The sequence below is a fragment of the Glycine max genome, chromosome 9 (assembly GCF_000004515.6).
Source record: "Glycine max cultivar Williams 82 chromosome 9, Glycine_max_v4.0, whole genome shotgun sequence".
Lineage (NCBI taxonomy): Eukaryota > Viridiplantae > Streptophyta > Magnoliopsida > Fabales > Fabaceae > Glycine > Glycine max.
In genome coordinates, this window is record NC_038245.2 from 36,268,896 (window position 1) to 36,340,984 (window position 72,089).

Genomic DNA, 72,089 nt, shown 5'->3' on the forward strand with positions numbered 1-72,089 from the left:
CAATACTTTTCAAACCATGATTAGTTTCATCATTTTCATGTTTCAATTGTTATTATTGATGCATTTCATTATTTCTATTTTATTATGTTCAATTTATTATGTTTGTCTGTCTAATTGTTAGTATATTCTGTTATTTGAGTGTTTTAATTTCTTCATATAATATACCTAAGATGTGATAATTATATATTCATTGTGTTTTTAATCAATCTATTCTTTTAATCATTTTATCTTTTTTCATTTATTCTTTTAAGACTATTAATTATTATTTTAATATTGCTAATAAATTATTAAACAAAAAATATTCTCATTATTTAAAAAATAAAATAATAATATTAGCAAAAAATAAATTATTTTTATAAAAATTATTAAAAAAAAACAAATCAAAATTTAATAAAAAAATATATTAAAAAAATCAAATAGAAGTCGAGTTCCCCAATCTCGACTTCTTAACTTTAAAATTTTAATAAAAAAAATTAATATTTTTTAAAAGAAAATATGAAACAAAGAAAAGTCAGGTTTCTCAACACTTTGACTTCTCTCCACACTTAGAAATCAGATTTAATTTAAGATTTATTTTTGTTGTATGTGTATTTTGAAAAAATTGTGAAAAGAGAAGGTGTATTTTGGGGGAAAAAACCCCACAAGGTACATGTTCGATTTAGATATTTGTTTTGGTGAAGAAATATTTTTTGAGAAAATTAAGGGTGTGTTTGGTTTGAAAAAATGTTTTCTATTTTTATTTTTCATTTTTATTTTATAAATTATTTTCATTTTCAATTTTTCATCATTTAAAAAAATATGTTTGTGGGTTTTCTTTTTATTTTCTGATTTTCTTTAATAATTTTTTTTCCATTCATTATTTTAAAAATTCATCCAATGACATTCACCGATTGGGGGAGATTGTAAGTTTGAGTATACCATTCTTTAATATGTTTGTAAGCTTTCTTTTGGTTTTTGGTCTAAAAGAATTTTATGACACATTGTCTTAACCTGTTTTTATTATATGAGCAACAGAAGTTAAACTATTTTAATCATGAATGTTTTTTAAAAGGATTTTAATCACGAGTAAAATTATTATTATTATTATTATTATTATTATTATTATTATTATTATTATTATTATTATTATTATTATTATTATTATTATTATTATTACAGTTACAAACTTACAATCTCTTGCACTTTTTTATATTAAAGGATGAGAGAATTAAACGAAAAGGAGAGAAACAGAATAATTTTTTTATATTAAGAAGTTTTTATAATTTTCTTTCTGATTTCAATGATTTTTTTTCACACTTCTTATTTTTATGGTACATCAATGAGTATTGGGTGAGATGAGAAAATTTTATCCTAACTTCTTATAATTATAATTTTTTTTTTCTTATGCCTATAGAAAAACAAACATAACAGTATTAGGACGAGAATACAAAAATATGTTATTAAAATAAAAACACTGGCCTTGCCAAATAAGGTTTCTTGACCAAAAGGCACCTCCTTAATTTATAAAAAATTACAGAATCTCAATTTAAACAAATAATAACAATTAAATTAAAATTAATACTTATGATCAATTTTAACAAAATTCATAATTTTAAAATTACTTCACATATTTTTTTAACTCAGCATTCACCAAAAAATAACAGCTACTCTCTCTCCTCCTTCACCTACGACCCTACCACCACCTCCTGCATCCTAAACGACACGCTCAACCAGAAAGACCAATTTATCCTTCTAAAAAGAGTTCTCCCCCAGTCCCCAGTGATAAATTTGGAAATAAGCCAAAAGCCCAAAGAACCTCAATCTCCTATAAAATTGCTAAGAATTCTTTCTCCTACTAAAAACACAAGGCCACAAATTCTATCAGTTTACCTATTATAACAACATCCACTTTCAAACTGCAACCTTCCATTGGCTTTCTTTGCCCTCAAAAAAAGAATCATATCACTCATATTTTCATACATTATTTTCTTCCATGGCCTCAACAAAATGCATTTCGGTGGATGCTTAAAAAATATGTGAAATAAAATTATAAAAGTAAAATAATAAATTTTATTAAAATTTATTATAATCATTAATTTTAATTTAATAAATATTATTTATTTAAATTGAGATTCCAACTTTATATAAATTATTGAGGAGATGGATTTCGGTTTCTTTACAAAATTTATTTTATGCTAGAGCTTTCTTATTTTTAACGCCAGCTTTCTTAATCCTCACGCCACCCATAAATCCGGATGCATTTATACAAGGTTGACCTATATTTTAAATTTTATTTTATTTTATATGTTAAACATTTAATTTTAATATTTTAATACTACTACAAATCTGAAGTCGTGCAATTTTAATATATTAAAATAAAAAAAATAATTATAAATAAATTACCTAAGATAAAAGTATTTGTCATTCTGGTTAATCCTCCATATAAATATAAATTATGCATTATTTATTGAAATAATTAGTATTTAACTTTTACTTCAATCTAAAGACAAATAACGATGCCTTACCAAAAAAGAAAAAAAAAGACAAATAACAATGAGAAAGGTTTTTTAAACGGTGCGTGAATTAATGGGGGGATGGGGTTGGGAAAAATAGCAATTGGCCTTCTGTTTACAAATTATTTATTTAAATGGGTCTATTCTGAAATTGTTTACTTCATGGGTCTATTTTTTTTTTTACTATAATGCGCTTTTCTGTTGGGTACATTTCCTGAAATAGCGACACGTGGCATGACGTGACTAGGTGCCAGGCACGATCAGACATGCTGATCTGTCAGACACTTCCTTCCACGCTTCCCTATAAAATTCCTCCTCCTCCTTCGTTTCATTTGCACTACGAAATTGTTGAAGTGGTCTATGCTTAGCTGAGTCTGACTCCTTGTTGTTGTATGTATCATTGTTGAAGTGCTTTATACCGGTTATAAATTTTGCTCAAAACTAATAAATGTTTTTATCTTCAGTATATTATAGCATTATTTAATATTTATTCTATTGATGATAATAATGATTATATTTTGTAGGTGCATAGACTAATTGACACGGACGATAAAATGAAATAGTAATTTTGTTTATATTTTTTGTGTGATAAATAGTAATTTTTTGTAACTTAATAATTTAATATTTGGTTATAATTATGTTGTGTTTATATATGTTATATTTGTTTGTTGATGAAAATAATTATTTATTGTAGTAGTTTTTATGTCCACCACATATTTAATTATTTTGTGTTGTATTTTAATATTACTATTATTATTAGTTAAACTCATAATTATTTATGTTGTTGGTATATTTTTTTAATAGATAAAATTTACATAGACATTAAAAATAAATGCTGATTGTTTTGCATCATGAGTGTGCGAAGTAGTAATTTGTTCTCACATTAATTTAATTTATTTTGAGTAATTTGTTGATGTTAATTTATTTTAGGTTAATAATTTATGTTATGTTAATATATTTTTTATATTATTGTTTGTTGACGACATTAATTATTTATTGTAGGTATATTTTTTAAAAATGAGTTCAATTATTACACTCTGTCTATTTAAATGGTAAGATTTACTAAACTGATGATGGTATCACATTTGAAGGCCCTAAAAAAAGTTATTCAAATAAAGCGTGGTATTAGTTTTGAGAGTTAAAAAAAAAAGGATACACGACAAGGTAAAATTATAAAAACATGAAAGTATATCTACGATCACTTGTAGATTTTTAGTTGCAGGTAAATATATTACACTTCAAATTTGTGACGATGAAAATGTTGAAACAATGATTGAACGTTTTGAACAACAACAAGAAAGGTTTGTCATAGAATTATATGTTGAAGTTGATGTTGCGGGTGCTTCTACAATTAAAATCCCTATATAGAAAGAAAAAAAAAATAATCATACATATCATAAATAATAAATAAAAAATAACGATATATTTAAATATATTTTACTAATGATTTTATTATAACAAAAATGATATCCATAAATACTAAAATAATTAATAACATTAACATCATTAAATGTATATAAAAAAACACATAAATTCAAGTCATCTATATAAATAAATATTAATGGTTTGGCAATTGTGGTTGTTGGTTAGGTAAGTACTAATTACGTTCCAGCACAATTGGAAATGCGATAATAAAGATATATCCAATATATTTTTTAAAATACTAATATAATAAAACAAAAACTATAAAAATAAAAAATAAAAAATCATAATAATATTATCATTAAAAATATTAAAAAAATACAAACACAAATCATACATATTAAAAAAATTATTTTAACATTAACCACAATATTAACTATTTAAATGACAAATCATAATTGATATCATTAAATATTAATAAAAACAATAATATAATATTTAAATGAAAAATGATAAATAACAATATTATTATCTATAATTATCTTCAACATCAATTAACAATATTATATTTTTATAAAATACAAAACAAATCTAACACACTATAAAAGTAACAATAATTACCTCTACAAACAAATCCACTAAAAAAATAAAAGTAAAATTCTTTAGTTGATAAATGAACAACTGTAAACAAAAAAACAATTTGTTACATAATTAATAAAAAATAATTAAAATGATAAAGAAATTAAACTAACAGGAAAAATAGATAAGTGGTTTGGGGGGGGGGGGGGAGGGGGACCGCGGGCTGCGTTTTTAAGGCAGTTGGACGCGCTTGGGACCCAGCGCGTTTGCGACAGCAGTGCTAACGAACGCGTTTGCACGCAGAGCGTGTCCTAAGGCGCCAGCACGCAGAGCGCCAACTAAAGCTCCAGCATCGCCGACGCATCCAATCCTGAAGCGCCCTCGTCAGTAGCGCGTCCAGACCTATTCCACCGCTAGTCACGTCATGCCACGTGTCACTATTATGGAGAATGCGCCTATCGGAGAAGCGCTTTGTAATAAAAAAACAAATGCACGAAATAAATAATTTCAGAACAGACCCATTTAGATAAATAAAAAAAGATCCCAATTGATATTTTTGTCGATGAGGTTGTTCTTCTTAATAACCAAAATCTAGATGTATTATTGTATTATTAAGTTTTTTATATAAAAAAAATTGTGAGTTGAGTTTAAGGAATTTATCAGATCATGTTTTAAGACTTCGTTTATAGATATTGTTTAAGATTCTTACATCAGCTGGAGAGAAATTCTCGTGAGACAGTCTAATTCTTATTAATTAGGAGGATTGTGTTTATATTGTATTATTTAGTTTCAATTAATTTTGAATATTCTAAATATCTGAATATGCTTCTGTAATTCGAAAAAATAAAAAGGGGCAATATCGGAAGTACGAAATTTTCAACGTGGAAAAAGTGAAAAGCATTCGATGCTACTGCTAGAAACCCCGTTTTTTTGTGGAAAAAAAGCATTTTGCAACTGCTCGCAGCTTAACGCTGCAATTTCTTTCCAAGGTATCACTATTTTTCTCACTTCCTTTTCTCTTATTTCACTCACTGATTGTTTCCCGAGAAAATGGGTTTTCTTTTTTCGTTTTCGTTTTCGTTTTCGTGGAATAGACGATGAAGTCTTATCGCTTTTAATTTGTGAATTTTTTAATTTGGTTATGAAATTCACCAGACTCATGGTTTCGGACTTGTGGTTATAAATGGAATTGGCGTTGTTGGATGTACTCAAACGGTTGTTATCTGTTTTGTTCATCGCCTAATATGGATTTCAAGTTTTCGTGTTTTGCATTTCTTACTGTGTTATGAAATTGCTTTGTGTTTATTTATGGTTGTATTTTTGTGTTTCTGAGTTAAATTTAGTTTTATGTTATGTAGATTTGCTTTGAAGGGACTTGCTACTTATGTATTATCCCCAAGGTTTAGGGTTTGACTGTCAAATAGTAACTTTCAACTGCTGATGTTATGGTAGTGAAATCTGTTAAACTGAAAGGTTTTCAACTTTGTTTCCCATACTTAGAAACATATGCTAGATATAATGTTTTGGATTTGCAATTTAATTGCAGTAAATGATGATAATCTTGAGTTTCTGGTATTGAAGATAATATTGAGTTTCTGGTTTGTATGGAGTTAATAGAATTTTATACTTGTAATATGAAATATGAATGCTACAGTAAGACCATAAAAGTCATTGGAAGTTGGGAACAAGGATACAGTATTACTTGTCTGTAGCAGGACTTTTTTCAGTGGATTTCTCAACTCTCATTTTTTAATGTTGTAATCAATCAATCTTATTACCTTTGCTTCTTCATCAAATTCTTAGTTTACAATTATTTCTCTCAATTTATTATATTGCTTTGGCATTCTTTAACTAGTCTAGGATGGTGTTTCTGCTTAGATTTTTCATTTTTCTATATTTCTCTATTTGTGTTCTTGAAGCTCAATAACTTACTGCATAAACCTCTAATGTTTTTCCAGTTGATCGAGCGACTTCAGGATTGCCTTGCATACTTTTGGTGTTTGAAGAGCTAATCTGTCTACCAAAATGAAGTAATACAAGCAAAATATCTTATTTTTATTTGTGACAAGAAAATTCTTAATCTGACTGAAATTGAATGGTCCTTCTTATTTCATATTGTATATTATAGTGAGATAAAGTGAGGAATCTCTTCACCTGGGATAATGTAACCATGAGACTTCTAAAAGGGTAGTTGTACTTTCTAACAAGTTGAAAAATTTCATTATTTATTGGTGAATATGGGCTCTTGGAAACAGATAACTTGTGTTTCAAAAACTGCATATTATTAAAACAAAGTTAAAGACTCAAGGTTCCTTTACTTTTGTGCTTTCTAGTTTATTTTTGTTTGATACAAGAAGCCTGGATATATATTTTTGTTTGCTTTGTGAAGCCTGGATATATTTGAGGCAAGAAATCATAAATGAAATTTAAGAAGGTTAGACTATATAATATTTGAGAGATGGTTGGAGTAGCGCCTATTGTAGAGAAGATGGTGGAAAATAGACTTAGGTGGTTTGGGCATGTAGAGAGAAGACCGGTAGACTCTGTAGTGAGGAGAGTAGACCAGATGGAGAGAAGACAAACAATTCGAGGCAGAGGAAGACCCAAAAAGACTATAAGAGAGGTTATCAAAAAGGATCTCGAAATTAATGGTTTGGATAGAAGTATGGTACTTGATAGAACATTATGGCGGAAGTTGATCCATGTAGCCGACCCCACCTAGTGGGATAAGGCGTTGTTGTTGTTGTTGTTGTTGTTGTTGTAGACTATATAATATTTGGTTGTAGCATGTTTTTTGTGGGTACTTGTCCTTTTCCTAGGGTTGGTCAATATTAGGGAGATGATCTTTATGCTACCTTAATTGGCATGGGGAATTTATTTCTGAAGTTGGAGACTGCAACTCTTGTGGTTCAATATTATATAGACTTTGTGTGTGTGTGTTTGTTTTTTGTTAGAACACAGCCTAACAGATGTTTAGCCCAATGCAATTTTTTTTCCTTTCATGTTTTCTTCTTTGTAATGCATGCAATGACTTCCCTATACGTAACCAAAGCCTATATATGTTAAGTTAGCTAGAGGTTGTGTAATAGCTCAAATTCTTTCTTGGTCTTGAATTTGAGCACAAATAGAATGTGAAAGGTGAGGATAAAAATAATGTTTTGTTGATTGTAAAACTTGACTGATATGCTGTTTGGAAGATGCATAATTAATCAGGGTTGCTCCAATGCTCCCCAGGTTTTAGAGTTGTTAAGGAGTCACTTTGGGTATTAGAGGTTTGCAATAGGGTTGTTATCAGTGGTTCCTATGATGTCCTAAGTCTATTTTTGGTGCAAACTATTTTCAAAGATAGAAGATAAAAGATGCTTTTTCGGAATAGTGTCTCAAGAGTTTGAAGTTTGGATGATAAATGATCATGCATTTTGATGTTTGGTATGATTGTGACAGTACCACCAATAAATAAGTAATATAGGAGGAGGAATAATAGGTTGGACAACAGGGAAACTATGGGCATTATTCGATGTAACAGAATATTAACTAAGGTTTGGTAACTAACTGAAGGAGAAGTTGTATTGAAAAGAGGGCAAAACCAAGAGAGGGGGGTAGTTTGTATTTTAGGAATTCATTAGTGGGGAGAGCTTTAGGTACTTGGAAGGTTACTATCTTGAGAATTTTATCCTGTTGGGTCTCTGTTCAGTATCACTTTGATGCTATATCAAATGAAATTTCTGCAATAAAGGTGTGCTATTGCGTTGCAAAATTAAGGAAGAAAAAGGGGCTGGCATTTGTATGTTCAATTTGTTTTTTAATGTCTTAGAAATCTTCTGGATCAGACTTGAAAGTTTAATTAAACATTGCATTGCTTGTTGAGAAATGTGTGCTTATTGATTGAAAAATGAAAATGTTTAATGGAATATTGGTACTTCCAATCTCTCTAATGGTGCAATATATATCTGAGAAGTATTCCAATGATCTTTTTATTTTTATACTGTTCTACTTTCAAGCTCATCATATTACCCATTCTTAATGTAATGAATCTTGCTTTTGGTATTGCATTGTAGGGGACGTGTAAGGTGGGATGAGGCTAATATTGGAGAAATTGAGGCAAACAAACCTGTGAGGCAGAAAATTACTGAGCCTAAGACTCCATATCATCCTATGATTGATGATGACAGTATGTAAAGCTCACTTAAACTTTTTGTTTCTATTTAATTAAGTCTGCATGTATGGGTATATGACTATAAATACAAATAATCTTCTGATTTTATTTTAAGAGCTATTTACTATTAACTATAATATATTGCTTTTATTCTTCTTGTACTGGGTATTTAAAGGTATTCTGTATTTTTAAAATGTTTCATTTCATAGGCAAGTTCAAACATTTAAGCTGAACCTGGGCCTCTGCATGGTTTGGGTTGTAAACTTGTAAATCTAAAACATATATACTAAGCTAACTCTGTTGACAAAGTATGTGGAGATGCTCATTTTGAGGTTCTATTCTCAGGCTTGCTCTTTTGCTGTAGTTTAAAAAGACATTGTATGTGTGTGCAGCAATCTTCTGAAAATCAGCATGTATTACCTAATTTTTCTAGGTTCTCTATCTCCTGTACGAGGAAGTTTTGATGCATGTATTGATAATGAAAATCGTGCTGAAGCAATATGGAGTGCTCTGAATGATGTAGCCTCCAGTAGCAGAAGAGGCACTGGACAATCTGGTGGTTGGACATCATCTGAGGATGAGCCAGAAGCAATGGAGCAAGATGATGATGGTACTGTACTATTATTTGACATTCATTTGCTGTTTTTCACATAGATCATGTCATTTATTGTTTTCTTTTATGATTGTTACCCTTAATGAATGCTTGTGCTTCTCCTTTATGAGAATTGGTTTTAATTATTGATTTCTTATCGAAATAATTGAAATCTTTGAATAATTATATAAATATTGCCTTAATTTGCATATTTTAACATGTAAGGATTATAAGATGAAGTCAGGTTGTTTACTTTTGCTTTGATATTTATTATGTCATTCTTGTGTAGATAATAACGGAATCAGGGATTCTGACAGACCTAGTAATATAGAGCTATAAATGAATTTGGTTGACGTTGCTCATGTTTTCTGTTTATGTTGTTTTAGCTTCATAATCAAGAATAGAAAGTCGCTTGTTACTGCTTGAAATTTTCTAATTTTTCTAAACTAGGAATAATATGGAATGAACATAATATTTGTAGAAAATGGGTGAGCTAATATATCCTTTGGTCCTGGAAAGTGACAACTGGTGTTGCTTTGGTCTCTGAAAGTGTTTGTCTATATAAATTGTTCTCTAAAAGTGAACCTTCTAACATGTTCACACTATCCAGTTATTAACCTGCTAACAATTTTACCTCCTAAAGTACTAATTTTATGTATCACAACTTTCAGGAACCAAAGCTATACAAGTTGTCACTTTCAAGGATCATATTGTATATTAACTGTAAATGGATTAACTGTATATTGTTAGGGAAGACAACTTTAGAAATGCTTGCATATGATGAGTTAGTTCTGTCTTTTTGATAATTAATGAGACAGCAGTAATTATCTCTTCTTGGATTTGAAAGGGCTTTTTTCCATTGGTGGTGACCAATAGCTAATTGATTTATATAGCTTAGAATGTTCTGCCAAATCTTGATTAGTACTTGTGTTGTGTCGGCCTGGGCTAAATATCAGACTTGGAGGAGATATAAGGTTGGTTGCGTTGGTTAAAAAAGAAGGAAAGGAGGAAAAGGTCGTGGGTTCGATCTCTCCTGATAGCAAAAAACTAACCAACTAATAATTAACATTATTCAATAAAAAAAAAATCAGACTTAGAGACTGCTTACTGTTTCAAATTTCAGTAAATTGTGTGATAATGAGTTGGGATCTATTTGATAGGGAAAAGGAAAAGGTATTGGAATCTTGTCATATCTTTCTCTCATGGAGGGAAGTTATTCCATTTAGATGAGCATGTAACATTTTTTGCCATTTTTCTCACGAGTAATTTAGCAAGTATATTTGCTGTTGTATTAATGGATTGCCTATTCTTTAACTAACCTAACCCAAAATAATGTTAGATTCTGAAACAGATAGGAACTTGAGTTTTAAAGAGCACAGAAAGGCCCACTATGATGAATTTCTTAAAGTCAAAGAGCTGCAAGAGACGGGTTCTCTTGAGGATGAAAGTGACGAGGATCATAATTCTCAACCCAGTAAGGCGGAGAAATGTGAGTCGTCTTCACTGAGTCATAGTGTAAAAGAGATGGTCATTGAGGGTAAGAAGTCTTCAACGCCTCCAGCTAATGGTTCTTAGACAGTGATCAACAAATAAAATCCACTGTCTTTTCATTAGTTTCATTTTGTGTATTGAAGAAAACTAAATGATTCACTGTATTGTATCATTTGTATGTAAATAGTTTCTTTCTTCATCATGCTTATTATGATCCGTTCACACTTTGGTTGTATTCTGGCAAATTGGTTTATGTTCGGCATCTTCGAGGAGTTTGCTTGTGGCTTTTATAAGTAATTAAGGTTGGATGCTTAAAGGGAGCAAATATATCCCAAACTGGAACTATATTTCATTTCTTATTTCCTTGTGATTTGTGTGGGAGTACTATGCCCCAGTTTCTAATCCTGTCCGATTCAGATGAATCTCTTGCCGCCACTGAGAACCCAATTACTATGCATACAGAAAAATATTGTTTTAACTTTATTTAAAATACATCATTATTTTTTAACTGAGTTATTATAATTAAATTATATATAAAGATGTGAGTTTCCTAATCCTTGACGCAATCACTAAATTAATCCTGGAACCGAAGAGTGCATGCGCGCTTTGAAAAACAAGAAACCCTTCACTCTACCACTACGTTGCTCTTTTTTTTTTTTTTTTTTTTTTTGTGCATGTTTCTTGAGTGCGTGTTGGATTTCTTCCCATTGATCTTGGTTCTAATTGCATCTTTTCTTCCTGCACCCAAAATATTTCAGGAAAATCAAAAATACCATTATGTATAGTTTATACAGATTGTTAAAAAATATTTTATGAAATAATTTAAAATTAATGATCCATGTAGGTCTCAAATTTATTAAAAAATTTATTATGTAAACTTATATGTGTATTATATATATAATATAAATTTTAATGTTATATAGAACGATATTAATTATTTTTTAACATAATTGATTTATTAATTCAATTGATTAGAATGTCATACAAATAATGTGAAAGTTAGACCTGCATGGGACATTAATTTTAAATTATTTCATAAAATATAATTTTAACAATCCGTAAGACTCATACGGATTGATAGGATATTTTCGGTTTTCTCAAAATATGCTTGTTGCAGGAAGAAATAGGGTAGGTGCAGGAAGAAAATCCCTTGCATGCATGTTCAAACTCTTCTTTAAGGTTGGACTTCGTGCGTGTTGGACTTCTTCCAATTGATCTTGGTTCTAATTGCATCCCGTGTTCAAACTCTTCTTTAAGGTTGGAATTCTTCCAATTGGTTCTAATTGCATCCCGTGTTCAAACTCTTCTTTAAGGTTGGATTTCTTCCAATTGATCTTGGTTCTAATTGCATCCCGTGTTCAAACTCTTCTTTAAGGTTGGACTTTGTGCATGCTGGACTTCTTCCAATTGGTCTTGGTTCTAATTGCATCCCATGTTCAAACTCTTCTTTAAGGTTGGACTTTTTCCATATTGATCTGTTTGCATGCCACCTTAGGTGTATGATATGAAATAACCATATGAATATGATTTTTTTTCCAACTTATTTGGGTCTATTTGTTTCAGTTTATTTTTTAAAAAATATTTTTTAATAAAATAAATAGTTTTTTCTTCTTTTTTTTTTATGTGTTTGACTAATTTGTTTTTCTTCAAAAAAAATATTTTTTACTCTTTTGGTGAAATAAATTCTATCATCTTCTTAAACAAGCACTTTTTATTTTTATTTTTTTATTTTAAATAAATTGACTCAAAATTCCATTTTGTGATTTTTAGTCTTTTCTAAATAAATCTTGTACTTGTATCCTTTAAATTCATTATCAATCGTTGGCCATTAGTTATCAATTTTTAGTTTTTTTAGAGAAGTTATCATTTTTTGGTTGTTAAATATTAGTTGTAGGATATTGGTTATCAATAACCAACTTTATAAGTAGTTGTTAGCTTAATGCTTAAATATATTTTTAGAAATATCTCACTTTTTGCCCTTAGTTTTTACTAATATATCATTTTTTATGCTTTACTTCTTGCAAATATATTACTTTTATTTTAGTCCATGTAATTATAAATATGTCACATTTTTTATTTATAGTCCCTACAAAATAAATATGTCATTTATTTATTTTAGTTTCTACAAATAAGAATGTATCACTCTTTTCTATTGTAGTCCCTATAAACATGGTTATCAAACTCTCAAGTTAACTCGCTAACTCTTACGAGTCTACGAGTCCACTTGTCCTCTGCGAGTTGACTCTTGAGTAAACTCTTTTCTTAGTAGACTTTGGACAAACCTTATAAACTCTAAGTAAATTCGATAGACTCTCGAGTTTATCACCAAGTTAACGAGTTAGCAAGTTAAAAAAATTAGACCAAAATGTAAGTCATTTTTATTGTTTTTTGTCTGTTTAACATTCAACATACCTTCATTTAGTGTGTTATTCTCAAATACAAAATTCTCACATTTAATGATATCAAACCCTTGTTCTCTAATAACATCAAACCCTCGATGAGAATGATCTATCATTACTATAACGTCTCCATGTTATTATCTAGTAGTGATGTATTATTACTAGACTTGGTTATTTAAATATTATGAACTTTATGATTTACTGTTTTGTTTTATTATATTGTTGAAATGTTTAATTAATATGTTATTTAGAAATATTTTGTTATTATTTTTGTATGAAGTAGACTCTTATGAGTCTACGAGTTGAGTCTATAGAACTCTCACGGGTCTGCGTAAACTCTCGAGTTTGATAACCTTGCCTATAAATATGTTTTTTTAGTCCCTATAGCATCAACAATTCAATACAGGTATATTTAATGGAAAAAGTAACAATAATAGGAGCCAATTTTTATTTTAAATAAGGATCAAAACTAAAACACATTTATTTTATAGTGACTAAAAATATTTTATATATTAAGGAAGTATTGGATTGAGATTTTAAAAGACTATTAAAAAAGTTGTGATTTTTAAAAGACTATGTAGAAATGTTATAATTTATCAAACCTTTTAAAAACACTTTTATGATTTATTAAGATTTTGTAATTTATATTTTAATGAATTTATATCATAAGAATTTTAAAGATTTAAAATGATTTTATAAATTTATAAGATCTGTATGATCTTTTAAAAACATTCAAAATTATAGTAAGAATATAATAAGATTAGATAAAGAAAAGTAAAACTAACACAATTTTTTCAATCTTCTAATAGCTAATTGACTCTACCTTCGTGTTTTTCTATATTATACTAGTAATCATGCATTAGTATCTTTTCGTTGTTGCTCTTGGATTTGAATAATAGGTTCAAAATTATAGTCATTATTATCTTATGAAAGATGAAGATGAGTCTATTAAAGGTTTGCTTGGAAATTTATCACAACATTTGTTGTAAAGTTATGAAGTGTTCCATACGAAGATGTTATATCGCCTTCAAATGAAGATAAAAGATAGAAGGAATGATATGTGATGAAATAAAGAAAAGTCTAACAAAATCTCAAGGTTATGAGTAAGATAGTTCAATAAGTGTGATATTTATTATTGTTTTGAAACTTGGATCAGATCAGTTCGACTGAGAATCAATCACATGTTCAGTCCAACACTTTCTAAAAATCGGTGCATCCTTAAATCGATTTAAAATTGCTGGATTGATTGAAAATCGATAAAAACCCCAAAACCAGATGGGTTAACCAATTTCCTTTAAAACTATTTTTTTTTATAATTTTTTTAAAATGACATCGTTTTGATTATAAAAAAAAACTCATAACACTTTGAAGTAAATTTTTTTTATTATTATCAATTTATGTATATTATATTATTTTTTTTCAATATTATTGAAATATCATATTAAAATATTAAAAAATATATTTTATTAAAACTAGTTTGACCTCGATTGAATCATTGATCCTCAATTCAGAGGACATTAATGCTTATACATTTTACTAAAAAGTCATATAAAGTCCATTAAAATCATAATAAAAAATCTATCAAAATTTATATTTTTTAAATAACAAAAGATATTTTATTATAAGTTGAAAAAAATATTCCTTTAAATATCATTGAATTTCATTGTTTTCCTTGAAAAATTTTAATAATGTTAATTAAGTATCATAAGATTTTTTTTTTTATAAAAAAAGGGAAATGCTTTTTATTAGAAACAATTTTTCGTCTAAAATGCACGAATGTTGTGGCAACGTGCCCCCTCTTAACGTTGTGTTTCAATTGTAAACGAAGCCCGCATTTTCGTTTCTGTTTCAACTTTCGATTGCAGAGGACCCGTTAAATAAACTTCTTCAAGACCTTCAATTCCCTTCCTTGCTCGATTCCTTTCAAGCCACTCATGTGTGCTTGCTCCACCAACCTAATCGTCATACAAAATGAAATTCATAGACTGGAAAGGGGTATAATACGCTCAATCAATTGTGATGGTTGTCAGGTCTTGATTGGTAATAGAGTCATTATTGTGGCATTTCACCGAATGTCTCATGGACGGGTAACAAGGGTCTGTGTTCGTGTAAATTGGGGGAGTGTGGTTAGCCAATGCCCAATTATTTCAGTTCGAATAAACAACCATAGTCTCAATTACATGTGTTGTTGAACAAGTTTAACCTACACGCAGTAATGGGTTATCAATTTGGGAGAAAGGATATAGAGGTTACTGCGATTAGCAAAACAATAGCAGCAGAGATGATAAAATTGATGAGCTGTGGATGTGGTGAAGGTGTCGGCGTGTCGCAACGTAGTGATGAGAACCAGAGAATACAAGCCCGTGGGAGTTCTAATTTTGTTGTCACTTTTATTTTTATTTTTTAATTAAATTAAAATAAACAAAAAATACAAACCCATGCGTGAAAAATAATGGTTAACGTCTCCTTCGTGCATTTCATGCCAAAAAAATTTCGTAAGAAATAACGATGCTGGATTTTTTTTTAAATCATAATCCAATAGGCTCCTTATTTACTCTACTTATGTGACATTGATAGATAACATTGCTTGATTTTGTATCATTTGCCAATGTTATTAAAATTTTATTGATCACTAATTTGGTTGAGATTCCAAAAATAAACTAATGGATGATTAATTGAACATTATAAATAAGTATACAGATTGATAGATTTTATAATAAGAATATAAATATCAATAAATTATTAATTCGAGTGAAATTAAATTAAATTTAATACTTATTAAATAAGGTCTCAAATTTAAATTTTATAAATAAAAAAATTAATTAGAAAAAAGATTTTATTAAAATAATTGATTAAATTTTTCGATAAATATTAATCCTTGTCAAAGATAATATATACGTATGAATGTCATAATTTTAATTTACTAGCTCCTTTTGTTTTATATTAAGATCCAAAATACAAGTCTTTTATAAAAGACTTCATTTTAAATCTTAATATAAAATATTTTTTAATGTGTTTAGATTAAATTTAATTTTCCCATAAGAATTAGTTCCAGTTTTACATTGAAAGTAAAAAAAACAAATAAATGCTTCTACTTTTAATCTTTTTTACCATAATTTTAGATGAAAAATCAATTCTAGTAGCTACCGGAACACACTAAAAAATGTTTCAAATTCAACAATAAAAATTCAATTCAGGTTCCGCTGCCTCAACGTTTCAATTCACCAATAAAAATTGCCATTGGAATATTGTGTGATTTGGAAGCTAAGTTCAGTGCTGTCACTATATAGGTGAGTCCAGGCTTTGTGCAGACATTAGATGCATTGCAGTAGTGTACAAATCGACCGTGTGATCAACTGGATTCTCACCTCAGTCACCTGTTTTTATCATTTGAAACTGAGATGCCACTTTTTACTGAATTAAATACATAATAAACTATCCAATTGTGTAACTGAACTGGTTATGATGCTAACCGCAATTCAACATTTTTTTTATTTTTGCAAAATTATTTTTTTTTCTTAATCTTTATAAATCATGTTTATTTTATTTTACCTTTGTAATACTTTAGATGACAATTTTTCAATATTAAAAGTGTTATCTAAAGTAATTTAAGGACTAAAAATAAAATAAACATAATTTATAATAATTTCTTTTACAATAACAAAAACTTAAAAAATATTAAATTATAAAAGATTAAAAAAATATTTAAACATAAAGACAATGAATAATTACATAAGGATTGGATTTCTCTTACTTGATTAGAAACAGGATAATGCTATAAACGAATTAATATTTCACTTAAATAGTATATATATATATATATATGATTTTTCTTAAATAAAGGATCAATTTCTATTATATGAATATTTTTATATATTCTTGTATCATTAGAGTCATGATATTTGTACATCCTATTATTTAAACATCTTTTTGATATTTTTCATTTTTTTATATTTATTTTCTTATTACATTATATCATTTATCACATATATATTTTTTAATCTTTTTCATTGCTCTTTAGGCATCAACTAGTATTTTAGGTGTTTAAATATATTATTATTATTCAAAAATTAAAAGGAGAGTATGAATATTTGGACACTCACTTTTTCTAAATATTCCATCAACATTTTTTTAAATTTTTTTTTCCTATCTTTTTCTTCTTATCATATTATATCATTTATAATATTTATATTTTTTCCCTCTCTTTTATCTCTTTCTCACTAGATGTCTAATAGCACAATAAGTATTTATAAATAATTTTTGAAAAATATTATGTGAACACTCAATATGATATTCGACACCTAAAAAATGAAAAAATAAAAATAAAAATATAAATGTAAGAGAGTTTATGATGTTATAAAAAAAAATTACTAATAAATAAGAAATGGTAGAAAAGTGATTAAAATAATAAAATATCTATATCATTCAATAATTTTCCTTCAAAAAAGTGTTGCACGCGTAGCTCGTGTGTAAAATCATGAAACGTAAACATATTCTCCACAAGCACACGTAGCTGGCAATGACTTCCAACGCTTATAAATATCTTATTCTGCATTGATATTTAAGCACCACATTAAGGAAAAGATACTACACACTACAACTAAAACCCAATGTTAACCTCTCTTGAAAACTCTTCATCCTGGTTCTTCCTCCCATTAATGGTTGCTTTCACCCTCTTTGTTTTGTGTTCTGTCCACAATCTTTTATCCAAATGGAATAATAGCTCCAACACTGCAATACCCAAGAAAACCACACCACCATCTCCTCCAAAGCTTCCTATAATAGGAAACCTCCATCAACTTGGCACACTCACACACCGCACTCTCCAATCCTTAGCTCAAACCTATGGTCCTTTGATGCTACTTCACTTTGGAAAAATGCCAGTTCTTGTTGTCTCAACTGCTGAGGCTGCACGTGAGGTTATGAAAACACATGACCTCGTTTTCTCCAACAGACCACATCGTAAGATGTTTGATATCCTCTTGTATGGTTCCAAAGATGTGGCATCTTCTCCATATGGCAACTATTGGAGGCAGATAAGGAGTATATGTGTCTTGCATCTTCTCAGTGCCAAAAAGGTTCAATCTTTTGGTGCAGTGAGAGAAGAAGAAATCTCCATAATGATGGAGAAGATTAGGCAGTGTTGTTCTTCCTTGATGCCTGTGAATTTATCTGATTTATTTTCTACACTCAGCAATGACATAGTGTGTAGAGTTGCTCTTGGAAGGAGATACAGTGGAGAAGGAGGAAGTAACCTTCGTGAGCCAATGAACGAGATGATGGAGCTATTGGGATCTTCAGTTATAGGGGACTTTATACCTTGGCTTGAATGGTTGGGAAGAGTTAATGGGATATGTGGTAGGGCTGAGAGGGTGTTTAAACAGCTTGATGAGTTTTTTGATGAAGTTGTTGATGAGCATGTTAATAAGAGAGACCATGATGATGATGTTGATGGTGAAGCCCAAAATGATTTTGTGGACATTTTGTTGTCGATCCAAAGGACAAACGCAGTAGGATTTGAGATTGATAGAACAACTATAAAGGCTTTGATCCTGGTACGTATATAATTAAGATTAGTTCTTGTCTCATGTCTGATCCTGCATTAATAGGTTCCTAAATCTAATATTCTAATCGCCAACTATGTAGTATATATACTCTTTGTTTTTAACTTCATAGAATCTTTACTTTTCTGATTAAAACATAATTTACTTTTCATCCTACTAAAAGTAAATGACATTTTATAAATCAGGGACTCGTATATAAAGTAATGGCTTTGTAAAGTTAAGATAAGGTGACTGGCGTTTACAATCTTAAGAAAGTGGTGGTTTACTAATTAATTTTGTATCTTCAACATTGGTGTAATGTTAATTAGCAACAAATTTTAAATTCACCTGGGGAGTTGGGGTTCATTGAGTAATGCGAGAGTTTTATTAAGTCCTAATTTTTATTTAACAAGGCTTACATGAATTCCACCCTTCATGCATGGTAGAGTATTATAAAGAGTTAAAACTTAAAAGAATATGTTATATACTGGCCTTTCTTTTTAGTCCAATTATTGTACAAAAATTATTCTTGACTTTTAATTCTCTTGTAGTATATGATTCTTCGACAAAAAATTAGGTCATATGCTTGCTAGTTATGCAAAATATGGATACATGTTGAGTTTATCTTCTTTCTTGGAATTAAAAGGTAGACAACGAAATTGACAACGAATAGGAATTTCTTTTAGGATATGTTTGTTGCAGGTACTGAAACTACCACCTCAATCTTAGGGTGGGTGGTGACGGAACTCTTAAGGCACCCAATTGTGATGCAGAAGCTACAAGCTGAGGTAAGGAATGTGGTTGGTGATAGAACTCCCATAACTGAGGAGGATTTGAGTAGCATGCATTACTTGAAGGCAGTGATTAAAGAAACTTTCCGTTTACACCCGCCAGTTCCTTTATTGCTTCCAAGGGAATCCATGCAAGATACCAAAGTGATGGGCTATGACATTGGAACTGGCACACAAATAATAGTTAATGCTTGGGCAATTGCAAGAGATCCTTCATATTGGGACCAACCTGAAGATTTTCAGCCCGAAAGGTTCTTAAATAGTTCAATAGATGTTAAAGGACATGATTTTCAACTGATCCCATTTGGAGCAGGAAGGAGGAGTTGCCCAGGATTAATATTTTCCATGGCTATGATTGAGAAGTTACTAGCAAACCTTGTTCACAAATTTAATTGGAAAATACCTAGTGGAGTGGTGGGAGAGCAGACAATGGACATGACTGAAGCTACTGGGATAACCAGTCAAAGAAAATTCCCTCTTGTGGCAGTTTCATCTATCCCTAGCTACATACATATGAAGTGAATAATTAAATGATAAAAATAATAAGTTGGAAGGTAAATATGGGACTATAATCTTAATATATAATGTATTATCAAAATAATCTATGGCCGATGGTGCTTTCATAGTAATCTATTTTTAATTATAATGATTGTTGGATAAATGTATTGATTGTTCTATTTAGTTATGGTTATTCAGTTAAAGCTATCATTCAATTGTACTCTTTTAGCTACTTTCTATGTAAGACATATCTATACAGTATTTAATCAAGTGATTTTTATAATTTCACTTATCAAAGTGTTGTCAACTTAAAATTTTCTTTATGATCATTAGTGCTAGATTGATCTACAAGATACGCTTGAAACTCGTTTGTGCAATGTTCGATCACTTCAATATTTTTCCAATTATGTTGTCTTTAAAGTTGAATGAGGACAATATTCTACCATGCGAACAACAACCATGACAACTTGTAAAGGTTTCCCAAATTCATTAATGCATTATTATAGTGAGGATGTTCCACCAAAATAAAATAGTGAAGAATTCTGATGAATCAATATTCTGATGAATATATATATATATATATATATATATATATATATATATATATATATATATATGCTATTTGGGGGCAATATGATCATTAATTATTGACGTCATGACTTCTTGCATCAATGGCTGACTCATTAATTATTATGGAAATGTCAAGGTGACAGAGCAAAATCATTGTCACAATTTAGCATTTAGAGCTTGTTTGGTGGTTGGGATAGGAGGACATATGATAGGATAGTTATCCTATATTATAATTCGTTGTTTGTTGTGCTAATAATCGAGATTGAGATGCTTGAAATCTCGCACCAATTTTCCACAAGAGCCATCATAAACCCGAGAGCATGAAGTGTTGAAATTTAAGAAAAAGCTGATGTACGTAAGTAAAAGTAACATTGAAATAGTAGATATGAGAGTTAATTAGGGCAAAAAAAAGTGGAAACGAAGATGATGAGTGACGATAGACACTTTGTGACTGGCACCTTTGTCGATGGTGTGGCACTAAACGCACTTGGTCTTGAAGATCTTCTCATCGTTCTTAGAGTTTTCGGGAGTAGCTTCATCGAACAACAAAAGTTAGAAGCAATAGATGGAAGCTCTGTCATGGTGGGACAAGAGTGAGGTCATGACAAAGTGAAGGGAATGAGAGTGAGGGTTCGTGTACAGACTGAAAATTTAATTTAGTAATAAACTTAAAAGATAGTTTTCATAAAATCATGGTTGTTAGCTTAAAATAAAAACAAGTTTTTCAAAAATCATCAGGGTAACTTGCAAATCAAAGACGATTTTATAAAAATCATTGTTAGCACCTTCTATCAAAGAGAATTTTTATAAAATCGTCTTAAAAAGGTTAGACTTAATTTAAAAAATTTTATTGCTTATTTTTCTATATTGATTTTTCGTAAAACATACAATAATGTTAAAATATAATTTTTTAATAGTAAATGAAAAAAATATGAAAGAGATTTGTCCAAGTTTTATATTTGAGGCAATATGATTCGAAGATGACATATGATTTATCCCATTCTAGATTTCTTGAATGATCCCTTTAAGTAATGAGCATGACGCAAACTAGTCATTGAGGTACGTACAGAAGACTATATGTCCCAATATTTATCTTGATGAACTTGGACATGAGTGTACTTAAACAAACATGTAAAATGAGTCAGGTTATTTTGTCTTAGGATTAAAGTTTAAGAATACAAGAAAAATATTTAAATAGTATATAGATTTTATTGGACTTGTAATGTCATCCATGGGGTTAAAGGAGTATGAGAGGAAGATGTACAAAGGACAAAAAAAGTGTTGGAAAGTTATTCAATACAAAGATCTTTAATATAGTATCACAAACTATTTTATATATTTTGTATTTTCATCCACATGTTTTTTTATTTTGTCAAATTCTTTTTGTCTTATTTTCTTTTTTTATATTTTGCATTAAACATTTTTGTCATCGATCACTTTAAGAACATGGTTTTGTTTATAGAAATACCTTTACAAATTCATAGCAGAATATCTTGAAATTTTTATTCTTCAATGTATGTAAAAAAAATTGTATTTCAATCTAATACTTAAATCTCCTCCAGTATAAAACTAGAATATGTTGCACATGTTAAGTAGTATTTATGTAATGTATATGGACTAATAGTTAAAAAAAAATATTTTATTTATCACATTAGTAATTTGCGATGAAAATATATTTAATAGATCAGTTTCTTATGTATATTTAATTTTTTTTTATTTAAAATATATTAAGTAAAGAGGATTCACCTGTAATTAAAAATTATTTTTTGAAAAATAAAATATGGATATACTTTAAAAATATTATTTTTTAAAAAAGATATAAACAGGAATGAAGTGTCTTTTTTTTCATACAGCAAAAAAAAAAGTATTTTTTTCTCTAGAAAATATAACAGTTTTATTTAGAGTAATCATTCATCGTATATTAAAAACTTATGCTTTCTAGTGTTGCATACGAGTTGCGTGAGGATGAGCCAAGTTCTTCCTCCCAGTTGTAATTAGCTTCATCATCCTCTTTGTGTTATCCAAATGGAATAATAATAATTCCAGCAAAAACCTCACCATCACCACCATCTCCTCCAAAGCTTCCAATAATTGGAAACCTCCATCAACTTGGTACTCATATTCATCGCTCTCTCCAATCCTTAGCTCAAACCTATGGCCCCTTAATGCTGGCTTTTTTAGCAAATGGGGGCAATTTTTTTTTTCTTGATTTTAAATTATTACAAAAAGTTATTACCATTTGGTATTCATACTCAGATAAAAAAGCCCTTAATGCTACTTCACTTGGGAAAGGTGCCAGTTCTTGTTGTCTCAACAACTGAGGCAGCTCGTGAAGTTTTGAAAACACATGACCCCGTTTTCTCCAACAAACCACATCGTAAGATGTTTGATATCCTCTTGTACGGTTCCGAAGATGTGGCATCTGCTGCATACGGCAACTACTGGAGGTAGACGAGGAGTATCCTTGTCTTGCATCATCTTCTCAGTGCCAAAAAGGTTCAATCTTTTGGTGCATTGAGACGAGGAAATCTCCATAATGATGGGAAAGATTAGGCAGTGTTGTTCTTCCTTGATGCCTGTGGATTTTAGTGGTTTATTTTGTACAGTGGCCAATGACATAGTGTGTAGAGCTGCTCTAGGAAGGAGATACAGTGGAGAAGGAGGGAGTAAGCTTTGCACGCAGATCAACGAGATGGTGGAGCTGATGGGTACTCCGCTTTTGGGAGACTATATACCTTGGCTTGATTGGTTGGGAAGAGTTAATGGGATGTATGGTAGGGCAGAGAGAGCGGCTAAACAGGTTGATGAATTCTTTGATGAAGTTGTTAATGAACATGTTAGTAAGGGAAGCAATGATGATGCTAATGAGGAAGACCAGAATGATTTGGTTGACATTTTGTTGAGGATCCAAAAGACAAATGCCATGGGATTTGAGATTGATAAAACAACCATAAAGGCTTTGATCCTTGTACGTACGCAAGATTAGTACATGTGTGGTCGTGCATATTAATATTCTTATAGTCAACTGCTCTAGTTTCTATCTCATCATAAAAATATAAAATCTTTAGGGTTTAATATATTTTTCTCCTTAAATTTTTCAAAAATTTTGTTCGTACTATCTAAATAGTTGTTTTAGCATTTTTGGTCATACTCTTTTCGTATGTTAACATTTTTAGTTTCTTTTGCCAAATAACATTTGTTCATAGCATAATTGTTATTTATATTTTAGTGACTTGTTACATCATTAAAAATTTTAATAAAGCATGTATGGATAATTTTTATTATATACAGTATTTTTTAATTTTTTTATCAACTAGTTTGACGTCATTAACAAGTTTGAATAGATAAAAAATTTAAAACATAATTTATAAAAAAAATAAAATGTTGTTATAAATCAGGGCGACTAAAGTAATGGTTTGGTCAAGTTAATATAAGGTGACTCACGTATACAAATCTTAAGAATTAAAGTGAATGTTTACTCAATAATTTTGTATCTCCAACATTGATACAGTATTAGCAATAATATCTTTAATATACTCTTTCCAGCATACTTTTTACTTTTTGGGTGAAATTCATTTAAGCTTCAGTGAATAATGTGAGTTTGATTATGTCTTATTTCTTGCTTAATAAATTTTACGTGAATTTCACTTCATGATAGAGTCTATTGCAAAGAGTTAAATAGTATATAAGTTCCTAATTAACATTTCTCTAGTTCAGTTGTTTTACAAAAGCTATGTGTTTTTTGATTTTCCATGTATCTAGTAGGTTTTTACACTAATTTCCTAAGCAAAAGTTAGGTCGCATATTAGTTGTTGATACATGTTTAGTTTATTTTTTTTCTTGGAATCAATTCCAAGGTATACGTAGATAATGAAATTGACATATGATGAGTATTTCTTTCAGGATATGTTTGGTGCAGGTACTGAAACTACCTCCACAATTCTAGAGTGGATAATGACAGAAATCTTGAGGCACCCAATTGTGATGCATAAGCTACAAGGTGAGGTCAGAAATGTAGTTAGAGGTAAACACCACATATCCGAAGAAGATTTGATTAACATGCATTACTTGAAGGCAGTGATTAAAGAAACTTTTCGATTACATCCCCCAGTTACCATATTGACTCCAAGGGAATCCATGCAAAATACTAAGGTGATGGGCTATGACATTGCAGCTGGCACACAAGTATGGTTAATGCTTGGGCAATTGCAAGAGATCCTTCGTATTGGGACCAATCTGAAGAGTTTCAACAAGAAAGGTTCTTAAATAGAAGAGTTTCAACAAGAAAGGTTCTTAAATAGTCCAATAGATGTCAAAGGACATGGTTTACAATTGCTCCCATTTTGGAGCAGGAAGGAGGGCTTGCCCAAGATTAACATTTTCCATGGTTGTGGGTTGAGCTTGTAGTAGCAAACCTTGTTCACCAATTTAATTGGGTAATACCTAAAGGAGACTTGGGGGATCAGACAATGGACATAACTGAAACTACTGGGTTGACCATTCATAGAAAATTTCCTCTTATTGCAATTGCATCCCGACATACATATATCACATAAGTAGTGAGTTTTAAAGATTATATAGAAGGAATTACTTAAAAGAAAAATAAGAGAATATTCTCTCTGTAATGTATTATTAAAATAATCTATGCCCAAGAGTGCCTTCATAGAATAATCTATGGTTAGTGATAGTTGAACTATATTGGTTGGTTTATTTATGTTTAAATTTGTTTAAATTACTTTTGTAATTGTATATTTTGTTTGTTTTTTCTTTGTTTCAGTTATGTATTAGTCTAGTCAATAAGTGGTTTCTATACTTTAGGAGCATGTCAGTTTTAATTTTCTGTTTTCTTGAAATCTTGTTATGTGATTAGTTTCTGTTTTGCTTTTAATTTTTTATGTATTGTATTGCTGCTCAGAATAATTTGATTTAGAATAAAATCATTCTATTTCCTCCACATATGTATTGTCTCTCTTCTTCTTTGTTTATTATAGTTTTTCTGCTATAAAACTTACAATTGGTATCAAGAGCTTTTTTCTTAGAGGGACCTGTGAATGAACCCAGTACAACCCACACACACACACACAAAAAAAAAACAAAGCCTATAAACTTGCTTCAACTCATCAAATGGATGGATTCTGAAACTCCTTACACAACACTAACATCGCCTGTGTTTGATGGTGATAATTATCACATCTGGGCAGCAAGAATGGAGGCTCACCTGTAGGCAAATGATCTCTGGGAAGCTGTTGAGGAAGACTTCGAAGTTCTTCCTTTACCAATCAATCCAACTATGACTCAGATTAAAAATCAAAAAGAGAGGAAAACTAGAAAGTCAAAGGCAAAGGCTACCTTGTTTGCTGCTGTTTCACTAGACATTTTCACCAGAATCATGACAATCAAATCAGCATTTGAAGTCTGGAATTTCCTCAAGGATGAATATGAAGGAGATGAAAGGATAAAGGGAATGCAAGCCATGAATCTGATTAGAGAATTTGAGAAGCAAAAAATGAAGAAGTCTGAAACAATCAAGGAGCATGCAAACGAACTTCTTAGCATTGCTAACAAGGTGAGGTTGCTAGGTTCTGAATTTTCTAATTCAATAATAGTTCAGAAAATACTGGTGATTGCCCTTGAAAAATTTGAAGCTTTTATTGCTTCATTGGAAAATACTAAGGATCTGTCAAAGATTACATTGGCAGAACTTGTAAGTGCTATGCAGTCCCAAGAGCAACGGAGGTTGATGAGACAAGACAATGCAGTTGAAGGTGCTTTACCAGCCAAGCACCATCATGCTGAATCCAGTAGAAAGAAATATGTCAAGAAGAGCCAGCCAACAAGCAGCAAAAATAGTGCAAACAACTAAAACAAAGGTAAGGGTAAAAAGAAAAATTATCCACCTTGTCAGCATTGCAGAAAACTAGGTCACCTACCATACAAATGTTGGAAACGACCAGACGCAAAGTGCAACAAGTGCAATTAGCTTGGACATGAAGCTATAATTTGTAGAAGCAAATTTCAGCAGCATGAAGTCAATGCCCAAGATGTTGAGTAGGAGGAAGAAGATTATATTTCTACTGCAACATGCTATTCGATGAGGAGTAGTTTTGAATGTTGGTTGATTGATAGTGATTGTACGAACCATATGACATATGATAAGACTCTATTCAAGGATTTGAAGCCAACTAATGTCTCAAAGGTCAGAATTGGGAATGGTGGCTATATTTTTGCAAAAGGAAAAGGAACCATTGCAATTTCAACGTGTTCAGGTACCAAAATAATATCAGATGTTCTTTATGTACTTGACATTGACCAAAACTTTCTAAGTGTAGGTCAGTTGATTAAAAAGGATTTAAAGTTTCCTTTGAACATCAACACTGCCTTATCTATGACATTGCTGGCCGGGAAGTTCTAAGGGTTAAAATGAGAGGTAAAAGCTTCTCATTTGATCTAACAGAGAAGGAGCATGCAACCTATTTCACTCAAGTCACACCCACGGAACTCTGGCACAAGAGACTTGGTCATTGCCATCTTGAAAGAATGCTAAACATGAAAAAAAGGACATGTCAAAAGGTCTACCAATACTTTCTGATAGTTTGCCAAACTATAATGCTTGTCAATTTGGTAAACAAAATAGAAAATCATTCCCCAAATTAGCTTGGAGAACCTCTCAAAAGTTGCAGCTAATTCACACTGATGTGGCAGGACCTCAAAGAACACCATCACTACAAGGTAGTCTCTACTTTATTCTTTTCATAGATGACTTTACAAGAATGTGCTGGATTTTTTTTCTTGAAATTCAAGCATGAAGTGGCTGAAGTATTTGTGAAGTTCAAGAAAATGGTGGAAACTCAAAGTGACTGCAAGATTCAATGAAAATGGGAAAGAGTATACATCAACAAAATTTAATCAATTTTGTGAAGAAGTTGGAATTGAATATTAACTCACAGCCCCCTACACTCCAGAGCAAAATGGGATAGTGAAAGGATAAACAGATCAATGATGGAGATGGCTAGATGTATGTTGCATGAGAAGGAGTTGGCTAAAACATTTGGGGCGTAGGCAACTAACACAACAGTTTTTTCTGCAAAATCGGCTTCCAACCAAAGTCTTGAAGGATAAAACTCCATTTGAGGCCTGGTATGGCTATAAGCCTTCACTAACTTTTCTTAAAGTGTTTGGTTGTGTTTGTTTTGCACATGTTCCACAGGTTAAGCATGACAAATTTGACAAAAAGGCAATTTTGGGCATCTTTGTGGGTTACAGTTCAGTTTCAAAAGCCTAAAAAGTGTATCATCCTCAAACTGGAAAGATGACTGTTACTAGAGATGTGCACTTCAATGAAGGTCAGGAATGGAAATGGGAAAACTTACAAAGAACAATTGAACTATTTGACAACATTAATGATAATCATCCTGGACAGCAAAGAACAGAGTTGTTGCAAGATGAATTAGAAGATGACCCTCCAGTCAGAGGCAAAAGACTGCTTTCTGATGTTTATCAAAGATGTAATGTAGGAATTTGTGAACCTGCTAGCTGTGAGGAAGCACAAAAGGATCTAAAATGGAAAGTTGCAATGGAGGAGGAAATGTCCATGATACAGAAAAACAAAACATGGGAACTTGTTGATAGGCATGAAGGTAGAAAAGTCATTGGAGTTAAATGGGTTTTCAGAACAAAGCTTAATGCAGATTGCTCAATCAACAAGCACAAGGCCAGACTCGTAGTTAAAGGGTATGCACAAATTTTTGTATCTCCAACATTCTAAGATAAGGTGACTCACGTATACAAATCTTAAGAATTAAAGTGAATGTTTACTCAATAATTTTGTATCTCCAACATTGATACAGTATTAGCAATAATATCTTTAATATACTTTTTCTAGCATACTTTTTAATTTTTGGGTGAAATTCATTTGAGCTTCAGTGAATAATGTGTTTGATTATGTCTTATTTCTTGCTTAATAAATTTTACGCACTACTACAAAAATGCCTTTCTACATTGATTAACTTTGACATACAATGTCGGTTGTTGACCTTCGTTGTATCACCCATCTTAGAATATTCAGACATTCTACGACGATTGTGGACAACCGTCTTAGAATGTGTTATTTTTTTTAAAAGGTCATTTTTTGTAGTCATCTCCAGCTATATATAAACTGTTTGGTTGGAAATCACGTCTTATGCTGATTCTGAATCTTTCCTGCTTTGTTCAGCAGTTTGGTTTGGTTCTTTGGTGACTGAATCACATTGCATGCACTTGTTTGATATACATGCCCTTTATTTTTTAGACACTTGCACCTTAGTTTTTTTATGAAAAGTAATAAACAATGATCAAGATCAGTCCACAATATGAAATCCAATGTTGCACTCTAGTTAACAATTAATATATCAATAGCACATAATTTGGTTCACACTTGTGTGAAAGACAAAGCTTCTTAGTTCTAAACTGATAGCATACCTTTTGCGTCTCTTTGTTTGTGAGTGTTTGTCCTCGTCTTTGTAGATCACTGGTAACGCTAAAAGGTCACATGCTAATGGACTTGACATCAAAAAACTGATAGCAGTCAACCCTTAGCATATAGCAATTTCAATTTTCAAATTATGTTTTTACAACACATAAAAATTCTATTTTGTTCTTCAAACTTTTGAAAGTTTATACATTTGTATGAGACTTGCAAATTTAGTAACAAAACCTTGCTAACTTTCAAATATCAAGTGGCTAATTCAGGACTTGATCTTAGTGTCAATTAATCATGATGCTCTTCATGTTGAAAAGCAAAGACTAAGGTAAGGAACAATGGAAAGACAATAGTTATCTTATTTTATCAAAGGTGAACTTCTAATCTTCCTTAAACGTCCTCTTCATCAAATAAAAAATTTCAACCAAATTTTTTTTATAGATATTAAAAATATTTATGTTTATTGCAAGATTTTAATTTCAGAGACTATTACAGTCTTGCTAAGTCATTCATTATCAAATAAAAACACATGTAAGTGCACATAAAAGTGACTAGAAACATGATTAATTAGCAACAAGCTATAGAAGTAACTCACTTCACTTTGAAGAGCAAAGGCAGCGGTGGCACGAGAGTAAGAGTCTAGATCAAGAAGAGTGGTCAAGAGAGCACAGGCAAAGGAAGGAAAATCCTTGAAATTTTCTTCATAATTAGCTTTATAATGTGGTGGTGGACGGAAGCTTGTCATTAGCTTCATTTTTATCTAGTAATCCATTGAAGGTAAACCATAAAGTTTGTAAATCATGTGAAGTTGTTCCACCTATATACACAAAATGCTTAGCAGCTGACCAGACTCCAAAAGCTTCTATTAGCAGGTTTAATTAATATAGAATGTACCAAATGCATTCACAAATTCATAAGATATGAATCACAATTAAAATATGCTTTTGAGATTTCAACCATCCAATCTTCATCGATGCCAATTTATGATTGTGCGAATGCATGAGTTCAAAGAATTCGGGTCAATACCCAAATATAGTAGGGGGACAACATAAATTATTATATGGTCTAAGACTATCATGTCCTCGGTAATCTTCTCGTAACATATAATTGAGTTTTATTAATTTTTTCTTGAAGAACTCAATTACATGTCATGTAAAAGTTATTTATCATCATAGACAGATCACATGTAGTAGACCATGTCATAATTTCTCCATGAAAGGGGGCAAAAATTAGTTAGTTACTTTAACATGCATGTGACATGACTTGATATAAGTTTCGATAATGATGAGATCAATCATCGTTGTGTACAAATAAACTCTTTCACTATTTTCATGCAGTCCAAATAGTTTTACCTCGGTCCTCTCAGGCATAATTGGTCTTCCAAGGAACATCTCTGCCAACAAGCATTATGCCCTCCAGAGATGAATTTCATATCCATAATCCATTGATCCTAAAAGAAGTTTAAGAGCTCTATACCAAATTGTGACCACTCGATTTGTAAAAGGTCCTTCAAGTTTGATAGCAAAAGAATTTGGCAACCCAAAATCTGAAATTTTTAGCACCCCTTTTTTTTATCTACTAACAAGTTAAAAGGTTTAATATCTCTATCCATATTACACTTGATCTACATAAATTACAACTAAACCACTATTATCATTTCATCACTAGCTAAAAGCTGATCCAAATATCAACAACATGAACAACATAGGAAGTGACTAAAGATTTTTAAGTTTAAGCTATTACAAATCCTATATTTATTAATAAACAAAATCAAGAACAACTAAAATAAAAGAAAAAAATCATTTATATGTAGCCTTTCCTAGAAGCAAACAATTACAATTTACAAACATCTCAAAATGAATGTTAGGAATAAAAATATAATTAGCTCGAATTCTAGTATAAAAGTTATTTATACTTCCAATCATTCATAGACTAATGAGTGATAATATTGTTAATTTTTGTAATAATTACTTTAAAGACATATTTAGAATGATTTATAATTTATTAATAATGTAAAATATTTTTATACTAAGAGTGCATTGAAATTAATATCAGGATAGAAACCAAACCTGTGGTTCAGTGAGTTTCTCCCAGGGCAGGAGATAATTCTTGTAAGGTCAGAATGCATGTAATAAAAAAGTATATGTAGACTATACTACATCCTTGATGTTGCTAGTCCTTCCAGTTTTATGACATTAGGATGATCTAGAGCCTGCAATATCATTATCTTTCTTTCCATAAACTTTATGCTTTCAGGATCGGATGTGTGAAATGTTACGTTCTTCAAAGCAACAATCTTCCCACTATCTTTATCTCGGGCTTTGTATACATTGCTATATATTGCATGCCCCACCGACCACCCCCGATAAATAAGTTAATTGCTATACGTTGGCTTGAATGTTGTCCTACTTGTGGCAATTTTAGGCAACCACAAATAGTTTGTCTTAACCTATAATATAGAAAATCACTTTTCTTACACTAACATGAATAAAAAAATCTAATCATTTATTAGCACAGAAAATTATGAAAAGATGGTTGAGTAATCTCCAAATGAAATTTTTAGCTCATGCACAAAAACTTATGGCACAATCACAAATAGTTTGTCTTAACCTATGAGATAGTATATCACTTGGTCTAACTAACATGTATGACAACACTTTATTAGTTACTAGTAGAGAAAATTATGAAAACATGGGTGAGTAATCTCCAAATGCAACTTTTAGCTTATGCACACAAACTTATCAAGTTTGAAGTAAACTAATAGTAGAAGTAGAGGCATGCTGCCACACAAACTTATGAATTAATGTTAAAACATTTTGAAGAAAGGAAACACATGGTTTGGTGGTTGTTGAACATTATTTATTGCCATTTGTTGATGCGTTCCACTTTTAAACTTATGTGGATATTTACATGTTTGATATATGGAGCAAACTGTCTACACAAGCACCTATAATGGCACAAAAGTGGAAAAAGTTATGGTGGGTCTATTTCATAATGTAGTTAAATTCAACTATGTTTATCTTGTGATTTTTTGCTAAAATACTAATTATGTGGCCATTTTTCAGCTATATGATTCTCAACCTAATTCTTTTTCCCTTGCACAAATAAATGCATTTTGTGTGCATTTGTCTTCATATGGATTTATTTTAATTGATAATAAACTCAGCTAGTAGCTCACAAGCAACATTTTAACAAATAGAAATACAAGAAATCAGTAGTTTCACCCTAAACTACAACTGGCAAAGTAATATAGACGAAAACAAATAAGGACTAAGAAACAAGCTGAATTTAATTCTAAAAGTTAGTTTTTTTATGATTGTTACCCTTAATAGATGCTTGTGCCTCTCCTTTATGAGAATTGGTTTCTATTATTGATTTCTATTATTGATTTCTTATCGAAATAATTGAAATATTTGAATAATTATATAAATATTGCCTTAATTTTCATATTTTAACATGTAAGGATTATAAGATGAAGTCAGGTTTATGGAGCTATAAATGAATTTGGTTGACGTTGCTCATGCTTTATGTTTATGTTTTTTTAGCTTCATAATCAAGAATAGAAAGTCACTTGTTACTGTTGTGAAATTTTCTATTTTTTCTAAACTAGGAATAATATGGAATGAACATAATATTTGTAGAAAATGGTTGAGCTAATATATCCTTTGGTCCTGGAAAGTGACAACTGGTGTTGCTTTGGTCTCTGAAAGTGTTTGTCTATATAAATTGTTCTCTAAAAGTATGAACCTGCTAACATGTTCACACTATCCAGTTATTAATCTGCTAACAATTTTATCTCCTAAAGTACTTATTTTATGTATCACAACTTTCAGGAACCAAAGCTATATAAGTTGTCATTTTCAAGGATCATATTGTTTATTAATTGTAAATGGATTAACTGTTTATTGTTAGGGAATACAACTTTAGAAATGCATGCACATGATGAGTTAGTTCTGTCTTTTTGATAATTTGGGACACAATGAGACAACGGTTATTATCTCTTCTTTCTTCCTATATCCACTCTGTTGGATTTGAAAGGGCTTTTTTCCATTGGTGTTGACCAATAACTAATTGATTTATATAGCTTAGAATGTTCTGCCAAATCTTGATTAGTACTTATGTTGTGTCGGCCTGGGCTAAATATCAGACTTGGAGGAGATATAAGGTTGGTTGGGTGGTTAAAAAAGAAAGAAAGGAGGAAAATGTAGTGGTTTTGATCTCTAGTGTTAACAAAAAAACTAAAAAACTAATAATTAACATTATTCAATAAAAAAAATTAGACTTAGAGACTGCTTACTGTTTCAAATTTTAGTTAACTGAGTGATAATGAGTTGGAATCTATTTGATAGGGAAAAGGAAAAGGTATTGGAATCTTGTCATTTCTTTCTCTCATGGAGGGAAGTGTTAACAGATTGGAAACCGTACCAATTTTATCAAGTAGTAAAGATTAAAACGGAAGTCTGAGTGTCGAGTCCACATGGACTTTGTTTATAATTGCGTTGGTAAATACCCAATTTGTAAGCAATAGAAGAAGTAGAAGAGACAAGAAATTGTAAATGTGAAATTTGTGGATAAAAAGGGTAGAGAAAAAGACAATTAGAAAATTAAACAATAGCTTTAATGCAAAAGATGAATTCAATATAAGATAATGTTGGGTCCTAACATGCCTAACTATCCCTGATGCAATATTAATGAGTTTTTCTATTGAATGCTTTCCCAATTTCCACCCGCATCTACTAATATGCTCAACCTGAATCCCTCACGCTAAAGAGCCTAATTTATGTATTGTTTCTCCCAAATCCCTTTGCAAAGATAGAATAATAAACAACATTAAGTATGAAGATGCATGCAGGGGCACAACAGAGTCACTCTATCCCTAGAAATACAGTGTTGAGATATTCTTTCCCAGTTGTTTTAGACATTACCACTTCCCAATCAATAACCCCTAAAATAGATGTATGGATGGCCAAACCACACAATAACAATAGAAATTGAGATTGCATTAATAGATAAGAAGAATAGTTACATTACAAGGGAGCTTTGGCTGCTAGGCCCCAACTGAGGGGTTTAGCCTCTCATAGTCATGAGAGGTTGTACACCTCGAAGGCTAATGGAAGAAAGTGATAAATGATAAGTAACAACCAAAACAGTAGGGAATGACTAAGTAAGAGGATTTCCCCTAAGAGAGAGGCTCAGGCTTTGGATTTATGCACTGGAGGGCTTTGAGACTCGGTGTGTCTTTTCCTTCAGCTTCCTACTCCTTTTATAGGCCTAAGGTAGCTTACTTTTCACGCTGACTTTGCGCTGAGTGCGCATTGGGTCTTCTTGTGCTGAGCCGGACTTGCGCATTGGGAGAGTGCATGTGCTGAACGAGACCTGCGCTAAGCCTGGAACTGCTCACTAAATGAGTGTTGTGCGTTGGGCTTGCAGTGCGCGTTGAGCATGCTATCTTCTTATGTTTCTTTTTCTTCACAATTTTTTGTCAAATTCCCTCTAAAACACTTCATTCTCCTTCTTTTGACTTAAGCTAATTACAAATGGCAAAGATGTTAATTTTTCATTATTTCATTAAAAATAATAATAAAGTAAAGAAATTACACCTACTTATTAATCCAAATTGACTATAAAATTTTCAGATAGGAACTTGAGTTTTAAAGAGCACAAAAAGGTCAATTATGATGAATTTCTTAAAGTCAAAGAGCTGCAATAGAGGGGTTCTCTTGAGGATGAAAGTGACGAGCATCATAATTCTCAACCTAGTAAGGTGGAGAAATATGAGTCATTTTAACTGAGTTATAGTGTAAAAGAGATGGACATTGAGGGTAAGAAGTCTTCAACGCCTCTAGCTAATGGTTCTTAGACAGTGATCAACAAATAAAATCCACTATCTTTTCATTAGTTTCATTTTATGGATTGAAGAAAGCTAAATGATTCATTGTATTGTATCATTTGTATGTAAATAGTTTCTTTATTCACCATGCTTATTATGATCCATTCACACTTTGGTTGTATTATGGAAAATTGCTTTATGTTTGGCATCTTCGAGGAGTTTGCTTTGGCTTTTATAAGTTATTAATGTTGGATGCTTAAAGGGAGGAAATATATCCCAAACTGGAACTATATTTCATTTCTTATTTCCTTGTGATTTTTATGTGATTTGTGTAGAAGTACTATGCCCCAGTTTTTAATCCTATCAGATTCAGATGATTCTCTTGCCGCCACTAAGAACCCAATTACTATGCATACAAAAAAAATATTGTTTTAACTTTATTTAAAATGCATCATTCTTTCCTAATAAATGGTAAATTTAACTTTATTTCATTAACGAAGATAAATATTAATTGCCAGCACATCTGCATCAGACAAAACATACCCCTAAAATAACAACCACCGAACCTAACTGTGAAAACAATACCATCACAAAGCCAACCACTCTAAGCCTCATTAGGATCATGTGTCCTTCATCCTCACTACTAGAAAAGCGCTTTTCTATGATAGACATTCTAAGAAGATTCTATAGACTTGTCTTAGTATACGACGCGGTGGTATTTTTGTAATTAAGGGGATTATAATTATTATTTACGTGGCACATTCTAAGACGGTCATAAGGAACCATCTTAGAATGCCACATGGTGGCAATTTTGTAATAACACAGATTGAAGACAACGACGGTCCTTGTTTATGATCGTCTTCGTTCATAGAGAAGATTTGAACTCTGAAACTTCCCTAGTCACGCACACATGTGTTTTTTGCCTCCCTGAAAGCATTAATTTCCTCTCACCCTACGTCGTGCCTGAGTTCGTCTGTTTGTCACTGTCGATGTCTACATGGGTGTTTTGGTGGCCGGAGTTCTCTACTAATTAACAGTCATCTCGCGCCTCCGTACATCTGTGATACAGGTAAGAAAATCTAATTAAAATCACTTAAACTGCAAAAATATGCCACACTTGCATTGTATTATATAGACATTTGTACACATAAGTCATGTTCGCACACACACACAAGTGTTCCTATCCTTTGAGGATGTTGCATTTTGAATGTTTTATGTTGCCTTCAATTTTAGGGCCTTATATGCATACAATGTTTTAGGTGTTTGAGGAGCATGAATGAAACTTACATTGTTGGCATCTGCGGGGTAAAAATAAAAAATGGAAATAACTATAGCGATGAAATAGTTTAACCTAAAAAATTTCCCAAAAGTCCAACTCCAATAGTGTCTTAGAATGGGTTTGTTTGAATAAAGTATAGTCTATAAGCATTAATAGAAATTTTTTTATTTAAAACGTAAAATAGATTAAAATGTAAGAGGTTCCATATATATATAAAAGCTAAGTTCACAACAACTTGGTTTCCTTGTGAGTAAGAATTGTTGTTGGCGGGCAGTGATGGTAGCGGGTCATTGTTGGAGATGCATTTGTGGCTAATTTCAATGTTGGTCCATAGTAGGAGCTTGGAAGACCTTTGTTACCAGCTACAGCTTAGGCCATTTAGCAGTTAGCAATAGGATACTCATTGAATATGTGGTTTTTCTTTTCACCTGCTGAATGGATTGGAATGGAAGACTTAATGAGAACTCTTTGTAATTCTATAAAGATTGGAAGTTTCCTAACCTCATTTCCGAAATAAACCAAGATAACTTGAAACAAAAGCTCCATGTCATTTCTTCTCTTAACAAATGAGTTTCATACTATTTTTGATATTTCTTGAGAAGCCATCCATAGTCATTGCAAGTTTTGACAGCATTGTACCTTAATGATGTTGCGATATGTTGGCCAACAACATAGTAACCTTTTAGTGTACAATGGATCATATTATTTTTACGAAACATTTCTTCATTTTATTATTTAAATAGCTATTTACTTAATTAGCATGATAAACTCTTGAGCAATTTGTTTTTTACTGCAAGGCATCAAGTACGATTTAGTACTGAAATGTTATTGGCTTATTTATAACTTTATTGTTCTTAGACATCCATAGTCAATTACTATTGGAAATCAATCTATATATTATGTCGAGACTCAAGACTAGCATGTTTGTAGATTGATGTTCACACTTGTTATGGACGAGAATCATGAGATAAATTTTTCACATACATACACATTAAGGGGTAGACAATAAAGTTATCACACTTTTCTAGCATTTCCAATATGAAAAACATATATTTTTTTCACATTACTTGAAAGGGGTTACATAGAAGAAATCAATTTCATCTATCCACACATACAAAAAAAAAAAATCTAGATCAACACAGCTTTTAGATCCATCCCCTTTCCTTTTCCTTTTGACTATTCTTTTGTTGAATATCTTTAGCTCCTCCTCTACTACCAATCTCCCCTACTTCCAATGGAAACTCTAACTTTCTCCATTCCTACATTTACACCAACCTTCCTCATGTGCTGCTGAAATGGAGACTTAACCTGTATTTTCTTGTGAAGGCTTCTTCTTAGTATGCTACCAATCCTCTTAGCACCACTTCTAACTTCTTTAGGACATAAGAAATGAGTCTGTGCAAGCACACAGTTGGTTTCTGATTCCCCATTGGCATCCTTCTGATCAAATTGGTTTGTTAACTTTGGTAATAATGGTGACTGGAATTGTGTTAAGCTAGGTATACTTGGGAGTCGAATCAGAGAGTTTCTCCTTGAAGCAACGGCTGAAGGAACATGCGGTGTCATCATGCAGATAGAAGGTCTTCCAAGCCTTTTTGGCAGTAGGGCTTTGTCAGCCATGTCACCATTGTTTTCTTTCTCAGCATGATCAATGCACTTGATGGACGTCTCCATTGTGGAAATAGGTATACAAGGTTTCAAGATAATTTTCTTAGTGAGTGGTTTAGCTGAATTTATTTGTTGGTCTTTGAACCACCCACCATTAACTGGATCATTGAAATTCTTAAGACTTCCTAGTGGTCTACTTGCAAGTGCTAGTCTCAGAAGTGTATTGTTTTGCTTTTCTTGATGTTTCATTTGGTGCTGTTCAACTATCTTTGAGTCTACATGTTGACGCGCCAGCTTTCTCTCAACCAAAAGTTGTGATTCCGGTTCCTTGACCTTGAAAGTGAAAATGGACAATGATGAGACATTTGCAAGTGAAGTCCAAGAGAATCCATCTACTTCAGGAAAGGAAGACTACTTAGAAGGATATAAATTATAAATTTGTGCTTTGATACAACACCTTCTCTTGGAGATTTTTGTTCTTATTGTCTCTTTCCTTCATCTTGGACTCCAATCCATGGATTGTTTCCTCCAGCTTCTTCATTTGCAAATCTTTCAGTTTTACCTCTTGTTTGACTTTCTCAAGCTAACAAAGGAGAGTCAACTTATTGAAAATGAAACAGGCTATGACTGTTAAGCAGTGAAATATAGGTAGTTTATAAATACAACAACATTACATCAGTCATACCATTTGTTTGTGTCTCAAAAGTTCAATAGTGTCCAACTGCTTTCTTGTAGATCCCAATTCTATTCCTCTTACTCTACTAGCAAAGTTTAGAGAGAAAATTGTCTCACTCAAATAGTTTTCATTAGAATTGATCTGTACAAACATGAGTGCATTTGAATGTGCGCCTAGAAAAACAAGAGTGTCCATCAAATTTTCTAGTTATATTTGCATACATGTGGAGGATAGAAGTCAGGCATACACGTGCAAAAGAAGCAACCCTAGATAAGTTTCTTTGCATGGAGAAATAAGTACCTAATGAGTGTTGCAGTAAGTGTGTAAGGTTGGAGTTCCTGCAGCATGAAGAACAAAAATTTCAATACCAACCAATAGACCAAAAGATATTTCAGCATTTGTAATCGAAAACATGAGCTAAAACTTATGTTGACATAACCTGAAAGGAATGTGTGAACTTTTTGTTGCAAGAGCTGATATGACATCACCAAGTGCAGAGAGAGACCTATTAATATTTTGTGTCTCCTTTAGTCTATTGCCATGCACTTCTGTCTTTGCCACTCGTTCACTGCCGGCTAGGTCCTCAACCATAACTTGGTTCTCGTGCATTCCCCATTCAACTAATTGTCCCCCTTAACCATAACACATTGAATGCTGTATATAGAAACAACAGACCATCATAAGCGGTGTTTATCCAACCACATGGTTTACAAATGAATATGATTCAAATATGGTTTAGGAATGTAATTAAAAAAAGTTTAAGCTGACCAGTGAGATCGGCTGCTATGCTCATTGGAATTGGTTGAGCTTACTGCCCTCGCATTGCTACTGGTTTGTAGGACTTCCCAAACTTCAGTCATATTGTTCACGTGTGCCTTGCATTCCTCTAGCAGCTTGCCTTATCTCAAGTCATACTGTTCCTGGATGATTTCCTACAACCAGCAAATATGTTATTTGCTCATTGTACGCTTCTAAGACACTTACAGAAATGTCATAACAGTAGAGCTTTTGCCTCTCCTTGATTATGTCAAACATTTTCTTAAAATAAATTAAATTAACACCTCGAGCCTCTTCTGTGCCCTCCATTGTGAAAGTTTTACCTGTCCTAGTTTGTCCATATGCAAAAATGCATACATTGAACCCATCTAGAACTGAGGTTGCAAATGGTGCTGCATCTTCAAAAATATCACCTATAAAGAAAACAATACAAATCTATGAAAATGAGAATTTGTGTTCATTTCAGAATCCCATCTTACAGAATTCATGGCATGAAAGCATCAATACCTTGCTTAGCTTGGCGTGGACCAAAGACAACATCAAACTTGAAAGTCCTCTTAGGAGATCCATTTGACATTACAGTTAAATCACCATCTTTCGCAGATTCAAAATCTAAGGCCATTATTGCTCCTGCATATATCTCGTCGGCATTGACAGGCCATTGTTGCCATTGTAGATACTTTCAAGTTTCATCTAAAATGACATAAAATTAGAGGCATTTATTTGATTTCTACCCATTTCAACTTTGAATAAATATCACTAGAGATTTTAAAGCGATTTGAAACTTGGGACTCTTTATATTTGTTATTGTTCATAGGAGTGAATTCAGGTTCAAATTAAAAAAATATAAACAATAAAAGGAGTATTTGTGGAATTTTCTTTAGTTGATTGAGAAATTAAACATTGTCTGAAAAGATTCTATTTTTTTTTTTTATCTTAGAAGTCAGGATATTTTAATCTATGAGTGATGATTGATGAGCATGTAGTTGGAATTTACTTTTTAGTCTTTCAAAGAACCACTGAAATTATAAATATAAATTGTTGAGACTGGGGAAATGTTTTGAGCAAGAAATGACTCTGGTCCCTTAATTCGTAGGGCGCTGTCACATTAGTTCATGGTAATTGAATCGGGATTCAAATAGTGAATTGGAGGACCTATTTTCCAAATCTTGAATTGAATTGTGAGATTCATGATTGATATTAAAATATAGTATATACAACTAACAAAGACATAAAAGCACAAATTCATGAAGGAATGAAAATGTAGATTTTTTTCATGTGAAGACTAAAATGAAAAGAAATATCAAGTGTAAGGACCAGAATTTTAATTTAACCTTATTTAAATGATTATTGTTTTTTTGCTAATGTCTACTATTAAATTATGTGTGCATGCATGCTTATAGTACTCAATATAATGTTAAATGGGGTTATGCTATTAGTATAGCATGAGGATAAACATTGCTCTAAATAAAAATTTCATTCTATTGTATGAGGATGAATGTAATTGTTGTTATTCAGGTCTTCTTTTGTTCTGAATTTATGAATGTATCTATTGATTCTTTTTCTTTGATATAGGTTTCTTTTATGACTAAGCTACTTGTTTCTATTGATTCTAAAGTTGTTTGAGATTGTATTTTGGTCGTAGAAACTTTTTGTCTCAACAAAATTCAATGTATTAGGCTAGCTCTTGGAGGAGCTGAACAAGTATAGGTATTACTTTATTCTCCGATGTCCATTATGCTATCACCTTGCTCTATAAAATTCCTACCTCCAATTAGATTCAGTTCCTCAAATAGTGGTACTAGAGGCCCTGGTAATTGGCAGTGATGATTCATGCTATCTTTCACATTCCTGTTAATGTATAATCAGTTTAACTTTTTAAGGTCTATGAAAAGTGTATAATATGTTGCCTTGATTGACTTCAATATACATATCATGAGAATAGATTTTAATGGACATAACTAACAAAACTTTTTTCTTAAAAAAATAATAAAGGAAAAATTAGGTAGTCACAATAATTACTATATTTTTGTAAAATTATTCTAGTATGGTATACCATTAATTAAGCAGAAAAAAAGGAAAAAAATTGAAGTTGGAAGAGGTTGAAGCAGATCTCTGAACTTGAACAATTCCAAAGGGATTGAGCATTCCATGGAGATACTTTAGGATTGATTAATTTGCAATGATCATTTTTGTTGAATACCACAAATTTGACGAGCTTTAATCTTTGTACTTGTGCCAGAAACCAGAAAACTTGTCTAAGGTGGCATGAATCTTCTTGATTTGTGAACATCTATAGCTACAATGTTGCCAACATAATTTTGGGGACTCACAAAGGAGATCATTTTTCCAAGAACTCTAGAGGTAATTATACTCTTTTTATTTTAACTCAATATATAATACTCATCAATGTGATTACCTCCTTTTAATTTCTTTAAATTAGGTAATAATATCACAATTTGTTTATTGGCAATTTATGTTTCCACACATAATATATATACTGCTTTAAATGAAGACCACTTGTGTCTTAGTTAAATTAGTGTGACAAAGACTATTGCAAACGAAAAGCTATGTAATAATTTGAAATGTAAAAAGTTAATTGTGTGCCTTTTATCAAAGATTTTATAAAAGGACAATGTTGATAGTTGAAACATTGAGACACCTAGGCCAAAACTTTAGTGTTCAATGCTGGGATCACTCACACAACATGGAATCAACCCACACATTCAGATCCCCTTTTGATCCTCTCAAAAAATAGCATAATTTGGAACAAATTGCCAAATTGAAGACCTCCTTATTGTCCCTTTTGGTGGAGATTAAAGTTGGCCTAGTTAGAATACCTTTTTGAACATATGTTGATAACACCCTTCACAATTATGTATGATTACCATCTTAAGGGGCATCACTTTCTGTTTGATGAGGCTTTCCATTATTACTTGCTTGCTCCTTGCATCATAGTCTGCTTTAAAGAATGGCATTCATCTCATTGCTCTTTGTGCAGACATATAAGCCATTGTCAATGGCTTTCATGCATCCCTTAGTAATTTCATTCATTCACGAAATAATGTTTATAATGTTCAGAACTTCAAATAATGTCCAATAATTAACATGTACACATTGTGTGTTTTCTTTTTTTTTAATGTTTTTCCCCGTGGATAACACTGTGCTTAGAGATTAGATCAGCCACAGACATGTTGCATTTGCTTGTGCATGCAACATAGTAAGGAAAAATGTTTGGACTTTGTTATTTATTGGCAGAACCACTTGACTGGACAAACTTCAAGCTAGAGTTTGCCTACAATTCACCTAAGCTAGATTGGAGACTCTGAACAACTTCACTGGAAAAAAAAGCGTGAAGCTAGAGAAACATACAAGTCACCTAAGCTTCAGGTTATAATTTCGTAATTTGTTGACAATGATATGCCAACAAAGGGTAATTAAGGTGGACCACATGCTTCAGTTTGAAAACCTTGTTGCTCTGAATGGTTTTGACATGGAAGTGGTAAGCTTGACTTTGAATTTCCACATGTAGAAACTCCTCCTGAGGTATTACAGTTATGTGAAACAATGTCTTGTGATGATGTGGTACCCATTCTTACAATGTCTGCCATTGAAGCACATCTTTTAAGAATTCTTCTCATTGAGGGTTCAGGTCCTAGAGAGGCTTGGGTAGAATCTAGTACGGAATGTCTTGTTAATAATGATTGTCTTCCCACTAGGTTGTGCCAGCTATAGAAATCAAATGATGCCATGTGTTCTATCATGAATCCTTAGAAAATCCATTTATAAATTTATTTTTAATGGTTTGACCTAGACCTTTGTTGGTCTCCTAGTCCTACATCTAATTACATGGCTATCCAGCATCTGGTTCACTCCATACTGTGTTTGTATTACCCTTATTCTCACAACGCCAAACCACCTTAGGCAACATTGTTAATTGTTTTCCTCAATAGATGCTACCCTACTTTCTGCGTAATGTATGCATTTTTTTATCCTCTATGTTGTATGTACACTCATGTACCACAACATTCTTATCTCTGCAACAGTAAGTTTAATACCTTATGGTCCTAGTGATTGTCTTTATAGGCCAACATTCTGCTCCATAGTCTGTACAACATCAAAATATTATGGTTGAAACTCATCGAGTGGTAGAAATGATTAAAATAAAGCAAACATGACATATTTATCTTGCATATATAATAAATGAGGAATGTAAGAATACCCATAGTGTTTGTGATTGTATCTAGCATGATTTAATCATATCTTAGATATCACTGTTAAACAAGGTTTTTTAACCATGTTTTACCTTCTCATATGGACAAAGAATATCCTGAACTTCTTCATTTTCCTATGCCATTAATGTTGTATGTTTTCACATTTCCTGGTTGAAACATCTGAATATAAGGCTTAAGGATAAAACTAAATTTGACCCAATCCTTATACAATTAGACTCTTAAAAACCTTAAATTTATTGTATCCTATCGTTTAACACTACAACTAAATTCCATTGAATATCTTCATTTATTTTTTTACCTTCCCCTAAAACCAAAATACAACTTTATTAATTAGAGCCTTTAATTTTGTTTATGTACAAATTTATTTTGATGACCAATAAATTTAAATTTTGCCTTAAAAAATTTCAACATCACATTTTGACATCTACAGTTAAATTTAGAGTTAAATTTACTACCAATTCATAAGGGCAAAATAGGCAACAAGTCTATAGCCTACAAGCATAGCCACTAAAGCAACAACAAATAATAATGGCAATCAAGTAATGGGCATGTCATATGTATTGCTTATTAACATAATTTGTTGTAGTTTAACATCTAGTTACAAAAATGTTGTTCGTTGAAAACCCATATCCATTGCTTTTACCCGATCATAAATACATATGTCGTCTGTGTGTTTGAATTTATTTTGTTTTGACAATTGTACTCCTACTTTGGTGTTAAACACACTTTATTGTATGTAGGTAGTACTATTAAATCATCTATCTTCTATTAAAGATACCAACAAATTTCTTCTTGGTTCACTGGACATACACTCATCTTATAATCACCGGCATTACCGCAACCAAAGTCATCGTCAATAACTTCTTTTGAGGTATGTATGTCATTCTGACACTTATGTTGTTATTTATTACATTTTTTGTTGGAATATGAGTATTGTTTAATATTACATGTTTGTACATTGTGAGCGAACCATAGTTTCCCATTTGAGATTGAATACAACGATTAATACGGACAGTTTGGATTAATTATTGTATTGAATCTTGAATCATCCGTATGGACAGTTTGGGAAGACTAATTATTTTTACTTAATTCTTACTTATAAGTTAAGTATGTTGTGTTAATTTTGACTAAATATCAGTTTAGTGCATCTTGCTTTGTTCTCCGGGTGCATACATGATCGTGGTGAATTGATGTCACCACTTTCATGTCGTGTACTTGGAGACCAAAGCGAAATACTGCCGAAATTTCATCAAATTTAACATAACCATCTTAACTTGTTTGTGTGAATCAAGTAAAAATTTGTCTTCCCAAATGGGATAGGGTCACACCTTTTTATGAAAAAAGAGAGGTTGTCATGCATATCGGATAATGTACCCTGTGTCACAGTACACCAAAGATGGATCAAAGTTAGATGAAAGCAACACGCATAAGTGACCAGTATCAGAATGGGGTTGAAGAATTCTTGCAATTTGCCCAACAAAATGCACTAGAAATGGGTGGACTATATTTGTGTCCATGTGTTAAATGTTTGAATGGGCGAGGACAATCATTGAATGACATTAGAACACGTCTTATTTGTGATGGTATCAGTCCTACTTGTACAAAATGGATATGGCATGGTGAGTTACCACAAATGTCGACAGTCCCTCAAACTGATGCAGTTGATGTACAAGTCGGTGATCATATAGAAGACATGCTCCACGATCTTGGACAAGAGGGTTTTAGGCAAGCACATGCACCTTATTATGAAAAATTAGAAACTGATTCTAAGAAGCCATTGTATCTCGGGTGCACAAACTTCACACGGTTATCGGGGGTGTTAGCTTTGGTGAATTTGAAGGAAAGATTTGGGTGGAGTGACAAAAGCTTCAATGTATTACTTTTGTTATTGAAGAATATGCTTCCTGTGGATAACACGTTACCCAAGAATCATTACGAGGCCAAGAAGATTTTATGTCATGTGGATATGGAATACCAAAAAATACATGCTTGCCCTAATGATTGTATTTTGTATAGAAATCAGTTTGCACAAGTGCGCAACTGCCCTACATGTAGGTTGTCACGCTACAAAATGAAGTCTGACGAATGCAATGATGATGCAACCACATACAAGGATTATCCAACAAAGGTGTGTTGATATCTTCCAGTAATACCAAGGTTTACGCGATTATTTAATAATGCACATGACACAAAAAACCTAACATGGCATGCTGATGGGAGGATAAATAATGGATTGCTCTGTCATCCTGCTGATTCTCCCCAATGGAAGACAATTGACCAGTTGTATCTGGAATTTGGACAGGATCTTAGAAATCTAAGGGTTGATCTTGCTTCTGACGGAATGAATCCTTTTGGTAACTTGAGCTGCAACCATAGTTCATGGCCTGTTTTGCTAATGATTTACAACCTTCTTCCTTGGTTATGCATCAAGTGAAAATACATTATGTTGTGTATGATGATAGCCGGTCCAAGACAGCCAGGAAATGACATTGATGTCTATCTTGCTCCCTTGATTGAAGACCTGACAAAATTGTGGGTAGAAGCGGTTGATGTGTATGATGCCAATCTTCAGCAGAGATTCATGTTGCGTGCAATGATATTTTGCACCATTAACGACTTTCCAGATTATGGGAATTTGAGTGGATATAGTGTCAAAGGCCACCATGCATGTCCTATATGTGAGAAAGACACAAGTTACATCCAACTAAAGTATGGAAAAAAGACAATGTATACAAGGCATCGAAGATTTTTAAAGCCTTATCACCCATATCGGCGAATGAAGAAAGCATTCATTGGAACATCTGAGATTGAAGTATTTGATCGGGTGAAGGACATCATAACTATGTTTGGGAAGACACAAAAAAGGACGGGTCCGACAAGAACATTTGGAAGAAAAGGTCAATATTCTTTTATCTTCCTTACTGGTGTGATCTACATGTGCGACATTGTTTAAATGTTATGCATGTCAAGAAAAATGTGTGTGATAGTTTAATTGACACTCTTCTTAACGTTAAAGGCAAAACAAAAGATTGTTTGAAATGTCATCAAGATTTGGCAGAAAAGGGTATACAACAACAGTTGCATCCAGTATCACAAGGTCATCGAACCTATTTGCCCCCAGCCTGTCATATGATGTCAACGACCGAGAAAAAAAGTTTTTGTCATTGTCTTAAAAATGTTAAAGTCCCACAAGGATACTCTTCAAATATCAAGAGCCTTGTATCCATGAACGATCTAAAATTGATTGGGTTGAAGTCTCATGATTGTCACTTGTTAATGCAACAATTATTACCTATAACCATTTGTGGTATATTGCCTGACAAAGTTAGGATTGCCATAACTCGGTTGTGTTTCTTCTTCAATGCAATTTGCAGCAAAGTCATCGACCCTCAACAATTGGATGATTTGGAAAATGAGGTTTCCATTATCATTTTTCAATTGGAGATGTATTTTCCACCATCATTTTTTGACATTATGATTAACTTAGTTGTTCATCTTGTACGAGAGATACAGTTGTGTAGGCCTATCTTACTGCGGTGGATGTATCTAATTGAGTGGTACATGAAGGTCTTGAAAAGTTATACCAAGAATCAATATCGACTGGAAGCAAGCATTGTCGAAAGGTATGTCGTAGAAGAAGCTATTGAGTTTTGTTCTGAGTACATAGAAACTGCTACACTTGTTGGCCTTCCTGAAAGTCGTCATGAGTCTACACGGAAAGGTAGGGGAACACAAGGATTCAATGTTGTAACCATGGATCGCGAACAAGTCTCATAAGTGCATTTATATGTACTAAACAACACAATAGAGGCTATCCCATACATAGATGCTCATAAAGAAAGTACCACAGCTACTCACCCAAACATGAATATGATGAGGGTATTGCAAGAGCATAATAGGACTTTCATTAATTGGTTTAGAAAAAACAATATTCTCTAATGACAGTGCTTCTAAAACATTAACATTGTTAGCTGTTGGGCCAAATCTGAATGTGCTGACTTGGAAGGGATATGATATCAACAACTATTCCTTCTACGCAAAGTCATAGGATGATAAAAGTACTGTGCAGAACCATGGGGTGACCATTGATGCTCATTCGGATCACTTTAGTAGTGCATTAGATAAAAATTCAATTTGAGCGTCCATGCCTTATTTTGGAGTGATTGAAGATATCTAGGAGCTTGATTATGGTAAATTTAGAGTGCCTGTCTTCAAGTGCCAGTGGGTTAATGGAAATTTCGGTGTTCGTCAAGACAAAATAGGGTTTACTTTGGTTGACCTTGAAAGGATCGGTTACAAGGACGAGCCTTTCATCATGGCAACACAAGCAAGAAAGGTGTTTTATGTTCAAGATCCAAGTGACTCAAGATGGTCAGTTGTTCTACAGGGGAAAACAAGTGGTATCCTTTACGATATTGATGCTTCAACTCTTGATGTTAACGAGATTCCGACGTTCTCCCCACAGATGCCTTCCATAAATGTTGAAATTGAGGAGGATGATATACATGCAAATCGTAACGATCATGATGAAGGTTTATGGGAGAATACAGCTACGTAACTGCGGTATATACCTAAATAATATTTAACATGTTGGAAAATTATATTTGGTTTATTTACAATTAACTGTCTTTATTTAGAATTTCATACTTACATGTTGTTGTAATTAACTAGTGTTTCATTTCTATTTTTGTTTTTTTACAGGACCCATGGCAACACCGCCGAGTTCCCCTCCACCTTCAAATGCTCCAAGCGCAACTACAAAAAGGAAGACTAGACAAACTACCTGGCTCAGAAGATTGACTGGCAGAAGCTTGGATCAGCCATGACCTACTGTCAATGTGAACCCTATTACTGGTAGAGGATTTGGCTCACATAAAGAAAAATTCCATAGTTACCTGGGGGTAGTAGCACGGGAAAAAAATCCCTATTGTACACTCGAGTTGGAAAGTTGTACCCGAATCTCTAAAAAATCTAATATGGGATGACATTTTGGTAAGTGCACTTTAGTAACCATTTAGGTTTGATATTTCTTTAATTAAGTTACAAAGGTCTTTGTTGAGTAAGCGGTTTAATACAATTTATTATTGTATGGTAAATTTGACATCCCTGAAGGTTCAACTGCCAAGAAGAAGGTCTTATCTACGGTTGCCATGAGATGGAGGCAATTTAAGTCCTCCCTTACCACTAAATATGTACATGTTGACAAAGACAGTGAAGATAACCATGATCCATCTGCTAAGTATGGTTTTGATCCAAAGACTTGGGAACAATTTGCAAAGAGCCGACAAATCCCTAATTGGCAGGTTTTACCTAACTTGATGATTAAACCACTTAAATGCTTATGACGGTAAGCTTTGTTTAACTCATTATTTACTGGATTTTGTTTTTTCAGGGAAAAAGGAAAAACCTCAAGAGATTCAAAAATTCAATGATTGCCCCCACTTACTGTCTCGTGGGGGGTACGATCTACTGGAAAAAAAATTATGGATGAGAAAATGAAGACTAAACTCCATCAAGTTGAGTTTACCGAAAATTCAGGTATGATTGTAGACCCTCCATCCCCGATTGCAAGACATGTCAAGTGGAAGATGGCCCGAACAAAGCGATATGGCCAGATGATATCTACAGCGGCACAAGAAATCTCTGACAAAATTGTGAGTTCATTTGAATTACAATGTTGGAATAAAAAGCATAACCTAAGAAGACCGTATAACTCCTATTTTGTTGTTGTCACAGGGTGATTTAAAGGAACAAACAACATAAGGCAATTTTGTGCCAAATGGTCGTCAGGACATATTGAATACTGCACTTGGCCGAGCAGAACATCTTGGACGTGTTTGTGTTGCTGGACATGGTGTCACCATTGGTCATTACTTCGAATAGGCATCGCATGGCTCCAACACTTCTTTGGAAATAATCACCCCAGATCAATTGGTTGAAATCATAGGAAATTTGAAGCAAGAGTGAAGGAGAGAGGTAGAAGAGGAAAATATATGGAGTATGGAGATAATAGAAAAGAGTTGAAGGAGGCGATCAAAATAGAGTTATCCCAAATAGCCTCGCAACACTCATCCCCAGTAGACGTGCCTGACCCTGACGTATTAGCTGCATGTGTAAGCACCAAAGGAAGCTGTGCTGAAGCTGCTGCAAATGTTGTAGCTAAGGAGCCTTCTGCTGTTGATGTCACTAGTATGGGGTTGTACATAGTTGGTGTAGACTGTACACGGTTAGTTGCCTTGGGAAAGGTGTTTGATAGTGCCGCCATGATACACAATGTCCCTTATGCGGATGATGTGGTTCGGGTCAATGTATTAACTGTTTACGACGGTGACGCGAGGGTCACATTTCCCACTTCAGAGATTCAATATGTCAGGGAAGCCATTAACACATTCATTGGATGGCCGACACATCTTGTAAAAATTATCTCTGATGTAAGTGAATTGATTTTGACTCTGCTTGTTGTCGTTGACATTGACATTGGTAATACATCCTTCACAAAATAAATGTAATTATTTTTTCTTTAACCATACAGGATTCAGACCATAATGTGCTGAAACCGGTGGGACGTGTTGATGGGTGCACTGCAGGTGCTGCACAGGATCCATTGGGAGAATTGATGAAGATATTCTATGACGTCTACCAGAAGCCAGTGGAAGTCCCGTGGGATGGGACGAAATTTGTGCTTCCAAATGTAGAAGCAAGATTTTACATCACACATGCTGATGTAGCTGAAATTATAGCAGGTGACAAGTGTTTGAACATATCTATACTGTAGCTGTGGATGATGTAAGTCATTTTAAGTACAAGGTTTCATTTTTATTACCTCAAAGTGAATATTGATTCAATGTACGCAATTTTTTTTAACAATAATCATTTCATTGGACTCAATATAGGTTTATGGATGATTGCGGTAGAAGCAGAAGTCATGGTTCAATGTATGGTTTTCTTGAGCCGTAGTCTATACACAATGCTAAGGAAAGACGTCAAGATTGTCAACATTACATTGAAACATGGGTGAAGGAGTCGCAACGACAACTGTACTTAGGAGCTTACTTGAATCAGTAAGTTAAAGTTTTGTAGTAGATTCTAAAAATATTTGGTTTATGAAGTAGCTAAATAAAATTGTTAACTTTAGGGCACATTGGCAACTAGTTGTTTTGTGTCCAAGGGAAAACATTGTTGTTTGGTTTTGTTCTTTGCGGAAGAAGCCTGATGTTAACATAAAAGTTGCAATTAATAGGTTCTTTTCAAATTCATAATTGATTTACTGCATAATTTTTGTTCAGGCTATCACAAGGTTTGTCATTATATATATCTTTTTTTTGTAATTTTTGTAACAAGTGCAATGAAGAAAATAACCAGTACTTTCGAAGGTATGTCTGATCAAGCAGCACCTCGGTGGATTGAACCAAAGGTTAGTATTTATTTAATAAATAGGAGTTTGCAATGAAGACATTTTCAACTTTCTATAGGTTGAATGTTAAATATATTTTCACTGTTAAATTTAGAGTCATCTTCAAACCGGAGGCTATGAGTGTGCATATTATGTCATGCATTGGATGTGGTGCATAGTTATTGGCAGTTTGAGGGATGAATGGAACAAGGTATATTTACTGACACAAATTTCAATTGTTAGTTTCATTAATATTTATTAAGTTATGTTGGCGGTCGTTACTAATAATGTCATGGGTTGTTAATTTTGTAGTAGTTTTCTGATGGAACAGCGTTAGACATGGAGGCCATGACTACACTTTGCAAGAAACGGGCATCATACTTTTTAGCTATTAACAATATGGGATCTTAAATATGATTTACATTATATACGATGAAACTTTTTCATTGATGACACGCTTTATTGTGAAGATTATAAACAATTTTGGTTGATGAGTTCATTTGAATTACAACTGTTGGTTTTATTTTATTATAAATTATAGATTTTAATAGGATTAATTAATGCGATGATTAGTTCATTGATTCCCTTATAACACACACACATATATCAACTTTTAGTTGGTACGTGAAAAGGGAAAGTTTCACTTTGCTAGGTAAATGCAGTTCAAAAAACTCTTGTGGAAGAATGGGGTTTAATCCACTGACCAACTTTTGTTGATCCTACATGAAATCATCAAGGTATTTGTGCATTCTTAACTATTTGTTGATGATTACTTCCATCAAGGAAATGAGGCCTCAGTCATCAAACTCGTCTGGTTTAAGATTTATCAGTGGGATTATTTGTAAATCCAAGGTTCTTAGGTTTGAAAGGATGTTGTTTTGTGCTATGAGAGGCAATATGCTTTTCATTCAGGCACCGACTGATGAACAAATCATGGATCTTGTTTCAGCTGAGATGGTTTTGTTCCTTCTTATTACTTCTAAGTATATTGATAATTTTTTTTTCCTTTTTTCCCTTTTCCAATCTGCATTTATCATTGTGAGCTATCATGTTCCCAATTGGTTTATATTCCCATTGATGTATTCGTTGTCTGCATAATGACTCAGACTCTGGTGATTTTCTTTTTAGATTGAAAAAATAGTGAGCATGATGTTTTTCTCTGGGGAACAGGCAAGAACCAAGATTTTGAAAATTTGTGAGGCATTTGGTGCAAATTGTTATCCTGTTGCTGAAGATATTAGTAAGCAGAGGCAAATAACTAGAGAGGTGTGTGTGCTTGGCTTAGCTCCATTAATGGATCCTCTGTAAGTTTGTATTCCTGTTAAAAGAATAATTGCTTTATTTATCTTTGAACAGAAGAAGCATTCATATATCTAGATAGTGTTTGACAAGGGAAGTGAAGGAGCATTAGTGCTTCATGTATTCCCAACTTGCAATGGGGGCTCCTTCCTTGGGTTTTTTTTATACTTGTTGGCTTACAAGTCCATCTTTCTTATTGTCTATTGTTTATTGTTTAATGCGAATTTTATTTTTTAAAAGCAAAATTTCCATACACTCAATATGTGTATAGCATTTGCAACTCATGATTTCATCAATTTTGCTTGCAGGTCAACATATTTGTATGATACACTGCATCCCAAAGTTGTTCATGAAACAAATATTGATTTTCTTTGTGACCTTCTTGATATACTTAAAATGGAAGTCCTGGGGGAACAACATAGTAGGAGGAGTGAATCACTAGCTGGTCTTCGTCCTACATTTGAGAGAATTTTAGTAGATGTTCATGAGCGGTTCACATTTCGTGCTCAAACTCATATACGGGATGAGGTAGGTTACTTGTTGGTTTTTTTATTTTATTATTATTTTCATGTTCTGACTTAGTTATTTGTTTTAATTTAGTTCCATGTGGTGATCATTATAATAATTTAAATTTCTTTTCTAATAACTTGGTTTCTTGAAACCTTATTTATTTATCTTATTACAGATAGTGAATTACATGCCTACTAATGAAGACTTGGACTACCCTGAAAAGCAGAAGAGATATGCTGAAAGTACTTCTGAGACCAATTCTGTAAAGTGTCTTTCGTTGAAACTTTATTTTTTGTTTACATAATTCAGATGTGACTGCTTTTCACTAATGATAGGTTGATGACTATTACATGCTGATTTTCCTATGATAATCACATGCTTGTTGCATAGATGCATGCATGGCACTGTGTGATTGTAGCATATTTCTTGTTTATTCACATGCTGGAGACCTCAACCAGACTCACATTTATTTAGTGGTTGTTGCTGGACATTTTCATTTACTCACTTGTTTGATAATTTTCTTTATTTAAATAGATCTAGATTTGAAAATTGTTAGTCTTCCATCTTTCATAATTTGTAAATTGATTTAAATTTGCAAACTGATCACAACCCAAATATATTTGAAACATGGTATCCACCCCTGGAGAAAACTCTATCATGTCTTTCAAAGTTGTATCGTTGTTTAGTGTCTGTAGTTTTCACGAGTTTAGCACAGGTATTAAAGGTTTCACTTTTAACTATTTTTACCCCCCCCCCCCACCCGGTATTCTCTTTGAATATTTTATTAACAACCGACTTTTGTTATTCAACCAGGAAGCAGTGGAAGTTTGCACAACATCTATTCAGGTAAGGAAAAAATAAGCTATCTAGTCTATATCATCATGATATTAATGTAATATAAATATTATTAAGAAGTAAATATTTGATAACCTATATTGGGCCATAGTATCTTTTTCTTTTCTTCAATTCTGGAAATAGAAAATAGTAGAAAAGGATGAAGGATACAAAAATAATTGATTTTGTTTTGACTAGCCTGTTTTATGTTTGCTGATTCATTTTGTCTGCCATAGAAAGCAAGCAAATTAATTGCAAAGAGATCATCACAAATGGACGGACAACTCTTCCTTATAAAACATCTTTTAATTTTAAGGGAGTATGTGTTAGACAAGTGACCTCAGATATCTTAAGAAGGGGGGGTTGAATTAAGATATCACAATCTTTTCCTAATCAAAAATTCTATTTTGATTTTAACCCAAAAACCCAAGATTCCTTTCAAAATGAACTCCTAAATAATAATGCAAATTAATCTTACTGAATAGAAGCAATAAGCAATAAACAATAAAGGAGTTTAAGGGAAGAAAGACAGCAAACTCAGATTTATACTGGTTCGGCCACACCCTTGTGCCTACGTCCAATCCCCAAGCAACCCTCTTGAGAGTTCCAGTATCTTGCAAAAGCCCTTTACAAGTTCTGAACCACACAAGGACAACCCTTCCTTTGTGTTCAGATTTCTTTACAACAAGAGACCCTCGGTCTCTTAATCCCTTTTGAGAAATAAGATGAAGAGAAGAAGAAATCTCTCTTGAAAGAGATAGATTGAACAATTGAGCACTCAAATAATTCCTTATTGAATTGCAAGTGTATTGGCCAAGGAATTTTTTAAGAGGATAAGATGATTTTGCTTTTTGAGAGGATAAGACATTTTTGTTCTGAAAAACTCTAAGCAAATTCGTGTTCCAAGTCACATATAAATATACCTTTGATGGCCATTCAAAAACCTTTTAGACAGATGTGACTCTTGGAAATTATTTTCTGAAAAACTCCTCAGGTAATCGATTACAAGACTTGTGTAATCGATTACAGGCTTTAAAATTTGAATTAAAACATTCAATAACTGTTGGCAATCGATTACCATCCATGTGTAATCGATTACACAGTGTAAAATTTGAATTCAAATTTCTAATAGTTGTTATAAATCATTTTGGCCACTGGTAATCAATTACATCCTCTGGTAATCAATTACCAGAGAGTAAATCTTTTGAAAAAGACATTTTAGCTTAAATTTCTTGGCCAAACCTCTTGCTGTTTCAATTTGGAATTCCCTCCCTAAATCACTAGAGATCTTCTTGATGATGTATCTTGAATCTCTTGGATTTTTGTCTTGATCTTAACTTGAGAAGCGCATGTTCATATGGCATAAAAAACATCATGATCATATGGCATCATCAAAACATCAAAGTCAAAGTCTTTGCTTCTATAATCTCTCCCTTTTTGATGATGACAATTTAATTCCTGAAATCAAGATACAAGCAAAGTATATGCAAGATATAAAGTTACGTTCATTCATTTCATACTCCCATATGTTTTGGAATTGATGATCACTTAATCACTTGATTTCTAAGCTTCTACACCACCCCTTAATCACTTGATTTCTAAGCTTCTACACCACCCCGTTTCTCTCCCCCTTTGGCAACATAAAAAAGCCAAAGTTCATGGTAATCAACATAAGATGATATAACTAAATTTCACATAATCAATCATAAGTCAAAACCAAATATAATCCAATCATTCATAAGTCAAAACCAAATATAAACCAATCATAAAATACTAAGTGCCAAATACCGAAATATAATCAAAGTGCAAAAAATGATAACTTAAAAAGCATAGCCAAATACACGGATTAAAATAAAAGATAACAATAATCTAAAAACTAAGACGGTGGTGGAAGATCAAAGCACCGACGAAGATAAGTCACATCCTCTTCAAGTTGTATGATGCGGGTATCCATGCCTTCAAAGCGACCATCCAAGGAATCAAAGCATTCGCCAACATAGGTGTGGAGGCCCCTAAATTCTGAAAGAACTTCATTCATAAGGGCTGAGGAATCATCCCACTGAGGAGGAGGAGGAGAGGGAGTACGCTCGTCTCTTGGAGGTAGCGCGTCCTTCTTCAGCCATTATCCATCACGATCCTTACGGTAACCAAATGAAGTTATTGCACCAGCACCTATAGCAAAAGATCTTTTGGCTTGAACAAAAGGTTAATCATCAAGAGGAATTTGAAAATGACGGAGAAAAAGAGTGACCAATTGAGGATACGGAAAAGGTGCATTGGCCTGTAATGCCTTATGCATTTGGTACCTAACCAAGTAAGCCTAGTCGATCTGACAACCGGTAAAGAAAGCCCACATCAAAATCAAGTTCTCAGAGGCTTGAGCCAGATTAGAAGAACAGAGAAGCAAAATTATAACAATAATATAGTGCATGATGCGACAATTAAAGGTTAATGATCTGGCCAGCAATCTACCGGTCATATCAGCCTTGTCATTACAAACCATACGGCGAGCATCATGACTAGAATAGTCAAACTTCCAGTCATCAACAATGGTGCCCTCAAAAGGTGCACCTTGACTGGGTAATTTAGTTAAAGAAAAGAACAGAGATTGATCAATGATCATAGAAATACCATGCACCTCAGCAAGAATAATATCATCCTGAATTTTTAAATTACTGTAAAAGACTCTAACTAGTTCAGGATAGTAACGCAATTTTAAGGACATAAAATCAACTAATCCAGAGTTTTGAAACACTTGATAACAGTCAAATGTCTCATCATTAAAGAAATCTATGTCTAGGTACTTAGGGTCTAAGATGATTCTAGAAGAAAATTGAGAATTATACCGTAGACGTTGATCATCTGAAGAAAATAGAGTAGATGATCATGGAGATGACAAGGAAGGAGGAATTGGTGTTGTGGGTGCTTCAGATGGTACGTGGCGGCGATGGCCAGCAACAGCGATGGTGGAGGACGTTCCCTTTTGCTTCTTTGACGATTCTTCCATTTGATGAAGTTTTAACGAATTTCAATCGGTGGAATCGAAATAGGAGTGAAAATGATGAAGATTGGGCTTTATGGGACATGATTTGGTTAATAATTGACGGAGATATGAAGGTTTGAAGATTAGGGAAAAAGAGGCACGTCGAGAGGAGTTTGGCTACACAGCGCGACTGGTTTACGTGAGTATTTATAGAAGATGACATTATGTAATCGCTTACAAGATTTGGTAATCGATTACAGGAGCACTTAGCCTTCTGGTAATTGATTACAGGATGTTCTAATCGATTACATGCTATTTGTTCTTGTATAATCGATTACGCGTAATGGTAATCGATTACCAGAACACTAACTAGGCTTGTTCCTCTAAAAATTATCTATGTCTATGCTAAAAACATCTAACTATATCAATCATCAACACTCATATGTATTTAATTCAATCAATCAAGCATCAATCACACATAATAACAAGAATTTCTAGTAGTTAAGTAAAATCAAGTAAAATAACATACTTAACACAAACAATCAATCATTAAGCATAGATGTTTCAATCAATCAATCCTTATTTATCCAAATCACTAACATCTAAGAGACCTAATTCTCTTCTAATGGAAAAGAATGTTTCTTTGGGGAGAGGTTTTGTAAAGATATCAGCAAGCTGATTCTTTGTATAAAAAATTCTAGCACACAATCTCAATTTAGAACATGATCTCTTAGAAAATGATGCCTAATTTCTATATGCTTGGTTCTAGAGTGTTGAAATGGATTTTTGGAGAGATTGATTGCACTTGTACTATCACACCTAATGGGTATATGGTCAAGAAGGATTCCATAATCAGAGAGTTGTTGCTTCATCCATAAAATCTGTACACAACAACTGCCAACAAAAATATATTCCGCTTCTGCAGTGGATAAAACAACACTATTTTGTTTCTTACTATGCCAAAAGACTAGAGCAGACCCAATGAATTGACAAGTTCCACTTGTGCTATTTCTATCTGTTTTAGAATCGACAAAGTCTGAATCAGAGTATCTTATTAAGGTGCATGTGGAATTTCTAGGATACCATAAACCTATATTCATAGTACCTAATAAATATCTTATGATTCTTTTTACGGCACTAAGGTGTGATTGTTTGGGATTTGATTGAAATCTAGCACACATACACACACTATACATTATATCAAGTCTGCTAGCAGATAAATAAAGAAGGGATCCGATCATACCTCGATATTGCTTAACATCTATTGACTGACCGGTTTCATCTTTATCTAAATAACAAGCAGTGCTCATTGGTGTAGCCATGTGCTTCACATTTTCCATGTCGAATCTTTGAATTAACTCTTTGTAGTACTTGGATTGATTGACAAAAATTCCATCCTTGGTTTGTTTAATTTGTAATCCAAGAAAGAAATTAAGTTCTCTCATCATTGACATTTCAAATTCACTTTGCATGTCATGAGAGAATTCCTTGCACAATAATTCATTAGTAGATCCAAAAATAATATCATCAACATAAATTTGAACCAATAAAATATCATGTGATTTTCTCTTTATGAAAAGAGTAGTATCTACTTTTCCTCTAGAGAAATCCTTTTCTAAAAGGAACTTACTTAGACGCTCATACCATGCCTTAGGGGCTTGTTTCAAACCATATTGCTGGATCAAGTGGCCTCGGAATAATTAAGAAGGGGGAGGGTTGAATTAATTATTAATGAACCTTTACTAATTAAAATTTACCCTTCTTAGGCTTTTACTATGTTGTTAAGAAAGTAAAGAACAGAAATATAAACTTAACCAAAAGTAAAAGAGGTAATTAAAGTGCACAACAAAAATTAAAAGAGTAGGGAAGAAGATGACAAACACACAAGAGTTTTATACTGGTTCGGCAACAACTCGTGCCTACATCCAGTCCCCAAGCGACTTGCGGTCCTTGAGATTTCTTTTCAACCTTGTAAATTCCTTTACAAGCTAAGATCCACAAGGGATGTACCCTCCCTTGTTCTCTTTGAACAACCTAGTGGATGTACCCTCCACTAGAACTGATCCACAAGAGATGTACCCTCTCTTGTTCTCAGTCACAACAAACCAAGTAAATGTACCCTCTACTTGTACCACAAAGGATGTACCCTCCAATGTGTTAAGACAAAGCTCTCAGGCGGTTAGTCCTTTGAAAATTTGTGAATGGGGAAACAAAAGAATTCTCAGGCGGTTTGTCCTTTGAAATATTTTGTTTATGGGAAAGGGAATAATCTAAAGAATTCTCAGACTGTGTCATTTTGAATTCTTTGACAAGGGAGAAGGGAACACAAAAGAATTCAGGCGGTTAGTCCTTTGTTCTTTTGGAAAAGGGAGAAGAGAGACACAAAAAGAATTCAGGCGGTTATTCCTTGGCAAATTCTTTTTGGCAAAGGGAGAAGGGAATGAAAAAGATGAATAGCACACTTTTGTTTTCAAGGTTTAGAAAACCAGAAAACTTTAGAAAGCTTTTGGCAAAGGAAGAAGAAGAAGAAGATGTTCAAAGAGATTCAAAGATTGCAAAGGATTGTAATAATTGTTATGAATGAATCTAAAATGCAAGTCAAGGTCTTGCTTTTATAGACTCTTCATGTCTGGTCAATAAAACCATTAGAAGAGTTATAACCTTTAGAAAAACTTGAAAACCATTGGAAGAGTTACATCTTTTGATTTTTATTCAAAACTTATCACTAGTAATCGATTAACGAATCATTGTAATCGATTACACAAAGCATTTTTGTGAAAGGATGTGACTCTTCACAATTGAATTTGAATTTCAACGTTCAAACATACTGGTAATTGATTACCAAATCATTGTAATCGATTACACCATCTTGAAATCAATTGGAACGTTGTAAATTTAGTTGAAAGCTCTTTGAAAACAATCTTTGCTACTGGTAATCGATTACAATAAACTGGTAATCGATTACCAGAGAGTAAAAACTCTTTGGTAAAAGGTTTTGTGAAAAATTCATGTGCTACTCAATGTTTTGAAAAACTTTTTAGTACTTATCTTGATTGAGTCTTTTCTTGATTCTTGAATCTTCAACTTGATTATTCTTGATTCTTGATTCTTGAAACTTGAATCTTGAAAATTGATTCTTGAATCTTGAAATTAAATTTCTCTTTATTCTTGAAGTGTTCTTGACTCAATCTTGACCTCATTCTCTTGGGATTTTTGTCATCATCTTTGTTATCATCAAAACTCCTTGAATCAATCTTGATTCATCATCATGAAGCTTGCTTCTACAATCTCCCCCTTTTTGATGATGACAACTCTGAAATCAAGAAACACATACACACACTTTTTCCTAGTCGATCACTCACTTAATTTTCCATTCTCCCCCTTTGTTTTTGAGTTTATGCTTCACTTGAAATTAAGTTAATTACTTATGTGAGTTCTTGATTTAATCCCTATTTCTCTCCCCCTTTGGCATCAACAAAAAAGCCAAAGTGCGTAACAAGTAGAAATCATACATACACTACTAATAATTCACAAGTCATTCATTGAAGAATAAAATATATAAAAACCACATAGTCATATAACATAATTCATAATTGTTCAAACATACCGTGCAAATAAAAGAAATACTAAATTGTTCAAATGTCATAATAATATAGATCATTTTGATAGGTCACTAACATCTAGCATTCCTAATTCTCTTCTAATGTTGTAGAAAGAATCTTTATTTAGTGGTTTTGTGAAGATGTCGGCAAATTGATTTTTAGTATCTACAAATTCTAAAACAACATCACCTTTTTGAACATGATCTCTAATAAAATGATGCCTAATTTCTATATGCTTGGTTATAGAGTGAAGGACTGGATTTTTAGATATATTTATGGCACTTGTGTTATCACATTTTATGGGAATGTGATCTAATACTATTCCATAATCAGATAGTTGTTGTTTCATCCACAAAATCTGTGCACAACAACTACCAGCAGAAATATATTCTGCTTCTGCTGTGGATAATGCTACACTATTTTGCTTCTTGTTATTCCAAGAAACAAGAGCAGACCCTATGAATTGACATGTGCCACTAGTACTTTTCCTATCTATTTTTGATCCAACAAAATCCGAATCTGAGTATCCTACTAAATTGCATAAAGAATTCTTAGGGTACCATAATCCTAAGTTAACTGTTCCTAATAGATATCTTATGATTCTTTTTACTGCCATTAAATGTGAAAACTTTGGATTTGATTGAAATCTTGCACACATGCATATACTAAACAAAATATCTGGCCTACTTGCAGATAAGTAAAGTACAGATCCAATCATACCTCTGTATTGCTTTGCATCAACTGGTTGACCAGATTCATCTTTGTCAAGATGACAACTGGTGTTCATAGGAGTAGCCAAGTGTTTTGAGTTTTCCATTCCAAATCTCTTAATGAGTTCCTTGCAATACTTTGCTTGGTTGACAAAGATCCCATCATTTGTTTGTTTGATTTGTAGTCCAAGAAAGTAATTTAACTCACCCATCATGGACATCTCAAACTCACTTTGCATATCAATAGAAAACTCCTTGAATCAATCTTGATTCATCACCATGAAGCTTGCTTCTACACATATAAAGCCTTTTTCAATCTATAAACATGATTTGGCTTATCTGACATTTCAAAACCTGGGGGTTGTTCAACATATACTTCTTCTTGAATTAAGCCATTTAGAAAAGCACTTTTAACATCCATTTGATAAAGCTTAAAATTCATTATGGATGCATAAGCTAAAAGCATTCTAATGGCTTCTAATCTTGCAACTGGAGCATATGTTTCTTCATAATCTATACCTTCTTCTTGATTATATCCTTTTGCAACTAATCTAGCCTTATTCCTAATGATTATTCCATGTTCATCTAACTTATTCCTAAATACCCATTTTGTTCCTATGATGGGGTAGTTTTCAGGTTTCTCTACTAGTTCCCACACATTATTTCTCTCAAACTGATTTAGTTCTTCTTACATAGCAACTATCCAATGATCATCCATTATGGCTTCATTTATATTTTTAGGTTCAATCATAGACACAAATGCCATATTATTGCATAAATCTTTAAGAGAATGTCTAGTTGTTACCCCTTTTGAGATGTCACCAAGAATGTTGTCAAGGGGATGATCTCTTGAAGCTTTCCATTCTCTTGGAAGATCATTATTTGCTTTGACTTCTACTGGAGGATCTTCATTGCTTCCTTCTCCTTTTCCTTTAGAATCTTGTCCATGAATGCACATTTGTTCTAAAGATTCTACAATATCATCTAAAATATCCTTTCTTGGAGAAATAACATTAGACTCATATGGAGAAGGAAGCAATGAATAGTTCATATGGAGTTTTCTTTAAGATAGGTCTTATTAAAGCCCTATTCATGATATAGCATGCAGTATTAACGACTTTAGCCCAAAAATATTTTGGAAGAGGAGTATCATTTAATAAGGTTCTAGCAATTTCTTCCAAAGACCTATTTTTCCTTTCAACAACTCCATTTTGTTGAGGGGTTCTAGGTGCAGAAAAGTTATGTTCAATGTCATTCTTTTCATAAAATAGATCAAATTTTTTATTTTCAAACTCACCCCCATGATCACTTCTAATAGATATAATTTTGAGATTTTTCTTATTTGAATAACTTTTGCAAGTTTCTTAAATGCTTGAAATGCATCATTCTTATGAGTGATAAATAGTGTCCAAGTATATCTAGAATAATCATCAACAATGACAAGTGCATAATAGCTTCCACCAAAACTCATAATTCTAGAGGGACCAAACAAATCCATGTGTAACAATTGTAATGGTTGAGTAGTAGAAACAATGTTTTTGGATTTGAAAGAAACTCTAGTTTGTTTTCCCTTTTGACATGCATCACACAATCTATCTTTTTCAAATTTCAATTTAGGGAAACCAACAACTAAATCTTTTGAAATTAATTTATTTAAGTGTTTCATGTTTATGTGAGCAATACGTTTATTCCATAGCCACGGATCATCATCTTTGCTAAGAAAGCATTTATTATTATCTAGTTTTTGGCTTAAGTCTATCATATAAACATTGTTAACTCTATACCCTATATGCTTTATATTAGTATCATGTTTATGTTGAATGAGACATTTTTGAGAATTAAATGATACTAGATAGCCTTTATCACATAATTGACTAACACTAAGCAAGTTGTGCTTAAGGCCTTCAACAAGTAGAACATTTTCAATGGAGTTTGAAGAATTCGTACCTATTTTTCCAACTCCAAGAATTCTACCTTTGTTGTTGTCATCATAAGTTACATGCCCGCTTTTCTTGGGAGAGATATGTGTGAACTTTGATGAATCTCCCGTCATATGTTTTGAACAACCGCTATCTATGTACCATTTCTTCTTCAAAGATACCTACATGATCAAGTTTGTGACTTAGGTACCCAAACTTTATTGGGTCCTTGTGTGTTAGTGTTAACTAAAGATCCTTTTGGGACCCATATCATTTTGATATTTTTACAATTTTTTAACATGTAGATGTGCCATGCCCTTTTCTTCCACAATAAAAGCATGTAATGAAATGAGAATTATATTTTTGTGAGAAAGAAAAGAAACTTTTGTAAAACTTTTGTTGTTTTTCTGGTTTGTATCCAATTCCTGCTTTATCAAGAATACATCTTTGATTTCCTAATATGACATCTAGGTTATTCTTCCCAATAGAAAATTTTGCAAGTGAATTTTTCAAATTTTTAATTGATTCACTATGTAATTCAGCAAATGCATCTTGTAACTCATCAAAAGAAATAGATTTGTTGGAAGATGTTACCTCTTCGTCACTTTCATAATTTTTTCCTATTAGACATAGATTAATCATTTCTTTTTCAGAATCATCAGATGATTCTAAGTCGTTATCATCCCATGTGATATAGGCCTTCTTTGCCTTCTTATCTCCAATAGTCTTCTTTTCAAACTTCTCTATTTTTTTTCTTAAAGATTGGACAATCAGCCCTCAGATGTCCGGGTTGATTTCACTCAAAGCATTTTGGGATTTGAAATGACTCTTTAGTCCTTCTTTTAGGTTTGAAGTTTTGTCTTCTTTGATTTCCTCTCATTCTAATAAATTTGTTGAATCTTTTGACAAAGAGGCTAAGATCTTCATCTTCATCTAAGTCAATTGAGTCTTCTATGTCACTTTCCTCTTGGATTGAAGATGAGGCTTTAAGAGAAATTCCCCTCTTCTTCTTATCATTATCTTCATGTTGATTTAGTCTTTGCAAGTCCATCTCATGTTCATGTAATTTTCCAAATAGTGTAGCAAGAGACATAATAGACAAATCTCTAGATTCTGTGATGGTTGTTACTTTTGGTTGCCACTCTCTACTTAGACATCTTAACACTTTATTTATGAGATCCTCATTTGGAAAAATTCTTCCTAATGATGCAAGATGATTAACTATATGTGTGAATCTTTTCTGCATGTCTTCTATTCTTTCATTTGTCTTCATCCTAAATAATTCATGCTCATGAGTAAAAGTATTTATCCTAGATCGTTTGACATCAGTTGTTCCCTCATGTGTAACTTGTAGAGTGTCCCACATATCCTTAGCACTCTTACAATTTGAAACCCTAAAATATTCATCCATTCCTAGGGCAGAAGTAATGATGTTTTTAGCCAATTGTACTACACTAATCTTCTTTCATCTTTAGACCACTCTTCTCTAGGTTTCTCTATTGTTGTATTTCCAGCCACCATGGTGGGTACATAAGGTCCAACTTCTATGGCTTCCCAAATTTTTAACTCTATTGCCTCAATGAAAATTTGCATTCGAGTTTTCCAGTAGTGGTAACCCTCTCCATTAAAAATAGGAGGCCTATTTATTGAATTTCCTTTTGGGAATAAGAAGTTTGTTGAGGCCATTATTCTTGAAGCTTCTAAACTTTATACAAAAATGAAGCTTTGATACCACTTGTTAGACAAGTGGCCTCAGATATCTTAAGAAGGGGGGTTGAATTAAGATATCATAATCTTTTCCTAATAAAAAATTCTATTTTGATTTTAACCCAAAAACCCAAGATTCCTTTCAAAATGAACTCCTAAATAATAATGCAAATTAATCTTACTGAATAGAAGCAATAAGCAATAAGCAATAAACAATAAAGGAGTTTAAGGGAAGAAAGACAGCAAACTCAGATTTATACTGGTTCGGCCACACCCTTGTGCGTACGTCCAATCCCCAAGCAACCCTCTTGAGAGTTCCAGTATCTTGCAAAAGCCCTTTACAAGTTCTGAACCACACAAGGACAACCCTTCCTTTGTGTTCGGATTTCTTTACAACAAGAGACCCTCGATCTCTTAATCCCTTTTGAGAAATAAGATGAAGAGAAGAAGAAATCTCTCTTGAAAGAGATAGATTGAACAATTGAGCACTCAAATAATTCCTTATTGAATTGCAAGTGTATTGGCCAAGGAATTTTTTAAAAGGATAAGATGATTTTGCTTTTTGAGAGGATAAGACCTTTTTGTTTTGAAAAACTCTAAGCAAATTCGTGTTCCAAGTCACATATAAATATACCTTTGATGGCCATTCAAAAACCTTTTAGACAGATGTGACTCTTGGAAATTATTTTCTGAAAAACTCCTCAGGTAATCGATTACAAGACTTGTGTAATCGATTACAGGCTTTAAAATTTGAATTAAAACATTCAATAACTATTGGCAATCGATTACCATCCATGTGTAATCGATTACACAGTGTAAAATTTGAATTCAAATTTCTAATAGTTGTTATAAATCATTTTGGCCACTGGTAATCGATTACATCCTCTAGTAATCGATTACCAGAGAGTAAATCTCTTGAAAAAGACATTTTAGCTTAAATTTCTTGGCCAAACCTCTTGTTGTTTCAATTTGGAATTCCTTCCCTAAATCACTAGAGATCTTCTTGATGATGTATCTTGAATCTTTTGGATTTTTGTCTTGATCTTAACTTGAGAAGCAATGTTCATATGGCATCAAAAACATCATGATCATATGACATCATCAAAACATCAAAGTCAAAGTCTTTGCTTCTACAGTAGGTAATCCTGTCAGACTTTCTTGTGTAATTATTTAGTAGATTTTATATAATTTGTGAGTAATCATTTTTTTGGTCTTCCAGATTGCACCTTTCAATATTGAATTTTCAGTCACACAAAAGGAGCTTGATTTCTCTCATTTGCTAGTTAGTGTTTGTTAGCCCAGTAATATATTTTTGTGAGTTGAGTTCAATACAATGTTGTTCTGATTTCAAACACTTGTCAATTTGCACTCATTTCATTGTTCGTTACCATCTTATTTGTTTTTCCTGAAGCTAGAAAATTGCATGATATGCTAGTGTATGTTCTACCTATAACATGTAGAGCTTATTACGTGAATAGATCAACTTTCAGGGAAATAAAACTATATTTGTGGGTTGTTGATAATATATTTCTCATGAAGTTTGTTTAACTAATTTCCAAATGAAGTCAACAAATTAGAATTGTCTTATGGGTGGGGTATTTTAGTGATTAGATAAATGAAGAAGGATAACAAAGCTTTGTTCATTGGGAATGAAGAGGGAAACATTTCAAGGGGTTTGCAGACATGAATTAACATTTGCAGACTGGAAAGGTGTGAGAGTTGTCTCCTTTCTCCACCCTTTTTCTATTTTTAAAGTTTAAACTTGTTTGTGGATCTGACTTTCTGTCCAAGGGGTTTCAAAACTTCCTTAGCAGTTAAATCATGTGGTATTACTATGGTATGTTTATATTGGTTGAATATTTTTATTTTATTTTTAATTTCTGGATTGATTCTAGGGATGTACCATGGTGGATACAAATTATCTAGCTTACTAGCTATTTCTTCTTAGCTATATAATAAATCCATGACAGCCGATTAGATTCCTAATTAGTCCTTTTACTTGGCAGTGTTGCAAGATACCAAGAAGCAAATCCTGCAGTTTACATAACTATTATATTCCCTTTCCTATTTGCTTTGATGTTTGGGGACTGGGGTCATGGAATTTGCCTGCTGCTAGGAGCATTGGTTCTTATAGCACGTCAAAACAAGCTCAACACACAGGTAAATTCATTCTAATTGTATTGCAATAAAATAATAATGGAAATGTACCCAAAGTAATGTTGTTGTTGTTGTTGATGATGATGGAAGGATGAAGCCAAATATATATATGGGGAATGTGATATATTGTGGTTCATCTTTGTTGATAAAAAAATTTAGTTGACATATATCACAGTTGAATGTTACTTTTTCTTCTAACTTTAACTAGTTTCATCATGGTTGGTGTTCAAAGAATAATGTTAATGAAGCTTTATATGTTAGCTGTTGAGTATTTAGTGTTTAGTATTATGATCAAATCCCTATTTTTGGTCTACCAAAGAAAAAAGAGAAGCAGAAATGATAAGGGCAAGATGGGAATTATGGTGGAGTTTGTTAGAGAGGGAGGGAGTGCTACTAGAATAGGCATAAAATGTGTAAGGGGATTCTGGGAGGGTTTGAATTAGGGCAGAGTAGCATTACTTCTTTGATTTTATCTCTGTTTTTCCATTACTCTTTGTTATTCATCTTGTTTCTGTTACTGTATATATAGAGCACTACTCTATCATTCACCCCCCAAAACAAAAAGACTACTCTATCATTTCCCTGTTATTCCAGTGTGAATACTTCTATCAGTATCTATAAGGTGGATTTTGTTTTTTCAAGTGGTAGGTATTTTCTTTACCCCTAAATAGGGGGGAGAATTGAAATAACTTTAAATAGTCCATACAAGTGCAAGTAGAGACTCAAAATATCCTTTACTTTTATTCTGGTCTAGGCATTGTGTTTAATACCTAACAATTTTTATTTAATTTCTGCCAGAAACTTGGAAGCTTTATGGAGATGCTATTTGGTGGGCGCTATGTGCTTCTTCTAATGGCTTGTCGAGGCACCCGACCCTTACACAGCCGAGTATGGTCTTCAATGTTGTTATCCTTTCTCCCCATGGTTACTTTGCCCAAGATAATGTCTTCGGGTGTAGGCTGACACTGGTGGACAGGTTAGTTGAGATGAGCTGAGATAACATGACAAGTAATTAAAACAATATTTTGGTAGCTATCAAGGTTGAGTGGCATGGTCAAGAAACAAGGCCTTGATATCACCCCTTATATTCTCATTGTATGTCCTAGTGTAGTTTGTAAGACAATTATGTAATAAGGATAGCCTTAAACATACTTTCATTTTGATGATGGATATGGATTATTGTAAAATACCTGGAAAACAAAAAAAAAAGATTCTAATAACCGTCTTAAAATGTCATACATACTAAGACGATTATTCTCGGAAAACTGTCTTAGTGTGTAAGACATTCTATGACGGTTGTTGACATTACCGTCTTAGAATGTCATGCATACTAAGACAGGTATACCCGCAAACCCGTCTTAGTATGCAAGACATTCTAAGACGGTTATGTCATCAACTGTCTTAGAATGTCATGCATACTAAGATGGTTATGTAACTATCGTCGTAGAGCCTTCCACAATTTACGACGAGCACTTTGAGGACAGGTCAAAATCATCGTAAAAAGTGCAAAATAATCGACTTAAAAAAGAACTTTTTTAGTAGTGCCTCGAACAACAGTGGCAACTCGCAAGCATTGTTTGTGTGGTGTCAGGTGGTCGGTGGTGGTATGGGATGACTTGGTGGATGGGGCTTGCTTGGAAAAGACAAAGGTATTTTTGATTGTTTGGAACTTTTGGGGTGCATGAAGCAAGAAAGATGGTGCAAGAAGTAATTCTTGAGTGGATAATGCTGACCAGTGATGGTGGTAACTTTGTGAAAGAATAATATATATAAACATCTATATTATAAACACCTATATTATAAACATCTATTTAATATTTTCTTTTTATCTTTTCCGATCAAATCATATTATCTATTATATTTATATTTTTTTTTCTTTATCAATGTATCAATTAGCATGTGAGTGTCCAGACATCTTTATTTTTTCTCATCCTCCAAAATTCCCGAGAAAAATGGTAAGTAGTTACATTCTTTTATAATTTCTAATATTTTTGTTAATTTTAGTGATATCAGATGAGTAACTATAAGATGAATAGATGATATTTCGGCCGGAAGACAGCATGAAACTCATGCGTACTTATATAAAACTCTCAAATACATCATTATACTCTGAATGCACATTATTAAGTTTGAGATTCCTTGCCCTGAACAATACAAAACGATAAGAGGAAGTTTGCAAGTACGTACGCAGTACGTGCACCCATTTAATTTGACTAAATGGACCATTCATCTATTTATTCAGTTTCAACTCCTTCAAAGGTAGCGATCGACAGTTTTTTTTATAATAATTTTCTATTTCCAAATAATTATAAGATAAAATTTGAATACTAGCTACTTTCATCAATTTGGCAAACTTTTGCATCAGTAATAGGAACGTTTTGGAGTTCAATATTTAGGGGGTCTTAATACGAAAGAAAGAAGTTGTAATTTGCTACGTAGTTCTATTACAAGTGGTCGGAACTTTTATCTTCAATTAAAATTGTTTTTTATTAATATTGTTGACTAGGTTTATTTTTTAACTGAGTTATTATAATTAAATTATATATAAAGATGCGAGTTTCCTAATCCTTGACGCAATCACTAAATTAATCCTGGAACCGAAGAGTGCATGCGCGCTTTGAAAAACAAGAAACCCTTCATACAAATTTTCAGCTAGAATAAGATTCTTCACTATAGGACTACTTTGCTCTCTTTTTTTTCTTTTTTTTTTTGCATGTGTCTTGCGTACGTGTTGGATTTCTTCCCATTGATCTTGGTTCTAATTGCATCATGTGATTTTATTCCCGCACCCAACATATTTCTGGAAAACCAAAAATACCCTTACATATAACTTATACGGATTGTTAAAAATGTGTTTTATGAAATAATTTAAAATTAATGGCCCATGCTAGCTTCAAATCTGTTAGAAAATTTATTATGTATGCTTATATATGTATTAAATATACAATATAAATTTTAGTGTTATATAGAACAACATTAATTATTTTTTAACCTAATTAGCATATTAGCTTAGTTGATTAGAATGTCATGTAAATATCACGAAAATCAGACCTGCATAGGGCATTAATTTTAAATTATTTCATAAAACATAATTTTAATAATTCGTAAGACTCATACGGATTGACATAATATTTTTGGTTTTATCAAAATATGTTTGGTGCAAGAAGAAATAGACTGGGTGCAGGAAAAAAATTCCTTGCATGCATGTTCAAACTCTTCATTAAGGTTGGACTTCGTGCGTGTTGGACTTCTTCCAATTGATCTTGGTTCTAGTTGCATCCCGTGTTCAAACTCTTCTTTAAGGTTGGAATTCTTCCAATTGATCTTGGTTCTAATTGCATCCCGTGTTCAAACTCTTCTTTAAGGTTGGACTTTTTGCATGCTGGACTTCTTCCAATTGATCTTGGTTCTAATTGCATCCCATGTTCAAACTCTTCTTTAAGGTAGGACTTTTTCCATATTGATCTGGTTGCAGGCCACCTTAGGTGTATGATATGAAATAACAATATGAATATGATTTTTTTTCCCAACTTATTTGGGTCTATTTGTTTAAGTTTATTTTTTTTTAAAAATAATTTTTAATAAAATAAATAGTTTTTTAAAATGTGTTTGACTAAATTGTTTTTCTTAAAAAAAATATTTTTTTACTCTTTTGGTGAAATAAATTCTATCATCTTCTTAAACAAGTACTTTTTATTTTATTTTTTAATTTAAATAAATTGACTCAAAATTCCATTTGTGATTTTTAGTCTTTTCTAAATAAATCTTGTACTTGTATCCTTTAAATTCATTATCAATCGTTGGCCATTAGTTATCAATTTTTAGTTTTTTAAGAGAAGTTATATTTTTTAGTTGTTAAATATTAGTTGTAGGATATTGGTTATCAATCACCAACTTTATAATTAGTTGTTAGCTTAATGCTTAAATATATTTTTAGAAATGTCACTTTTTTCCTTAGTTTTTACAAATATATCATTTTTTATGCTTTAGTTCTTGCAAATTATTTTTATTTTAGTCCTTGTAATTATAAATATTTCACATTTTTTATTTATAATTCCTACAAAATAAATGTCATTTATTTATTTTAGTCTCTATAGATAAGAATGTATCACTCTTTTTCTTTTGTAGTCCCTATAAATATGTTTTTTTAGTTCCTATAGCATAAGAGTTCAATATTTAATGGAAAAAGTAACAATAATAGGAGCCAAAATCATTTTTTTTAATAAGGATCAAAACTAAAATACATTTATTTTATAGCGACTAAAAATATTTTATATATTAAGGGGTATTGATTGAGATTTTAAAAGACTAATAAAAAAGTTGTGATTTTTAAAAGACTACGTAGAAATGTTATGATTTATCAAACCTTTTAAAAAGACTTTATGATTAATTAAGATTTTGTAATTTATATTTTAATGAATTTATATCATAAAAATTTTAAAGATTTAAAATGATTTTATAAATTGACAAGATCAATATGATCTTTTAAAAATATTCAAAATTATAATAAGAATATGATAAGATTAGATAAAGAAAAGTAAAACAAACATAGTTTTTTTAATCTTCTAATAGCTAATTGACTCTACTTCCATGTTTTTTCTATATTATTTTAGTAATCATGCATTAGTGTCTTTTCCTTGTTGCTCTTGGATTTGAATAATAGGTTCAAAATTATAGTCATTATTATCTTATAAAAGATGAAGATGAGTCTATTATAGGTTTGCTTAGAATTTATCACAATATTTTTTGTGAAGTTATGAAGTGTTCCATAGGAAGATGTTATATCAACTTAAAATGAAGATAAAAGATAAAAGGAATGAAGATAAAAGATAAAAGGAATGGTATGTGATGAAATAAAGGAAAATCTAACAAAATCTCATCAAGGTTATGAGTAAGATTGTTCGATGAGTGTGATATTTATAATTGTTTTGAAACTTGGATCAGATCGACTAGTTCTACTGAGAATCAATCACGTGTTGGTCCTATACTTTTTAAAAATTGGTTTAAAATTACTTGATTGATTGAAAATCACTAAAAACTCATAAATCAGGTGGGTTAACCAATTTCGTTTTAATTTTTTTTTATATAATTTTTTTAAAATGACATCGTTTTGATTAAAAAAAGAACTCATAACACTTTAAAGTAAAATTTACTTTTTATTATTATTATATTTTTTCTCATTATTATTGGAATATCATATTAAAATATTAAAAAATATATTTTATTAAAATCAGTTTGACCTAGATTGAATTATTGACCCTCAATTTTGAGAACATTAATATTTATACATTCTACTTAAAAATCATATGAAGTCCATTAAAATCATCATAGAAAATCCATCAAAATTTATATTTTTTAAATAACATAGGACATTTTATTATAAGTTGAAAAAGTATTACTTTAAATATCATTGAATTTTATTGTTTTCGTTAAAAAAAATTTAATAATGTTAATTGGGGATCATAAGATTTTTTTTATAAAAAAAAGGGAAATGCTTTTTATTAGAAACAATTTTTCGTCTAAAATGCACGAATGATGTGGCAACGTGCCCCCTCCTAATGTTGTGTTTCAATTGTAAACGAAGCCCCCATCTTCGTTTCTGTTTCAACTTTCGATTGCAACAGAGGACCCGTTAAATA

At 32.2% G+C, this 72,089-nt stretch overlaps 2 protein-coding genes and 2 pseudogenes across 5 annotated transcripts; 3 read left to right on the forward strand and 1 right to left on the reverse strand.

The window, feature by feature from the left end:
* Positions 1-5,327: 5,327 nt before the first annotated feature.
* Positions 5,328-11,071, forward strand: LOC100306297 (protein phosphatase inhibitor 2). 4 transcript variants are annotated; one of them, NM_001363370.1, is made up of 5 exons: positions 5,349-5,422; positions 6,392-6,463; positions 8,492-8,604; positions 9,023-9,199; positions 10,521-11,071. In NM_001363370.1, the coding sequence occupies exons 2-5, from the start codon at positions 6,459-6,461 to the stop codon at positions 10,754-10,756; spliced, it is 531 nt and encodes a 176-aa protein (NP_001350299.1). In that variant the 5' UTR covers positions 5,349-5,422; positions 6,392-6,458; the 3' UTR covers positions 10,757-11,071. The 4 variants fall into 4 exon arrangements, with proteins under 4 accessions (XP_006586620.1, NP_001350299.1, NP_001236639.2 ...); NM_001249710.2 differs by having other exon boundaries at positions 10,533-11,071; XM_014779542.3 differs by lacking the exon at positions 5,349-5,422 and adding an exon at positions 5,454-5,648 and having other exon boundaries at positions 10,521-10,988.
* A 6,548-nt stretch (positions 11,072-17,619) lies between these two features.
* Positions 17,620-20,106, forward strand: LOC100806940 (cytochrome P450 736A117). Its single transcript, XM_014762171.2, has 2 exons — positions 17,620-18,626; positions 19,301-20,106. Exons 1-2 carry the CDS (start codon positions 17,682-17,684, stop codon positions 19,925-19,927), a joined length of 1,572 nt encoding a protein of 523 aa, XP_014617657.1. The 5' UTR covers positions 17,620-17,681; the 3' UTR covers positions 19,928-20,106.
* Positions 20,107-20,896: 790 nt separating this feature from the next.
* On the forward strand, positions 20,897-25,029 carry LOC100807471 (cytochrome P450 736A117-like; annotated as a pseudogene).
* Positions 25,030-37,087: 12,058 nt separating this feature from the next.
* Positions 37,088-42,031, reverse strand: LOC100808534 (kinesin-like protein KIN-14Q; annotated as a pseudogene).
* Between the last annotated feature and the right edge of the window lie 30,058 nt (positions 42,032-72,089).

What these genes read in the sequence shown, in the direction of transcription:
- LOC100306297 (NM_001363370.1), top strand. An exon ending in TCCTATGATTGATGATGACA is followed by an intron (nt 8,605 to 9,022) that starts GTATGTAAAGCT and finishes TAATTTTTCTAG; the next exon opens with GTTCTCTATCTCCTGTACGA. An exon ending in AATGGAGCAAGATGATGATG is followed by an intron (nt 9,200 to 10,520) that starts GTACTGTACTAT and finishes AAATAATGTTAG; the next exon opens with ATTCTGAAACAGATAGGAAC.
- LOC100806940 (XM_014762171.2), top strand. Translation starts at nt 17,682, where the DNA reads ATGTTAACCTCTCTTGAAAACTCTTCATCCTGGTTCTTCCTCCCATTA. An exon ending in CTATAAAGGCTTTGATCCTG is followed by an intron (nt 18,627 to 19,300) that starts GTACGTATATAA and finishes AATTTCTTTTAG; the next exon opens with GATATGTTTGTTGCAGGTAC.